Source organism: Lactuca virosa, chromosome 4 (genome assembly GCF_052849685.1).
Source record: "Lactuca virosa cultivar CGN04683 chromosome 4, Lactuca_virosa_CGN04683_v6, whole genome shotgun sequence".
NCBI classification, from domain to species: Eukaryota; Viridiplantae; Streptophyta; class Magnoliopsida; order Asterales; family Asteraceae; genus Lactuca; species Lactuca virosa.
The window spans coordinates 11840478-11911778 of record NC_136429.1 but is presented as its reverse complement, the minus strand read 5'-3'; the positions used below and the strand labels follow the sequence as shown (position 1 = coordinate 11911778).

Below are 71301 nucleotides of genomic sequence, written 5' to 3'. Positions count from 1 at the left end.
GAGAGCACCTGTATGGATGAAGGATTGAAGGGACTCGGCGAGTCGCATGGTCGACTCGGCAAGTCATATGAAGATGGTCCTGAACTCGACGGGTTGGATGAATAACTCGACAAGTCCGATGAAGATTGTCGTAGACTCGGCGAGTCAGTAGAGTGACTCGACCAGTGGGTGAGTTATGCAAGGAACTCGGCGAGTGTCTGGTTGCACTCGACGAGTTCAGGTCAACATGGACTGTTGACCTTGGCAATTGACTTTGACTTTGACCAATAGTTTACCAGTTGACTTCTGGAGGTATCTTGGAAATATATGAACATGGATGTGTGGCTAATATAGGTGGTGGAGTTTTTGGCGGTAATCCGAGAGTTTGAGCTTATCTTTCGAGTCGACATTTGCGAGGTGAGTTCTCCTCACTATATCAACAGGGTCTAAGGCACCAATGCCGGCCCTATTCGGATTTGCATCCGGATTTATTGCATGATATGTTTATTTGATTTACATCCTGGTAGTTAGGATGGTTGCTATGTTAGAGATCGGTTAGATCAGTATCCTGATTATAGGATGGTTGCTATGTTAGTGATCGGTTAGATCGGTATCCTGAGTATAGGATGATTGCCATGATTAGTGATCTGTTAGATCTGCATGTTTAATTGTTCATATGTATGTGCACATGTGTGTTGGTTTGGGGGAAAGGGTTGAGGCATGTCCTGCTATGTGCATTAGGCCAAGACACCCTGGGCGGACCGGGTAGACTGCAGGCCCGGGTCGGGCAAATCTAGTCAGGCAAAAGGCCCAACGAGCGGTACGGATAGGCTGAAGGCCCCGAGGAGGGCGGTCCAGACGTGCCGAGGGCTCGGAGAGCGGTCCAGATAGACTGAGGACCGGGATTCGGTCTAGTCAGACTGATGGCTCATTATGCATGTTGTTTTCTGCATTTGTATTGGATATATGATATGATTATGGTTATGTATGGTTGGTATTTTGGGGGTAACTCACTAAGCCTTCGAGCTTACATCTATCGATTATTGTTTCAGGTACTTCTAGTGATTGCGGGAAGGCCAAGGCATGATCGTACTACTCCTCCTGCTATTATGATTTTATAATTTGATACTGGGATACTCTGATGTTTATTATTTTGAAAGCAATATTGTAATGTTAAATGGTTTTAAAATGTTTTGAAAAAGTTGAAATTTGGCATGATTTTTATGGGTATTACAAGTTGGTATCAGAGCCTTGGTTTGAGTGAATTTGAGGAACATTCGTGTGAATCCAGTCTCAAATCAAAGAAAGAGTTTCAAAATGGTTTTTCAAAATAAGTAAAGGAGGATGCAGGGTGTACGATCAGCCGGAGCCAGTAAGTAGACCCCAAAATACCATACAGTTATTTGATTATGTGATATGTTAGAACAACATGCTAGTGCTAGGCTAGGGGTCTTCAGGGATTGCATGATAAAATTTCCTGATTTACATGATGACTGCTAGCCTAGGGTTTCCTTTACATGAGATTGACATCATTACTGTAGTTGCTTAGTGTATGCATCACGGTTATACATAATTAAGATCTTATAGCCTGAGAATGTTTGATTTGGCCTTATGTTCTGTTCTTGTTTGATTGGGAGCTTAGGGTAGGATTGGATATTCGAAAGTCTATAGGGTCCAGCATTATGTATGGGTAGTATACACTAGTGCTGCAGGGTTGGTGGAAGTTTCATGGATGGGTGGCTTGTGTGAGGTCGGGAGGCCAATTATGTGATATTTAGCATTCCTCTAGGAGTAAGGACTGAGCGCTCGCTATGATTATGCATATTTTTAGGGCTTTGTGATGATACTTGAGACAAATATGGGTAGGTGTGGAAGGTAGTATGGGCCCGTACTACTGAAAGCACAGGACCCATACGCGTAGCAAGGAAATCACAACCCCAAGGGTTGGGTTGGGAATTAATTCCCCGTTTTATGTGGTTATCTTATATCTTCCTGTTATCTTTTCAGTATGGTGGTTACGAGACGCTTTGTGACCGGATCCGGGTCAGGGTCAGGATCAGGAGACGGAGGCCAGGAGGGGCCAACAACACCTGAGACTGTGGTGCATATGGGTACAGACGAGCTGGATGCCAGGATTCGAGAGATCCTGCATGATGAGGTTGCTGCTATGTTCCGGGCACAGTTGTCGGAGATGTTTGGGTCGATTAAGACCGCCATGGTTGAGTACTTTGATGAGCGCTACGCAGCCCTTGCGGAGACGGCTGCCGCAGCAGCTGCATCAGCTGTATCCGGGGTATGGGGAGGAGCCAGTAGGGGCTTCCAGTACCGGGACTTCGATAACACGAAGCCCCCTACTTTTGATGGGATCCAAGACCCCATCAAGGCTATGAGGTGGTTGTCTGATGTGGAGGGGTGTTTCTTCACATGTTCATGTCCTGCTGACCAGAAGGTCAGATGTGCCCTGAACTTGTTGCGGACTGGGGCAAAGGACTGGTGGAGGCTGGTGACGGGGTCATATACGGACGACCAGAGAGCTGCTGTAACTTGGGAGCAGTTTAGGGATATGTTCTGTGCTCGCTACATTCCACGTGTCGAGCGTGAGCGGTTGGCATAGGAGTTCTTGGACCTGAGGCAGGAGGGCGAGTCGGTGACGGAGATCACACGTTTGTTCACTGAGAGGGTAATGTTTTGCCCGGAGTTTGCCTCTAGCAGGCTCAGATGACGCGATATCTGAGCATGCTCAAGACTGACATTCGTCAGTTTGTTGCTACTCAGCGGTGTGATACCCTGCTAGAGCTACAGGAGGCCGCCAGGCGGTGGGAGTTGGAGATTGAGCTGCAGTTGAGGGAGCAGCGGTGGGCCCCGGCGCAGTCTCAGCCGACGCCAAAGCGGTCTAAGACCGCTGATTCTAGAGTAGGGGGACAGCAGGGCCGCACTTGTGGCAAGTGCAGGAAGGGTCATTCAGGGGTTTGTAGGTCAGGTAGCGGATGCCGCAAATGCGGCCAGGAGGGGCACTTCGCGAGGGATTGCCGTCAGACGGCCCCGGTTCAGGATATGAGGATCTGCTACCACTGTAATCAGGTTGGTCACGTGAAGACCAACTATCCACAGCTCGCTACTAGGCCAGCGCATGCTCCAGTGCCAGCTACACTGAGGATTACCGATGGGAGGCAGGGCAGAGTAGAGCCCCTGAGGGCTCAGGGACACACCTTTCAGCTTACGGCCGAAGAGGCCAAGGGAGCACCGGATGTGGTTGCTGGTATGTTCTATTCTCTAACTCATTTAATTATTTGTGCTATGCTTATCTGTTGTACCTGTGATTAGGTACGTTTTTAGTGAACTCCTTGCCTGTATTGGTTTTATTTGACTCGGGGGCGAGTTGGTCATTTGTATCACAGACGTTTAGTAGGGAGTTCAGTGTGCCAGTAGGCGAGCTAGAGTGTCCGTTGCGAGTCTCTATCGCCAACGAACACGGGGTTTCTGCTTCCTCGGTCTACCGAGGATGTGAGTTGGAGATCTTCGGGGTGTCCTTCCCGATAGATTTGGTTCTGATTCCCATGAGGGATGTATGCGTGATTTTAGGGATGGACTGGCTCAGTCGATTCGGTGCCCTGATTGATTGCGAGGGTCAGCGGGCAGTAGTTGGAACCCCAAGTGGGGGGGGGGAACTGATTGTATATGGCGAGGGCACCAGAGTGGGATCAGGGTTTTGTTCAGTCGTCAGGGCTAGGAAGTATATTCAGCACAGGGGTGCGGGTTATCTAACATATGTGGTGGATACGCGGGTCAGATCAAACTTCAGTTTCAGAGGTTCCAGTGGTTAGGGAGTTTGATGACGTGTTCCCAGAGGAGTTTACGGGGATACCTCCGGAGAGCCAAGATGCAGGAGTTGTCGTCACAGCTGTAGGAACTGCTGGGCAAGCAGTTCATTCGACCTAGCAGTTCTCCATGGGGAGGACAGATCCTTTTCGTCAGGAAGAAGGACGGTTCGCACCGGATGTGCATTGATTATAGGGAGCTGAACAAGTTGATGGTGAAGAACCGTTATCCACTCCCGAGGATAGATGATCTCTTTGATCAGTTACATGGTGCATCTTGGTTCTCCAAGATTGATTTGAGGTCGGGGTATCATCAGGTCCGGGTCAGAGAGGAGGACGTGGAGAAGACCGCGTTTCGGACTCGTTATGGTCATTACGAGTTCATGGTGATGTCGTTCGGGTCTGCATGCCGATGCTTGATTACTCGGTAATCGTGTTCATAGATGACATCTTGGTGTATTCCAAGACCCGTGAGCAGCATGAGGAGCACCTCAAGGAGTTGTTGGGAGTCCTAAGACGAGAACGGTTGTATGCCAAGTTCTCGAAGTGCGAGTTTTGGTTACGAGAGGTCCAGTTCCTCGGACATCTCGTCAAACAGGAGGGGATTTTGGTCGATCCGGCAAAAAGCGAGGCAGTCATGCAGTGGGAGGTGCCGAGGTCTCCTTCAGATATCAGAAGTTTTCTGGGATTGGCAGGGTATACCGGAGATTCATTCGAGATTTATCCAAGATTGCGGTACCCCTCACTCGTCTGACAAGGAAGGGGTGGATTTCTGGTGGGGCCCTGAGCAGCAAAGGGCATTTGAGACCCTCCGTTAGTGGTTGTGTGAGGCTCCAGTCTTGACACTCCCAGAGGGAGTTGAGGATTTTTGTGGTATTTTGTGATGCATCCATCACAGGTTTGGGGGCGGTCCTCATGCAGAGAGGACGAGTGATAGCCTATGCAACACGGCAGCTGAAACCACACGAGGCGAGATATCCTACTCATGATTTAGAGCTGGGAGCGGTGGTGTTCGCTCTCAAGATATGGAGACATTACCTATATGGGGTCCGTTGTACCATATACACGGATCACAAGAGCTTAAGACACATCATAGATCAGCCGAACCTGAACATGAGGCATCACAGGTGGCTGGATGTAGTCAAGGACTACGATTGCGAGATCCTTTACCACCCCGGTAAAGCGAATGTGGTGGCGGACACTCTGAGCCGCAAGTCAGCTGGGTCTTCCACCCCAGCGATATGTATGAGGATAGCGATGGATTCTCCGCTAGTGAGTTTGATCCGAGATACTCAGGCTGAGGGCATGCGACCAGAGAATTGGAAGATGGAGAGGATCATGGGTGAGAACACCCGGTTTGTGTGGGATGGTCGGGGATTATTGACCCGATGTGGTCGGGTATGGGTTCCGATGTCTGGTGGGGTCAGACAAATAGTTATGGAGGAGGCTCATAAGTCTCATTTTTCGATTCACCCGGGGGCCACCAAGATGTATCGAGACTTGGGTTTGAGCTGCTGGTGGCCATGCATGAAGCGAGAAATCGCTTGGTATGTTGAGAGATGCTTGACTTGTAGGATGGTCAAGGCCGAGCACCAGAGACCGCACGATATGTTGCAGCCCCTGGAGATTCCCATGTGAAAATGGGAACATATCACGATGGATTTTATTACCAAGCTTCCGAGGACGCCATATGGGTCATCGTGGATCGATTGACCAAGAGTGCTCATTTCTTGGCTATTCGGGAGAGTTCATCGGCCGAAAAGTTGGCCGACGTATATGTTCGCGAGATCGTCGCTCGCCATGGGGTTTCGGTCTCCATTGTTTCCGACTGGGATGTTAGATTCACCTCCCGTTTCTGGCAGAAGTTCCACGAGGAACTGGGCACACGATTGCACTTTAGCACATCTTTTCATCTACAGACCGATGGTCAGAGCAAGCGGACCATTCAGACCCCCGAGGATATGTTGAGGGCGTGTGTTATTGATTTCGGTGGGAGCTGGGATTCCCACCTACCCCTTGCGGAGTTCGCCTACAACAACAACTATCATTCCAGCATCGGCGCCCCGCCTTTTGAGCTGTTGTATGGGCGGAGATGTCGCACCCCGGTTTGTTGGGGTGAGGTCGGACACAGGGTGATGGGTCGGACGGAGGTAGTTCTGCAAACTACCGAGAAGATTCAGCAGATTAGGCAGCGATTGCAGACCGCTCAGAGTCCGCAGAAGAGTTATGCCGACAAACGCCGATCTGAGTTAGAGTTCCAGGTGGGTGATATGGTACTCCTGAAGGTCTCACCATGGAAGGGTGTGATTCGCTTAAGGAAGAGGGGGAAGTTGGACCCCGGTTACATTGGACCGTTCAGGATCATTGCCAAGGTTGGCAAGGTGGCATACAGGTTGGAGCTACCGGATGAGCTCAGTCGGATCCACAACACCTTCCACGTTTCGCAATTTCGAAAGTGCATTATGGATCAGAAAGCAGTGATATCATTAGATGACATTCAGGTCAATGAGCGCCTGAACTATGTTGTGAGGCTCGTGACCATTCTAGAGAGAAAGGTGAAGGTTCTGTTGGATTAGTGTCTAAGTCCATAACTATTTTGGTATGTACTTGACCCGATTGTGAGCATTGTCCTTTTGGGTTGCCTTCACCAAAGCAACTTGATAGTACGATTTCTGGAGAAAGAGATTAATTATGATTTATTAATATATTATATGAATAATATATTAAAAGATAAATCATATTGTTTAATTAATATTAGTCAATAATTAATAAGAATTAATTTTGTGGCTAAAATACATTAATTAAATAAAGGGGGCTAGAACTGTCAATTGTGTGATAGTTGGATATTGGGCTAATGGACTCCATAGAGGTTGGAGTGGATGAAATCTATGGGGAAACTCATGAGAATTCGTCCAAGGCCTCTAAGGAGGGAGTCCATAGGCTGCTTAGGGCCTAAGCAGTCAGATTGGGGTTTCCTAGTTCAAAACCCTAATAGCCTCACTATATAAAGACCCCTAGGGCACCCAAAAACGTGGCTAAGCATTCCTTGGAGTTTCTTGGATGTTTTTGGTGCCTCCTTCTCCTCTCCTAATTCATCCTCTTGCTCTTGGTGTTTGTGAGCCATTAGAGGTGTGACACTTGTGACACTAAGCTTTCAGAAGCCAATTACAAGAAGGAATAGATTGTTATTGCTACATAACAATCAAAGGTGAGATCTAAACCCTATATTATGATAATATTGATTATTGTATGCTAGATCTAGGGTTTATGGCTTTGGATGATTATTGCATGTTCATTAGACAAACTAGATCCAAAGCTTTAGGGTTTGCATGTGAAACATCCCAAAAATACAACCCAAAAATTTTTCGTTTGAAAACTTAACTAAACCATAATATTAAATATTAAAAGATAAATCCATGGATCATACGTCTCAAAATGTCATAATAAGTTAATCAAATCAACTGATGTCAAAACATATCAAAATGTCTGAATAAAACTCCCAGCATAAACTGAAGCTGTGGTGTGTGCCATGCCATCATCCCGAGCTCTTCCCCTTACTAGCGGAAGTACCTGAAACCAAAAACTAAAACTATAAGCACAAAGCTTAGTGAGCTCCCCCAAACTACCACATACCATACAATAGCATATAAAGCAACTACTGGGCCTTGCCCACTGCATCGGACCGAAGTCCGGAAACTGCATCGGACCGAAGTCCGGAACTAACCAGGGCCTTGCCCTCTGCATCGGACCGAAGTCCGGAAACTACATCGGACCGAAGTCTGGAACTAACCAGGGCCTTGCCCTCTGCATCGGACCGAAGTCTGGAACTAACCAGGGCCTTGCCCTCTGCATCGTACCGAAGTCCGGAACTAACCAGGGCCTTGCCCTCTGCATCGGACCGAAGTCCGGAAACTGACTGAACATAGCATAGCATAATCATAACTACTAGCATAAGCACATATACTGCATACTGCATCGGACCGAAGTCCGGAACACATAACACAAGACATGCTTGAATCACAAAGACATCAAGCACACTGAACTACTGCATCGGACCGAAGTCCGGAACTACTGCTAACTAAACGTGTCGGCATTGTGGTCGTAGACCCGTTCCTACTGGAAGGAAACTCGCCTCGTAACGCTGGCTTCTGAGGTGCTAAATCTGAAACTGTCTGACTGCTGCTCCGGAACTCCCCGACTACAAATCCCATAAACACCAAATCAGATACTGATAACTAATCTCAGGGTAAAATGACTATTTTACCCCTGGTCAAAGTCAACTTTCAGTTGACCGGACTCGCCGAGTTGGGCCGCCAACTCGCCGAGTCCCTTTCATCCTTTCTGATCCTCTACGCGCTTCTTCTCGTCGAGTTTGGCAAAGGCTCGACGAGTTCCTCTTCGATACTAGCATCTAGTTCATCTTCATCTGACTCGCCGAGTTGTATGAACAACTCGTCGAGTCCTCCTTCATCCTATGAATAAGATCTGTCCTTGACTCGCCGAGTTATAAGAACAACTCGCCGAGTTCCTCCACTACTAAATCTGAGCCTTAACTCACTGAGTCTATGTCCTACTCACTGATTCCACCTTAAACTCTCAAATGGAGAAAATCGGGGACTCGCGACTCGACTCGTCGAGTCTGAAGAACGACTCGCCAAGTCCCATGCATGCCATTACTAAACAGTCGATTCTGCTCGAATCCAGTGCATGCATGCTAATATGATGCTTAAAAGCCCAAAACAAGCTAAAGGAAGGGATCTAAGCTTAGAATGGAAACTTGGCTCAATAAAGGTGGCAACCTTGAGCTTAAGAGGCTCTGGAAAGTTTAGATCTGAAGTCCATTCATCATATTAACACTTAATTCGACCTTAAAGTCTAGAAAGGGCTCAAAATCCACAAAAGTAAACTTTTCAAGAGATCTAATTGATAATAAGCAAAGATTCGAGCTTGATACCTCAAAGAGGACTGAAATGCAACCAGAAATCCGGATCTACTTGCTTCCCTTGAATACTTCCCTTTTCTCTTCTTCCCCTAAATCTCCAAAATGCACCAAAACCTTCACAAGTGAGAAAATGCTCCAAAAATGCTTAAGGACGGTTAGGGTTTCGTATGGGACTCTTTGTGGGTGAGGGAGGCTGGTCTTGGGGCGCATAAGGTGTTTAAATAGGGTGAAAACCCTTGAAATTAGGGTTTCATCCAGACTGGCAGACTCGCCGAGTCCGGAATATGGACTCGTCGAGTCGCCAACTTAAATCGCGTGCAACTCCCGACGCTACTCGACGAGTCGGGCTACTGACTCGTCGAGTACCTCTTAAGGAAATCAAAACTACTTGCTTAAATCACATACCAGAAAATGGGGCGTTACAATTCTCCCCCACTTATCTTAGACTTCGTCCTCGAAGTCTGCTGCTGCATCTATAAATATCTCTGGGTAATGCTCCCTCATTTCTTCCTCGGCCTCCCACGTCCATTCCGAACCCTTCCGGTGCTGCCACTGTACTTTCACTAGCTGGACTACCTTGTTCCTCAAGGTCTTCGTTTTCCGATCCAAGATCGCAACTGGCCTCTCAATATAATTCAAGCTGCTATCAACCTGAATATCCTGCAAGGGGACTACTGCTGACTCGTCCGCCAAACACTTCCTCAACTGAGAAACATGGAAAGTGTTGTGGATCTGGCTAAGCTCCGCTGGAAGATCCAACCGATAAGCAACCCGACCCACCCGGACCAAAACCCTAAAAGGACCAATGAACCTGGGGCCCAGCTTGCCCCTCTTCCGTAACCTGATAACACCCTTCCAGGGTGATACCTTCAGGAGGACCATATCGCCCACCTGAAACTCCAAATTCGAACGCCTCCTGTCGGCGTAACTCTTCTGCCGACTCTGTGGTCTTGAGTACCACCTCTGTACTCCCCATGACTCACTGACCGACCTCACCCCAACAGATTGGGTTCCTGCACTTCCTCCCGTAGAGCATCTCGAAGGGAGGTCGGTCTATACTGGAGTGATAGCTGTTGTTATACGAAAATTCCGCCAACGGAAGATACGTATCCCAACTGCTACCAAAATCTAATACACATGCCCGAAGCATGTCCTCTAGAGTCTGAATCGTCCTCTCGCTCTGTCCATCCGTCTGAGGGTGGAAAGCGGTGCTGAAATGGAGACGAGTACCCATCTTGTCATGGAACCGCTTCCAGAATCTGGAAGTAAACCGGACATCCTGATCCGATACTACTAATACAGGCACCCCGTGCCGTGCCACTACCTCGCGCACATAAATATCGGCTAGCTTCTCGGCCGATATGCTCTCCTGAATCGGTATGAAGTGCGCGCTCTTGGTCAGCCGATCCACTATGACCCAAATCGAATCGACTCCACGTGCGGTCCTGGGAAGCTTAGTGATGAAATCCATAGTGATATCTTCCCATTTCCACACGGGAATGTCTAACGGCTGCATCTTGCCGTGGGGTCTCTGATGCTCCGCCTTGACCTTCCTGCAGGTCAGGCATCTCTCCACGTACCAAGCTACGTCCCGCTTCATGCAGGGCCACCAATAATCGGGTCGAAGATCTCTGTACATCTTCGTCGCCCCTGGGTGAATGGAGAATCGAGACTTGTGGGCCTCATCCATCAGTACCTGTCGTACTCCTCCCCAGTATGGTACCCAAACTCTCCCATGAAGGGTCAACAATCCTCAACTGTCATAGTCAAAGGAAGCTACTCGACCCACAATCCTCTCACACTTATGCCTCTCCTCCTTCAGGCCCTCAACCTGTGCCTCTATGATCTGCTCCAACAATGGAGTAATCACTGTCATCCTCAGACATACATCTCTGATCGGGGCTGCTACCGCCTTGCGGCTCAAGGTGTCGGCCACTACATTGGCCTTGCCCGGATGATAAAGGATCTCACAGTTATAATCCTTTACCACGTCCAACCATAGGCGATGCCTCATGTTCAGATTCGGCTGATCCATGAGGTACCTCAAACTCTTGTGATCCGTGTAAATGATACAACGGACCCCATAGAGGTAATGTCTCCAAATCTTGAGGGCGAACACCACCGCCCCCAGCTCTAAATCGTGTGTCGGATAGTTAGCCTCGTGAGGCTTCAACTGTTTAGAGGCGTAAGCTATCACATGGCCTCGCTGCATCAAAACCGCTCCCAAACCTGTGATCGAAGCGTCACAGTAGACTACAAAATCCTCTACTCCCTCTGGCAGGGTGAGAATCGGCGCCTCGCACAATCTCTGTCTGAGGGTCTCAAACGCTGCCTGCTGCTCAGGCCCCAACGAAACACCACCGACTTCTTGGTCAGTCGGGTGAGCGGAACTGCTATCTTGGAGAAATTCTGGATGAATCTCCTGTAGTATCCTGCCAGTCCTAGGAAGCTCCGAATCTCAGTTGGAGACCTCGGGACCTCCCACTGCATCACAACCTCTATTTTGGCCGGATCTACTAGTATACCCTTCTGGTTGACGAGGTGACCAAGGAACTGCACCTCGCGCAACCAGAACTCGCACTTGGAGAACTTCGCGTAAAGTTTCTCCCTCCTCAGCGTCTCTAGCACCTCTCTGAGGTGCTCCTCATGCTGCTCCTGAGTCTTGGAATAAACCAAGATGTCATCAATGAACACTATCACTGACCGATCCAGCATCGGTCTGTATACGCGATTCATGAGATCCATGAATGCGGCTGGAGCGTTGGTGAGCCCGAACGGCATCACCACAAACTCATAATGACCATAGCGGGTCCTAAAAGCGGTCTTCTGCACATCCTCATCCCTGACCCGCATCTGGTGATATCCTGACCGTAGATCAATCTTGGAGAACCAAGATGCTCCCTGAAGCTGGTCAAACAAGTCATCTATCCTCGGGTGCGGGTAACGGTTCTTCACCGTCACCTTGTTCAGCTCCCGATAATCTATGCACATACGGTGCGACCCATCCTTCTTCCTCACGAACAGGAGCGGGGCTCCTCATGGTGAACTACTCGGCCTGATGAAACCTTTGTCTAGCAGCTCCTGCAGCTGCGTAGACAACTCCTGCATCTCTGGAGGAGCCAACCGATATGGTGCCTTGGCTATCGGAGCCGCACCCGGAACCAGGTCAATCCGAAACTCAACCTGTTTTTCCGGAGGTATCCCCGGCAAGTCCTCCGGGAATACGTCCGGATACTCTCGCACTACTGGTACATCGTCCACTGTCGCCTTACCCTTCTCCCGGGCATCTATAACATAGGCGATGTACCATGCGCAACCCTGCTGAAAGTAGCGTCTCGCTCTCGCTGCTGAACAAAGAATCGGTCCGCGCTGTGGCCTCTCGCCCTGAATCACTAACTCTCCCCCACTAGGAGTGCGAACCTTCACTAACTGTAACTCACAATCAATCACTTCCCCATTGGGGCTCAGCCAATCCATACCCACTATAACCTTATTCCCTCGCAGGGGAATGGGAACCAAATCCACTGAAAACTGCTCATCAAATAACTGCAGCGAAAACGCCCTATGTACTCTCGCGACCCTGACGGTCCTGTCATCAGCTATCTCAACCTTAAGTGGGCAATCCAGCTCCCCCGGAGCTCTACTAAACCTCTTGCTAAGCGCAAGGGAAACAAATGATCGGGTAGCCCCCGAGTCAAACAATACTGTAGCTGAAATGCCGTTCACTAAGAACGACCCTATACAAAAACATATAACCATGAGAAACAATCAATATCAATAAGGAGATAAGAGAAAAAAACACATACTCGTCACCACATCAGGAGTCGCTCCGCCTCCTCTGCTGTCATCTGAAAAGCTCTACTCTTCACCACTGGCGTCTCACCCCGGCCCTGACGGCCGTCTATAATCCTCAAAGTAGCAGGGGCAGGTGCTGCCACCTTCTCTGCTGCTGCTACTCTCGGGCACTGGGACTTTTTATGTCCCCTCTGATTGCAATGGAAGCAAATCATATCAGCTGCTGTGGTGATGGTGGTAGTAGCTGTACAATCTCTACTCATATGCCCGGTCCGACCGCACTTATAACAACCGGCACTACCTGCCTTGCACGCCCCATCGTGCAATCTCCCACACTTGCCACACCGACTGTGGCTCTGCTATCCTCTGGATCTATGATCTGATACCTTGGGCTTTTTGCTCGAACTCCCTGTACCAGAAGCCACCTCTGGCTTCCTCTTCCTCTCCATCTCCAAGTCTATCTCCCTCTCTCGAGCCCTTGCAATCATATCATCCAGCGTTTTATAGCTGGACCGGCTCACAAACTGGCGGATATCACTCCGCAACATCTCATGATAATGGACATTCTTCATCTCCTCATCAGCTGCATACTGAGGAACAAGAAGAGCCCTCTCCCTGAACTTGGCGGTAATCTCCGCCACTGTCTCTGTAGTCTGGGTGAGATCCTGAAACTCCCTGGCTAACTGCTGCACCTCAATAACCGGTGCAAACTCGGCTCTGAACCTGGTAGTAAAATCAACCCAAGTCATCGCATCAAGCGCTGCGTCATCCCCGATGACATGTCCGATCTCCTACCACCAATATCGTGCCCTGTCCTTCAGGAGACAGGATGCTAGTCTGACATTGTCCCCATCGGGACATCTGCTAGTGCGGAAAGTGTTGGCAAGATCAGCCAACCATCTGGTACTCGCTATGGGGTCCCGCGCCCCATGATAGTCTAGAGCTCCACAAGCTCTGAACTCCCTGAACGTCAATGTGCGCGATCCCATCATGGCCGCTACCTCAGTACGGAATGCGCCTAGCTTCTCATCCAGAAGCTCTAGGATACCCTCCTTGACCGAACAGAAGATCACATGAGTCTGCTTAAGTATGATGCGAGTAACCTCTGAAGAGAGGAACTCCCTAGTCTGCTCATCTAGATGATCGGCCCCCGAGCCTGATCCTGATCCCTCGCCGGCTTCTGAACTGCCGACTGCTGGCTTAGGGCGTAAAACCACCATTCTGAAAACACACCATGACAAACGTCAGAAACACTGATATATCTCGAGGGATCGCTACTACTACAAGTTTCCTAGTCTCATCTCGGCCTTACTCGATTCAAGTACGGATCCTCTGCTTTTAGTAGTACGGGCCCATACTACCTTCCACATCTATCCGTACTTTCCTCAAGTACTGCCTCGACTCAACTAAGTCACTTCTACTACTACTGATCTCTGCTACTCTCATCCTAGGCTTGCCCTAGGGAAATCTCTGACTCCACCCAATCCAGTCCTCAGCTGCTGAAGGCCTCCTTGTAATGCCAATTAGCCATCACCTGAATACCATCACATGTGACGAGGCTCAGATAATCCTTCGAGTAAAAGACTCGTCCCTACAACGGTTAGACTCAAACAAGAGCTGCGCAATAGGGCCAAATCCAGCACTCTGAGATTATTCAACCCTGATCACATGTGACGTGACATATTCACCTAATGGTTAACTCCCATCACTCAGAGTCCTACAAAGCACAAAGCAAGCAACATTCGGACACAGGAAACTACTCAAGAAAATCTATTCTCATAACGAGAAACTGTACTAGCATACAATGTTAAGCTCATACTATCAGACATAACCTAAACAGGCTATCCTACTACTGTCTACTCAACACTAGCATGCAATTCTCATGAAGCTGAAACACATATAGAATGCACATAAGGCATCCTCCTAGATCCTTAGTCCTATTCTAGCATGCTGTTCTACTGAAACTGAAACTGACAATCATAAACTTGTATGGGTAATTTGGGAGTACTTACTTGAGCTCGGCTGATTGCATGCACCACACCCTTTTTCTCTTTTCAAAGTTCTTTTCCTTTTTAAAAATCCTCTTTGCTTTTCTAAAACTCTTTTCTTTTTAAGTTTCTTTTTCCAACAATTCTTTCGAAAACATTTTCTTTTGAAAACCTTTTACCATTTCCTTAGTTTGAGTCCAGTCATAACCGAAAGTGTGCCTGGATCCCTCAAACCAAGGCTCTGATACCAACTTGAAACATCCCAAAAATACAACCCAAAATTTTTTCGTTTGAAAACTTAACTAAACCTTAATATTAAATAGTAAAAGATAAATCCATGGATCATACGTCTCAAAATGTCATAATAAGTTAATCAAATCAACTGATGTCAAAACATATCAAAATGTCTGAATAAAACTCCCAGGATAAACTGAAGCTGTGGTGTGTGCCATGCCATCATCCCGAGCTCTTCCCCTTACTAGCGGAAGTACCTGAAACCAAAAACTGAAACTGTAAGCACAAAGCTTAGTGAGCTCCCCAAACTACCACATATCATACAATATCATATAAAGCAACTATTGGGCCTTACCCACTGCATCGGACAGAAGTCCGGAAACTGCATCGGACTGAAGTCCGGAACTAACCAGGGTCTTGCCCTCTGCATCAGACCGAAGTCCGAAAACTGCATCGGACCGAAGTCCGGAACTAACCAGGGCCTTGCCCTCTGCATCGGACCGAAGTCCAGAAACTGCATCGGACCGAAGTCCAGAACTAACCAGGGCCTTGCCCTCTGCATCGGACCGAAGTCCGGAAACTGACTGAACATAGCATAGCATAATCATAACTACTAGCATAAACACATATACTGCATACTGCATCGGACCGAAGTCCGGAACACATAACACAAGACATGCTTGAATCACAAAGACATCAAGCACACTGAACTACTGCATTGGACCGAAGTCCGGAACTACTGCTAACTAAACGGGCCAGCATTGTGGCCGTAGACCCGTTCCTACTGGAAGGAAACTCACCTCGTAACGCTGGCTGCTGAGGTGCTAAATCTGAAACTGTCTGACTGCTGCTCCGGAACTCCCCGGCTACAAATCCCATAAACACCAAATCAGATACTGATAACTAATCTCAGGGTAAAATGACTATTTTATCCCTGGTCAAAGTCAACTTTCAGTTGACCGGACTCGCCGAGTTGGGCCGCCAACTCGCCAAGTCCTTTTCATCCTTTCTGATCCTCTACGCGCTTCTGCTCGTCGAGTTTGGCAAAGGCTCGACGAGTTCCTCTTCGATACTAGCATCTAGTTCATCTTCATCTGACTCGCCGAGTTGTATGAACAACTCGTCGAGTCCTCCTTCATCCTATGAATAAGATCGGTCCTTGACTCGCCGAGTTATAAGAACAATTCGCCGAGTTCCTCCACTACTAAATCTGAGCCTTAACTCACTGAGTCTATGTCCTACTCACTGATTCCACCTTAAACTCTCAAATGGAGAAAATCGGGGACTCGCGACTCGACTCGTCGAGTCTGAAGAACGACTCGCCGAGTCCCATGCATGCTATTACTAAACAGTCGATTCTGCTCGAATCCAGTGCATTCCATTCATAGATCTGGGCTCCTAGGGCTGGTTTTTCACGTAAAGTTTCTAACTTTACGTGCATGCATGCTAATATGAAGCTCAAAAGCCCAAAACAAGCTAAAGGAAGGGATCTAAGCTTAGAATGGAAACTTGGCTCAATAAAGGTGGCAACCTTGAGCTTAAGAGGCTCTGGAAAGCTTAGATCTGAAGTCCATTCATCATATTAACACTTAATTCGACCTTAAAGTCTAGAAAGGGCTCAAAATCCACAAAAGTAAACTTTTCAAGAGATCTAATTGATAATAAGCAAAGATTCGAGCTTGATACCTCAAAGAGGACTGAAATGCAACCAGAAATCCGGATCTACTTGCTTCCCTTGAATACTTCCCTTTTCTCTTCTTCCCCTAAATCTCCAAAATGCACCAAAACCTTCACAAGTGAGAAAATGCTCCAAAAATGATTAAGGACGGTTAGGGTTTCATATGGGACTCTTTGTGGGTGAGGGAGGCTGGTCTTGGGGCGCATAAGGTGTTTAAATAGGGTGCAAACCCTTGAAATTAGGGTTTCATCCAGACTGGCAGACTCGCCGAGTCCGGAATATGGACTCGTCGAGTCGCCAACTTAAATCGTGTACAAATCCTGACTCTACTCGATGAGTCGGGCTACTGACTCGTCGAGTACCTCTTAAGGAAATCAAAACTACTTGCTTAAATCACATACCAGAAAATGGGGTGTTACAACATGTACACAATAGGAATGATGTAGTGCTAAAAAATCATCAGGTTCTATGAAACAAGGAAATACCTTTGGTAAAGGTACAGTGGGAGCACCGTAGAGGGTCCGAGTGGACGTGAGAGTCGGAGGAAGAGATGCGGGAGCACTATCCGGCGTTGCTTACCTCACCAGACTTCGAGGGCGAAGTCTAGTCCAAGTGAGGGAGAATTCTAACGCCCCGATTCCCAAGTATTGATTTCTTTGGATATAAGAACTTTTAATTCAAGGTCTACTCGACGAGTTGGCTACCGGACTCGTCGAGTAGCAGCGGGTTGGTCCACGTATTTAAGTGACCTACTCGCCGAGTCCAAGAAGGGACTCAACGAGTAGGAGCTGGAAGGTGAAACCCTAATTTTTGGGGTTTTACACCCTATTTAAGGATCACTTATTCCCCTTAGTCTCTCTTACAGCCTCCCTTGAGTTCAGAAAACCTAATTCGTGTTTGCTCTCTATATTTGTGTGCTTCTTAGCTTGGAAGAGGGATTTTTGGAGTAAAAAGCTTGGAGTTCAAGAAGTTGGAGCAAGGGGCTGTTGTAGATCCGAATTCTTCTCTGTCTTGGCATCATTTTGGAGGTAACAAGTTGTTACCTTGGCTCTCTTTTAGTTAGATCTCTTCATTTATGGGTTTGGGGCCCTTTTTAGGGTTTTATGTGGTGTTTCTCTGTTTTGGGTCAAGATCTGAGGATGCAACCTCAGATCTGGACTCCTTTAGCCCCTCCTTGTCATAAAGTTTCAATCCTTGTCAAGCTATGACCTTTCCCTTACCTTAAGCCACTCCTTTAGCTTGTTTTGGGTCATTATCATCTTGCATTCACGTAAAGTTTGCAACTTTACATGATAAACATGCCCTAGGAGCGTAGATCTGCAATATGGAGCCTTTACATGGCTTAGAGAGCACCTGTATGGATGAAGGATTGAAGGGACTCGGCGAGTCGCATGGTCGACTCGGCGAGTCATATGAAGATGGTCCTGAACTCGACGGGTTGGATGAATAACTCGGCGAGTCCAATGAAGATTGTCGTAGACTCGACGAGTCAGTAGAGTGACTCGGCGAGTGGGTGAGTTATGCAAGGAACTCGGCGAGTGTCTGGTTGCACTCGACGAGTTCAGGTCAACATGGACTGTTGACCTTGGCAATTGACTTTAACTTTGACCAAGGGTTGACCAGTTGACTTCTGGGGGTATCTTGGAAATATATGAACATGGATGTGTGGCTAATATAGGTGGTGGAGTTTTTGGCTGTAATCCGAGAGTTTGAGCTTATCTTTCAAGTCGACATTTGCGAGGTGAGTTCTCCTCACTATATCAACAGGGTCTAAGGCACCAATGCCGGCCCTATTCGGATTTGCATCCGGGTTTATTGCATGATATGTTTATTTGATTTACATCCTGGTAGTTAGGATGGTTGCTATGTTAGAGATCGGTTAGATCAGTATCCTGATTATAGGATGGTTGCTATGTTAGTGATCGGTTAGATCGGTATTCTGAGTATAGGATGATTGCCATGATTAGTGATCTGTTAGATCTGCATGTTTAATTGTTCATATGTATGTGCACATGTGTGTTGGTTTGGGGGAAAGGGTTGAGACAGGTCCTGCTGTGTGTAGTAGGCCAAGACACCCTGGGCGGACCGGGTAGACTGCAGGCCCGGGCCGGGCAAATCTAGTGTGGATTGACATCTATTGTGGATTGAGAGAGAGATAGCTAGGTTCAAATGTGGATTGACATCTATTGTGCGGACGTGTGGACAATGCTATTCTGTGAGAATGACAAAGAAAATATGTTGTTTGATAATGTGAACACGTTCAATCTTACATAACTATTGACATTATCACGCATTCTCACCAATTAAATCGTCTATAAGGTTATTATAGACTTTTTATTATTATTTTCGTTCTGTCAGAATGTTCTCAAGATGTTTATTGAGTCATATTCTGTAAGAATGAAATTGAGTGAAAAACAATGCGTGAGTACAAAAATGAATAAAAATTAGTGAGAATGCATGGAAATAACAATAAATGTGTGTGGTTGAACATATTCACATTAGTAAACAACTTATTCTTTCAGTAATTTTCATAGAATAGTATTGTTCACACAATAGTTGTCCGTCCACATTATAACGTAGCCATATATATATATATATTATATATATATATATATATATATATATATATATATATATATATATATATATATATATATAGGAAACGGCGAATAATAATATATTAAAACCAGCCGACCATTAGCAAGTAACTAAAGAGGAAGCGAGAAACATGAAAGATAACAAAGCAAACAGAGGCTTTTTAGAAACATTTCCGTTAACATAGCAAAAGAGAGGCTTGCAATATTTCCAAAGTCATTCAAAGCCTCGGCCAATTCAACATCGACTTAAGTTACATATATACAAATAAGTTTGTTTCTATTTATTTTCTATAACTCTACTTCAATCTTTGTTAGTGTTATAATCAGTTCATCACATCTACCGTTTAATTTATCAATATCTTCTTAATATTTCAAAACAAATACGGGTTCTACTTAAAATTTATAAAACTTATTTCTTTCTTTCTTTGTTTTTTTTTTTCGAAATTCTAAAACTTTCTACAAGGCTTTTTTGCTAAGTCTATTAGGGGTTCAGTTATATTTTTAGCTATGATAAAACTTGTATTTTTAGTCTTTGATAATCATAAAACTTCAATTCATTTTCTATGATTAAATATCGTAAAATTTCAATCATTTTTCAAATTTTTTATGTTCCTAAGTCATTTTTTTTCCTAAAAACCTCACTTGAGTTTTCATTTTTCAATAAAATCTCTCATAAAATCAAAGATTTTTTCTTTTGATTCAAAGTTGATTTAAGGTCGAGTTGAATTAATTTGAGTGTTTTTAAAATAAAAAATAAAAAATAAAAAATATATAGTAAAGTAATCTTACTTTTTAAATGGAAAAACCGGATCCGGGTAGTTCACCCGTACCCGGAAACAGTGCCCATACAGTGGCGTTGGAGCTCGATTTGAACGAAACCCCACTCACTCCCTTCTCCCCGAGAAGAAGCTGAGGGTGGTAATGGCGACGGGTTTACGGCGGATCACCGGTGTGGCTTATGTTGTGAGGAGAAAGGGTAGGTGGTGGTATGCTGTGAGTGTGCAAAACATTTTCAAGTAGAGTGTTTTAGGCGGAGACTAGGGGGAAGGGAGTGGACGTGCTCCGAGTGTTTGATGGAATGCAACAGAGAGAAGAGGTTGCGACGAACTGTATCCGCTACTAGTGGTGGCGATTTAGGGCTTGTGGACATGAATGTCTCTCCACCGCGTGAGGTTGAAGGTGATGACGCAGGGTTTTGGGTAAATTCGGAGTTAGCCTTCACAAACAGTGCCCCCAAGTATGATCATCCATTCATCTTTTAAACTTTTCAATTGGAGGATGCATATGCGTAGTTTTTTAGTGATACGACTCAAATTTATTTTTAACAATGTCTGCTTGCTTTTACCGAGGTTTTCATGGTTTTCTTTGTGTTCTAGAATGATCTACAATGTGTGCTTGCTTTTCCGACAATGACAAAAATATGTTCTAGTGAAATTGTGATTCAGGAAATGGAATCGGTCTAGTTACTATGATTCAAGTTTGTCTTTTTTAACAATGTCTGGGTTTCTATGTGTGTCTGAATGATCTATAATCTGTTAATGGTGGTAAGAAAAACATGTTTATGATGAAATAGTGATCCAAAAATTGAAGGATACGTAAAGTTAAAAACTTTGTGCCATTTCCCTAAATCTGGATTTAAGTTTTAGCAATTGCCTATCTAAACATATATATTTGGTCATAAATGTTTATTGTTATGTGATTTACCTTTAAATATCTTAGGAAACAAACAACTTTTGAATCCCCCCACAGATATAGGAAGTGAAAACTAATGGATTTTCTTATTCTAGAAATGACACATATTAGGGTGTACTAACACACGTCCAATAGGGTTATACGTTCTTTGCATGTATTAAAAGCTTCAAGTTGAGAAGTACATAACTTTGGGTATTGTGAGGAAGCTGGTAAACTATGTGGGGTTAACTATGATTGGTAGATTTTCCATTTCCGATCTAAGTAATGAGGCTCCAACTTGCTAGTGGATTTGTACCTCTCACACTTTTAAGGGAGCATCAAGATTCATATAAATTACATTATCAAAGGGTTATGTTAAATGTTAATCCCATTGTTGTCTTTAGATTTATAAGTAAATTTGAGGAAAAGTGGTGATGCCTTGTGTTGTGCGGATGATCCACTTATAGAATCATAGGTAATATCATGTGCACTCATTAGGATTGTTCATGGTTTGATGAAATGTAAATTTTTTGAATCCATGAAGCTAACCTTAATTTTTGGTTAACCATAGGTTTAGTTAACCTCTATAGGCAAAACCAAAAGAATCTACTTATGTCTTGATTCGATAACAATAATAATATTCACTAATCAACCCCCTCATCCATAAGAATCACTATTATGTTTCCATGGACCAAAATTCTTTTTGTTAGAGCTTTGGGTTCAAATCTCAAGCTACAAAGCACGTTATGTGTGTGTGTGTATATATTAAAGAAGTGTGATTTGTTATGTGTGTGTGTATTAAAGAAGTGTGATTCGTTATGTGTGTGTGTATATATATTAAAGAAGTGTGACTTTTCTTGTTCAAAAATTGCCACCAATATGGTTACATGATACAACCAGTATGGAATACCTTGTTTGCAGTGTGGCAATAGTGGTGATCTATTGGAAACAACTTAGTAAATGTCGATTGGGGTTTTGTGTGTTATAAGGTTTTCTTTTATGGAACTTGGTCGTTTTCTAAGTTGTAAACTCAATATATTGGTTACATGTACATGTATATTATATGCATGTAATGATAAGATACCCTATTCTCCTACAAACATTTAATGCACAACATATCTACTCTTTCCCTATTTTATTCTTCAAAGTTCTATCTTATTCCTATTACAATCCTAATAACGATCACATCATTGTCTTGTACCTTGAACATTTAATACTATATATATAAATTGTTGTTGAATGCACATTCAATCACAGTCGACTATTTTGGGACTTCTTATAAAGTTGAGGCATCAAGTTAAAGATGCATATCATGACCCATAAAGGTAAAAAGTCATGGCAGGGTAAACAAATGTTTGGATAAGACATAAATGCCATATGTGAAATTTTGTAGTCGGATGCTAATTGTTCTTACATTCGTCAAGCATAGTACTAATAGAAAGAATCCAGTGAAGTTGAAAGCGTTTATGTTAACTTTGTGAAAATCAAAATTGAACATTTATTAATTAGTATTCTTCAAGGTAAGAAACTTGGATGATAATATTATTATACATTTAGTAAAATTAACTTTCGATATCTTTTTTTGTTTCCAGAATGCAGGATACGTATTGCAATCCCTTCACTAACTTTACTTTAACTTCTTGCAACAACACTCATAGTCTTAGAGATGTTGCAAATGGATTTCCATGTGCAACCACTTCCTACAGTACAAGTACAATACAAACTGCACGCATGAATCTTGATATTGCAACACAGAATGACAATTTAGCTTATTTGAAAGCACTTAAAGACTACATATCTGAACACAGAGGTGTATTGGAAGATGGTTGGTGTGTTAAATTTGAATACTCAGAGACTACTTGCAAAACCTCTCCTTTTTACTGTTCCCCAGATGGAATTAGATACGATTCCATGCCACAAGTTGCTCATCATCTTGGTTTGCTTTCAACTTCCAATTCCATTGACACAAAAATTGATAACAGAGTGGAGGGTGGATCAAGGTCACTCAGTAATGGTGGAAATGCAGTTGAAGTTGTCCCAATGGAGAATGGTGGTTACAATGGATCAGATCATTCAGTATCATTTCCAGTTCAATTTGAAGACTTGTTTGTTATATCAGTTGGAAAAGTCAACCCAAGGCGTCCATTCCACAACACTCATCAAATCTGGCCAATTGGTTACAAATCCATCTGGCATGATAAGCTTACAGGCTCCATTTTTGTATGTAATGTTCTAGAAGGTGATGATTTTGGCCCAATCTTTAGAGTAAATCGTCATCCATGCTCAAAGCAATCACTCCCCAATGCTTCAACAGTAATCTACAAAAAGCCTAAATCAGATGAGAATGAGATAGCAAGCTCAGAAGCTCTGCATGATACACCTTCTGATAATAGCTTCATCAATGGTGATGTTATTGGTGAATTTATGGTTGAAGGAAGATCCACATCATCTGCATGGAAGATGGTGTTGGAAACCCTAATTTGTGCAAGCCATCATGCCTTTCAAGATCTGAGTGTTGTAAGCTTTCACTGTAACCATAATGATAACAGGCAACAGTTTTATGGTTCATATGGTGTTGATTCGTTGGACAAATTTGGTTGTTTGACTTTGACTAGTGGTTCTGTTGACCGCATCCCGGACTTGATTTTGACCACAGAGCAACTTGAAGCTTCTTGTATGGTGATACGGAGATGGTTGGAAATGGATAGATTTGGTTTGGATGCAGAGTTTGTACAAGAACTCATACAACAGCTTCCTGGAGTTGGTGCTTGTTCAGAATATAAATATTTGGATGCCAGATGTCAAAATTCGATTGCACGAACTGTTGGAAGTGGATTTTTTTCGGTTTTACATACACAGAGAATGATATCAGATAGTCTCACAGAAACCTGTAAAAGACTCAGCCCACCTGGCAATACAATTACTTCTAACCTTCCTCCATATTTAATTGGGGATGTTCTACAGGTAACTGAATATTTGCTTTTGGTGTATTATTTTCAATTTCTTGAAAGTTTCATCCTTTATTTTTTCTTTTCAGGTCTATGAGTTCTGCTTGCAGTTTCATAAAGTTCTTGGACAAGATGCACCTCTCTCTAGACAAAATCTTGAAAAGGAGCTACTGGATCCATGGGTTGATGGGTTTAACCAACCAAATAGTCTCACCTCATGTTCCAGAATTGCCCCTGATACAGGCATGATGCTCTCAAACTTTCATATGACAATGCTGAAGGTGCTAGTGGAAGATATACTATCAAAAGTTACAATATATGATCCATTTGGTGCCATGGAATCCAAGTCAAGAAAAGGGAGGAAGAAAAACATGGACATAACAGTTTCTAGCAAAAAGGGCAATCCTGGTATATTTCCTATTAATGAAATTACTTGGCCAGAGGTAGCCAGGAGATACATTTTGGTTCTGTTATCCATGGATGATAATTATGAAGCTCCGGATCTCACAAACCGTGAGTTTGATCAAGTTTTCCATTGCTTGAATGGTGATGGGGGCCCACTTTGTGGTTCTCTTACAGGAATGGCTGTTATCGAGGCTGATGCAATGGTAGAGTGACATTACTTATATACCCCTTGTTTGTTTGTTTGTGTTTATAACTCTTACAGATTGAGATCGAGTTTATGTTGTTTTCAGATTCTAGCAGAGGCCTCGAAGAAAATATTTTCTTCTGTGAAGAGTAAAATTGGTGACTTCATCATTGACAACGATCTTGATGTCAATGACTCTGTCAAGGAGACAAAAAGAATTGACAACAAATGTCCAGAGTGGATAAAGGTTCTAGAACCTATAAGAAGACAACCTACAAACGTGGGAGCAAGAATAAGAAACCGTGTTTTCAAATCATTAGAAAAAGATCCACCAGAATGGGCGAAAGAGATGCTGTTAAGATCCATAAGTAAAGATGTCTACAAGGGTAATGCATCGGGACCCACAAAGGTTTGTGCTTTTTAAACTGACAAATTTCATCCCTTTTGTTTATTTTCTGTAAACTGAGTTTTCTTCAATGGAGTTGAAATGAAACAGAAAATTGTTGTATCGGTTCTTGATAAAGTGAGAGATGAAACTCCATTGACCAAGAAGAAAGTCAAAGAAAGCCGAGTTGTGAGGACAGTATCTGATGTGATCATAAAAAGGTGTCGTATGGTGCTACGTGCTGTTGCTGCTGAAGATGAAAACAAAGCTTTTTTTGGTTTCATGAAACCAAATGAATTTGATGATGTTGTCACAGTTGCACGTCGTTTGGATTTTAGAACAATTGACCTCAGATTGGATGCAGGCTTCTATGATCATTCCCATCAATCTTTCATCGAGGATGTTCGTGAGGTATTCCCAAACTACCCTTACTTTGTTATTTTGATCGTAAAGTTTTTGCATATGGAGAAAAATGTGGGCTAAATCTGACATTTTGTCATCTTTTGACAGGTTTGGGAAAACTTACGAATAACATACAGGAACAAACCCAAGTACATTGACTCCATAGAAACAATTTCAAGAAAGCTTGAAGAACTATACAAACAAGAGGTTAGTTTAGTTGAATTTTTTAGGGTTAAATGCAGAAAAATAGGATAATATTTTATCCTTTTCATGATCCAGGTACTTACATTGGTGAGCAAAACCATGGATTATGGCAACAATCCGTTTGAAGAAACAAAAAAAGAGCTAAACATGATGATCATAGACACAATTTCAAGCACACTTTTCATTGCACCATGGGAAGATGGGATTTGCAGAGTATGTGGAAAAGACGAAAATGACCATATTTTGCTTTTATGTGATCGATGTGATGCAGAGTATCATACTTACTGCTTAGATCCCCCTCTTCAAAGGGTTCCAAAAGCAAGTTGGTATTGCCCTCCTTGTATTTCTTTCATTACAAGTCAAACCATGTCACGTGAAGATGATCATCATCATTTAAATCATGGGCCCACAAAGAAGAAAAGTCAAAGAGAGTTTACTCGAATTGGTTTAGAGGAACTTGCGGATTTAGCAGATGCCATGGAGTCGATGGAGTATTGGGAACTTGGTGTTAAAGAGGTTTGTCTATTTTAGACATTCTACTTTCAAATTTTTCTTATAAATAAATAAAAGTTTGTTGCTATTTTTTTTTTGCAGAGGGTTTTCCTTGTACAGTTTTTGTGTGATGAGTCTTTGAGTTCAACTGTGATTCAAAATCACATGAGTGCAGATGGTTGTTGCAATTTTCAAAAAAACTTTTTGGGCCGGGATTCAGATGGAAGACTTTATTGGGCTCTGGGTAGGCCCGAAAGGGTATTTATGTCCGGCCCACACAGTGTAGGTGAACTGTGTGAAACTTCTTCTTCTTGTGCATGGGTTTGCTATGAATCAGATGGTGAAATTGAGGCTCTGCTTGAATGGCTGGAAGATGATGATGCAAAAGAGAAACAACTGAAAGAAAACATTAAGAAATGGCAAAGAAACAAATCAAATGATTTAAATGATGATGATCACAGTGTTGGTCAAGTTGCAGTTCAGTTGAGGTCATCGGTTCATGCGAGGGCAGAATTGGAAAAGAAATTTGGGGAAATATTCCGGTGTGATTGCTTGGAATTAGTGGGACCTACTCGACACCATTGTTTTTCATGCCACTCTACATTTTCAACTAACGAGCCGGCTCATCAGTGTGAGGCCAAGGGTATAATTGGAAAAAACCTGTCTGAAGTTGATGGGGGTATAATGGGAAATAACCGCTTGTCTTTAGCAACAGTAGCTGGGAAAGCTTATGAAATTCTTCAATTTCTTAAAATAATTTTACTGGATATTGAAGCTGCTCTTCCGGATGAAGCTTTTAGACCTTCAAGAAAAGACCCCATCAGGCTACGAATTTGGCGGGCGTTTCTGAAATCAGCTAAATCAATTTATGAGGTGAGTTTGTTAAAATTACCGTTTTGCCCTTATTTTTGATAAATTGTCATTAACAGTTACTTTGAAACCTGATTGGGTTTTTTTCAGATGGTTGAAGCAACTATTATCTTAGAGGACATGATTAAAACAGAGTACTTAAGAAAGGAATGGAGGTATTGGTCATCACCTTCAGCTGCTGCTAAAATCTCAACCATTTCAGCTCTTGCCCTACAAATTTACGCCCTTGATGCCGCCATATTTTATGAGAAGCCGCCACCTCTGCCGCCAGTGGACCTGCCGGAATCCCTAACGCCGGGGAATTTGGAGTCAAAGGAGGAAATTCCTACAAAGTCAAACTTGAAGAGCATCCGAAAATCAGGCAGCTTAACAATAGAATTAGTAATGCCGGGGAATTCCGAGTCAAAGGAAGAAACCCCCAAAAAGTCAAAGTTGAAAAGAAGCCCAACAATGGAATTAGTAATGCCAGGGAATTCTGAGGAGGCAAAGGAAGAAACTCCCAAAAAGTCAAAGATGAAGGACAAGTGGAAGTCAAACAGCCCAACAATGGAATTAGTAATGCCAGGGAATTCTGAGTCAAAGGAAGAAACTCCCAAAAAGTCAAAGATGAAGGACAAGTGGAAGTCAAGCAGCCCAACAATGGAATTAGTAATGCCAGGGAATTCTGAGGAGGCAAAGGAAGAAACTCCCAAAAAGTCAAAGATGAAGAGCAACTGGAAGTCAAGCAGCTCAAAAATGGTGACAATATTAGATGAGTCAGAACCCATCAAGAATTTTATACCCAAAAGCAGATCAAGGAAGGAGGAACTTGATGTTTTTAACTTTAGTGATTAAGAATTTAATGGTTTTATTTAGTGTTGTACATTTTTCAAGCCCCTGTTCTAGATACAACCTAGAAGCACAAAAGACCCTTTAATCCTTGATTGTTGTTGTGTGTTAATCTACTTTTGTATTGCTTCTTTCTGAGGGGTGTTAATTAATAGTTATGATGAGTTTAATTAGGAGAAACCAAAACAAGTTTCAACTTTCAATGTTGTGGCGTTAGTTTTGCATAATCTTTATATTTACTTTAAGACAAAATTGCAAAAATGGTCCCTGTGGTATGCATTTTTTTAGGTTTTAGTCCAAACCACGACTTTTTTGGATTTGTGGTCCTTTTGAGGTAGTTTCGTTGTGTTTTTGGTCATCGGTAAAGTGAAATGACTGTAATACCCTTGGGGTATTTATTTTTTATTTTTCTTTCAATTTTTTAAATCTAATAATTATTTTAATAATTAAAAAAAGAGAGGCCCACCTCTCTCTCTCTCTCTCTCTCTCTCTCTCTCTCTCTCGCAGAAAACGGAGGCTGTTACCCTCTGTTCCGGCATGTTTCATTATTCTTTCTCGATGACAAGCAAGCCAAACAACCACCGATACTTGTTGTTGCTACCTCCCTCCTCCTCTTTTTTCACTTCTCTGGACTTGGAGGACTCGTCTTCACCACCAAGGGGGTGTTTGTTTTATCTTTTAAACCAACTTTTAGCATTTATTTTTTCCTAAAAGTTAAAAAGGAACCAAAAGATGTTTGGCAAAGGGAAAAGATCTTTTAAAAGCAACTTTTCAGAAAGAAGGAAAATGAGCATTTTGAAAAGTGACGGGAACGTGACTTTTTGTAACTTTTGAAGCCCTTAAAACTAAAATTACTTTTATACCCCCAACTACCCTAATCCCAATTACCTTTTTTAATCATTTTACATGTAAAAGTTAAACCAAACATTTTTTAAAAACAACTTTTGACTTTTACTTCTCAAAAGCTAATTCAAACACATTTTTAAAAACATCTTTTGTAAAAAGTCCTTTTACAAAAAGGACTTTTGAAGGTAAAAAGATATCCCAAACACCCCCAATCATCCATATCTCGGCATACAAACCCACCAGATTTCTATAGGTAAAAATCACCAGTTCTTACCAACATCCTCGTCTCCTTCCCCTCTCTCTCATCTAATCTATTTATGGAGGTAAAATCGCATAGAACAATGGCATACAAATAACCGGGAATGGGAGAATGGAGGTTTGATTTTGGGTAACTGCATCGAGAAATTAATCACTTTGGTAACCAGGGTAAAGAACATGGAAGAAGATGGATACTCCCTTCATCATCATCGACCATCGATCACATGCTTCTGCTCTAAGGTATCTTCTCCACTTTTAGGATTTTCAGAACCCTAATCTTTGTCATCGTTTCCCATCTAATCATCCTCAATCCAAGGGTTTTTGGAAGAAGCTGGATAACCCCCTCTTTTTTCTCAAAATAATCTCCTAGCGACTTTGTTGATTAGGGATTCACTTGTCTCTTTTTCAAAAGGTACCAATTTGTTCCCAATTGAATGGAATTGGAAGATTTGATGTTGGCGATAGTTTCTAATAACCTGGATGGGTATTTGAATTTGCAACATTCTAATTTGAATCCAAATGTTCTCCTTAAAGATAGAGTAACGGTTGGTAATGGAAATAAAGATTATTCTTCTGATTCAGTAGTTGCAGTGAGCTGGTCTCCAAACGGCGGCCTAAGAACCCGATAATGTGTTGTTTACTTCATTTTCCCTTTCATCATTTTTGTTTCCTTTTGCATTTTATATTCTTATGAGATCATCTGTTATCAGAAAAGATGTATGTTTCTTGATCGTGGGGTGGCTTGAACACAATGATGATGATGATGATATTGTGAAGGCAACAAGAAGATGGTAATGTGTTAGAAGGTTTCGTCGTGTCGAGATCGAGAGAGAGAGAGAGAGAGAGAGAGAGAGAGGCCAAATTAATTATTTATTTTCTTTTTTATTTAAATTAAATAGAAAAAACATAAAAAAATATATCATAAGGGCGTTACAGTCATTTCAATTTTACGAGGGACCAAATCTACATACAAACATGACCAAAAGAACCACGAATCCAAAAAAGTCGAGGTTTGGACTAAAACCCCAAAAAAATGCATACGACAGGGACCATTTTTGCAATTTTGTCTTACTTTAAATTGTTATATGGTTTTTTAGAGGTACAAGTATGGAATGTGATTTTTAATCCATACCATACAACAAGTTTTCATATTTGGGAACTATTTGAATGTAATCCAACTTTGGGAACTATTCAAGTTTCAGGTATCCAAATGGGCTTAAAAACAAGTTTGTAATTGAAGTTATAGAGTGACATTGTGATATGTGATGCTTTTTTACAAGTTTTAGGTATCCAAATAGGCTTAAATCGCACATATGATTTTTTTTTTCATACAAATCTAAATCACTTGCACATTACCTTTAATCGGTTAATTCGTTGAATGAAAACTGGGATAATCATGTTAGTGTTTTAAAGAATAGTGAAAAATCAAAAGCATGAATCTCCAAAGTCTGTTTAGAAACTTAATAAATCATGACCAGGCCAATGCTCAAAAAGGGGAAAAAAATATTATTAAATTTGTTTGTTGTAGGTGAACTATCATTTAAATTTGAATTTATTAAAAGGGAGCTTTTATTGGACATACTAGTGCATTGAATGTAAGGTTAATTTGCAATCACGTCATAAAGTTAGTAAGGATGTTGCAAATTACTACACCGAGGAAAAAAAAAAAAGTGATTTGATTATTAAAGTAGGGGAAAACTGCAATAAAGTCCCTACATATTGGCATCATAATCGATTTAGTCCCTATATATTTTTTTTATTCAATTAAGTCCCAAATATCGGTAATCGTATTCAATTTAACCATTTGACCGGTCAACATGTCATCCAACTTTCAAAAATTATATTTTTGGCCCAGATTTCAAAATTTATTACAAATTTGGTCCAAAAATTACACTTTTGGCCCAGATTTTAAATTTTGTTACAAATTTGGTCCAAATTTTACCCTTTTAACCAAATTTTAGAATTTTATTAAGAATTCATCATAACTTTAGTTTTTTTACAACTTTTTTTTTCAAAGAACTGTTTCTAATATGTTTTTTGCTTTATAAAATCATATTTATACAAAAAAAACGTTATTTCACATAAAAATATTATATTTTCTATATAAAACTTTTTTTAAAAACTTTTTTTTATATGAAATATCTAGTAATAAAAATATGTATTTATTAAGTATATAAACAAACACGATTTTATAAAAAAAATATAGATACACACCTATATATATATATATATATATATATATATATATATATATATATATATAGGTGTTTGTATACATTTTTTTTTTGTAAAATACGTTTTTGTATACATTTTTTTTATAAAAACGGATTTGTATATATTTATATACTTAATAAATACACATTTTTATAACTAGATATTTCATATACAAAAAACTTTTTAAAAAAAGTTTTTATATAGAAAATATAAGATTTTTTATGTGAAAATACTTTTTTTTTGTATAAATATGATTTTATAAAGAAAAGACAAAACTGCACAAATGGTCCTTGTGGTTAGCTGAAAATTGTCACTTTAGTCCAAAAAGGTTTGGACTAGCACCACAGGTCCAAACTTTTTATTTTGTTGCGAATTTGGTCCAATTTGCTTAACTTTTTTATAATGACGCTTTTGCCCTTACTTTTTGTTTTTTTTTCAGTTTTATTTATTTATTTAACTACATTTATTATTAAAGAAATAAAAAAAAAGAAAATTTAACCCCTACCTCTCTCTCCCTCTCTCAATGCAACAGACCACCACCACTGGTTAACGTCATCGTTGCCACCAACACCGGCCACCACAACCGCCGCCCCCGCCGACACTGATTCTTCCTTTGTAAACCTAATCGTCGGAAACTTTAGTCGTCGGAAACTTTATCTAGCTCCGATGAACACCACACACATACACAAATCTTTGTCTCTCCAGATGAACACAACAGAAATCATGAAATCTAACATACAAGAACACATTAAAACCCCAGAAATCTTATGTACAAGAACACAAACATATGAACATGACTCATTGTACACGCATACTCTGATGTATCTAGAATTGATTAAACACAGATGAGACCAAACACATACATATGTTCAAGATCTGATATACAAAACCAAAAATCTGATATACAAGACCCAACACACAAACCTGATTGAACACACAACACTTGCCGGAGCAACATTATCTTTAATCTATCTGTTGTTTAAAGAAAAAGCAAGAGCTTCCAGATCTTCATGTCATCTACACGTTGCCTGAACTAAGGTTTTTTAGGCTGACAACTATGGTGGTCGTCCGATTTTTCAGATCGGTCTTAGACCCACCCTTGGAAAACTAAAACCCTAGATCGGAGATATTGTGAAGACAATAACGTTTACAGATCTGGACGGAGGCAGCGAGATCAAAGATTGGAGCAAGGGTTAACTATTAAACGTCGGTGCTGTGAATGTGGTCCCAAATGATGAAGACGATGGTGGTAGCCTCCGTCTGGGTCTCAAGTTTCTAGTAGCATCGGAGTCCAAATCAACCTAATGAACGAAGATAACGATCTCGCTGAACTCTAAAGTTTGTCGCTTGAGTTTCCAGCTTCGCCGCCGCCGCCTTAAGCTTTTAGGGTTAGGTTTTCACTGCCTAATGATTAGGTTTTTGGTGTCGGATTTTGTAGATCCAGATGCATCCCATCGAGTATGTTTTCCAGCGGTGTTGCGAACCAATTACATCCCATTGAGCATTTTTTCCGGCAAGATAAAGTAAATAGAAGGAGAAGGGTGCAATTTTTCTGGATTGGTCTTGAAGAAGATGAGGTGAGGATGAGACGAGGTGGGAGTTTGATGCATCCTAGTTGGAGAAGGGGAGTAAACAACAATGGTTTACGGTGGTGATTTGTTGTATGGTAGAGTTGATTGGAGCAACCATGTGAAGGGGATGGAGAATTTATGTTTTCCGGTGAGAAATGAACACAGACCCAAAAAAAAGTCTGTCGAGAGAGAGAGAGAGAGAGAGAGAGAGAGGTATTTTATTTTTAATTATTTTTTAGTTTCTATAATAAAAGAAAAATGTAAAATAGAATAATAAAGGGAAAATCCGTCATTATAAAATATTTCAAAATTTTTGGACTGAAATCACAACAAATTGAAAAGTTTGGACCTCTGGTGCTAGTCCAAACATTTTTGGACCAAAGTGGCAATTTTCAGCTAACCACAGGGACCATTTGTGCAATTTTGTCTAAAGAAAAAAACATATTAGAAACAATTTTTTGAGAAAAAAATTTGTAAAAAAAACTAAAGTTATGATGAATTCATAATAAAATTCTAAAATTTGGGCAAAAAGGGTAAAGTTTTGACCAAATTTATGACAAAATTTAAAATCTGGGCCAAAAGTGTAAATTTTGGACCAAATTTGTAATAAATTTTGAAATCTGGCAAAAAATGTAATTTTTGAAAGTTGGATGACCTGTTGACCGGGTCAAAGGGTTAAATTGAATACGATTACCGGTATTTGTGACTTAATTGAATAAAAAAAATATATAAGGACTAAATCGATTATGATGCTAATATGTAGGGATTTTATTGCAGTTTTCCCATTAAAGTAGTCCAAGGTTCATTTAACTACAAACACTAGGGACTTCCTCGTGTCAAATGATCAACTTAATGGTAGTTACAACACAATTTATAGATGATGATTGTGTTATGTACAAAAGAATTATTAATTTTAGACTTATTGATAGTCATAGGTGGATGCAAGGCGTGAGTTATTAGACTGCATAGACAGGTGGGGGGTAATAATGTTATGAATATGACGATTAAATGATGACACAATTGAGTTTTTGATTAACAAGTTGCCAAATATGTACGACGGTGGCAAATATTTTCAAATAAGGTGCATGACTTATATTTTAAATCTTATCGCTAAATATTGATTTAAAAAAAAAAACAGTAACCATGAAGAATATGTGCAAAATGGAGTATGATATGTAAGACAATTCATACAAAAAATCATTAAATTAAAAAGTGCATAAAAAATATGAAGTAGAGTTTGAAAAAAAAAATTGTTTGTTTGAATGTCCTACAAGGTGGAACTCGGCTTACCGGTTGTTGAAAATTGCCATGGACGTAAGATAAGGTTTTATCACGTATGAAGTATTATTGAAATACAACACCAAAGCATGCATGACTATGTTGTGCATGTATCTATCTTTTAATATAATGTTAAGTTTACTTTAATTACTTTCCTAGAAAAGTCTTTTGACTTAGTCATTTTAGGTAGTGGGTTGTCCTTCCTAATTTTAGGCATGTTAGTGGAGCAGTTTCTTTTTGGTTTTCCTGTCATTTCCTTTTTCGTGTAAGCCTTCTTAGCCATCTAGTTTTTGTCCCTTTTCATTAATCAAGTAATACACAACCTTTGTGTAAGTTGTTCTGTGTGTTTTATTTTGTAACATCCTGTCCCAAATTGTTTCCTATTTCGGCATGGTGACCAAAGATCGGGTATTATCAGGCTTAGGACCTTTGAGGAAATGAGATCTGGACCCATTTGAATGTGGGTGACGTAATTTAGATGATCTGGGTGTTCACTTTAGATGGTAAAGTGTCAGCTCGGGCTTTTATGGAAATTGGATTTTTGTTCAGGAAACTTTTAAGGCAAGGATGAGTTGATAAAAGTGTAGAGCTTCTCGTTACCTTTTCATGGATATAAGGATCGTCGAAATCGGATTTATAATGAAGAATTTATGGCCTTCAGAGGATTATAAGTTTTAAGGATAACCCTAGTACGTGGGGCGTACATAGGGAGTATGCAGAGCGTACTAGTGCAAAGTTCAGTACGCGGGGCATACACTGGTGTACGCTTAGCGTACTAACAGGGATTGATCACGGGACCGAGGCCTCGTACGCTGGGCGTGCGAGGGTTTAATGAAACCCTAGTTTTGAGATGTTGCACCCTATCTAAGCTCATTAAGTCCCTAGGGTCAGCCTCTTTACCAACCTCCATACCTCCTAAACCCTAAATTTAGACCCTTAGCCTCCATTGTTGTGTCTTTGAGCTCTTGAGGAGAAGTTAGTGCTTATTTTGCTCATTTTGAAGAGATTGAAGGTGCATTGCTTAGTGTGACGCTTAGAGATCTAGAATCATCACTCATTTTGCAAGTCTTTTGAGGTATCAAGTTCATACATTGTCTTCTCCTTCCTTAGATCTCTTCATAGTATGGTTTTATGCTTCTTTGTCCCCTTTTGGTTGGTCTTGATGGGTTGAGGCCGTTTTAGAAGCTAAGTCTTGTAGATTTGGATGTTTGGAGGGTTCATTATGCTTCAAGGTGCAAACTTTATGGGGTTTATGGTCTCATGTATGCATTAAGTCATCTATTAAGTCCTTTTGAGCTTTACGAGCTTCATTAAGCCATGCATGCATGTAAAGTTGGCAACTTTACGTGGTAAACCAGCTCAAGAATGTCAGATCTAAGTTTTGGAGTGAAGTCTTAATGGATTAAGAGTTGGAAATGAAAGTTGGTTGAATGAGGGAGTACGCTGGGCGTACAAGCAGGTACACTTAGCGTACAAGCCCTAAGGCGAGTACGCCGCACGTATGAGCTGAGTACTCCCTGCATACTCAACAGGATGGGCCTTGGAATCTTGTTTGGGCCATATTTTGGGCTTAGATGATTAGGGCCTTGTTGGGCCATCAAGATTCTCTTGTTGGGCTATTGGAATTTTATTGGACTCCTTGGTTGTAGGCCAATGAAAGGGATTTGAGCCCAATTTGGAAAATTGGGCCATATTGGGCTTTGACTGGTTATTATGGAATTTGGGCATTTGGTCATTTAGATTGGGCCGAGTTATGGAAAGGGTAAAAAGGTCTTTTACCCTAGTTTGGACTCTCAGTGTAGGTCAGGATCCGATTATTGATTGGATGGTTATTTTGTGTCTGATAGCATGGGGATTTTAGCGGGCCAGCAACCAGATATTTTTCTATGAGATTCGGCAGTGCAAGGTGAGTTTTCTCACTATATCCATGGGTCGAAGGCACCAATACTGGTCCATTACTTGTTATGTGGAATATTAGTTGTCTTTGTGATACTTGCCTCGAAGACCTCGGAGGTAGCCCGTGGCATTTGTATGAAAGACCATGGGGGTAGCCCATGGCGCTTGGATGTCAGACCATAAGGGCAACCCATGACATTTCAAGGAAAGACCATGGGGCAGCCCATGACACTTGGATGTCAGACCATGGGGGCAGCCCATGGCATTTCATGGAAAAGACTATAGGGGTAGCTTATGGCAAATATATGTATGGGATGTGGTATTTTGGGGAACTCACTAAGCTTTGTGCTTACGGTTTTCAGTTTATGTTTCAGGTACTTCTGCTTTCAAAGGGAAGAGTTCGGGATGATTGCAGAGCACACACCACTCGATTCCGCATTTTGTGATTCACTTTGATTATTATGATGTATTGATAAAATTTGATTAGCTTGGTCGTATGGCAATGATATGGTCTACTGTTTTATAAACTTAAAAATGAAAAATTTTCAGGTCTTATTTTGAGACGTTGCATATTTTCTGAAAATACTCACTAAAGTTAACAAAACTGGTATAATAGCCTAACCCATGGGAGATCTTCAAGTTGTAGGCAGCGTCAAAAAGCTTAACAATCAAAACTTCAAATCATGGTCTACCTGCATCAGTTCGTACTTGCAAGGACAAGATTTGTTGGAAGTTGTTAAAGGTGCAGAGGTTAGACAACCGGAAAAAGAGGATAACAATGGGGTACTAAGAAAGTAGAAAATTAAAGCCGGGAACATATCAGTTGAAGAGGACCTGGTGGAACATATCAGTGATGCGACAACTCCAAAAGAAGCCTGCGACACCCTAAATGTTTTGTTCTCGAACAAGAATGATACAAGATTGCAATTACTTGAAAATGAATTGTTTTCAACATCATAGAGTGAGATGTCCATTCCCCAGTTTTTCCACAAAGTGAAGTCCATTTGTAGAGAAGTCTCGGAACTTGATCCACGGTCTCAAATCGGGGAGACTCGTATGAAATGAATCATTATACACGGTATGAAGTCTGAATTCTGAAGCTTCATATCCGCAATCCTAGGTTGGCTAGTACGACCATCCATTGTTGAATTCGAAAATCTCTTAGCAGGTAGGAGGCCCTCGTAAAGCAGATGGGGGCAGTTTTTGTGAAAACTGAAGAAGAAGCACTCTATGTTGAAAGAGGTAAGGGTAAACAAAGGCACGACTCTAAGCGCAACTACAAGAAAGCTGCTGAGAAAAAACAAAGGCCAAAAGGAAGAATAGAATTTCCATAAATATGAGAAGGGAGAACAATCTGAAGAGGAAAAGAGTCACCGGTTAAACAAGCGTTTTCCTTTCAAATGCTACAACTGTGGTTATAGAGGGCATATGGAAAAGGATTGCAAATCCGAGCCTAAAGAAGAAGGAAATGCAGCGACATCACAGGAAGAAGAAGCTTGGGATGTAGAGGTAAACTTTGCTCAGGACACTAATGTCTTAGCACTCACTGCTATTACAACAAAACAAAAGAACAAATTGGAGGAATGGATCGTTGACTCAGGCTGCTCGAATCACATGACAAGAGAAAAAGAAATCATACAAGAACTAGTCAAGTATGAAGGTAGCAGGGTTGTTGTAATTGCAGATAATTCCAAACTCCCAATGGCACACGTTGGGAGTGTCCTTTTCTGTCCAGAAGATAATAGAAAAGAGTTGATGCTGAAAAATGTTTATCACGTGCCTAGAATGAAAAAGAATTTGTTCTCTGAATCACAATTAACATCAACCGATCATTATGTGTTATTTGGGCCTGATGTTGTTAAAGTATTTACACAGTTTGAAACTCATTCCAAACCGGTAGCACAAGGTCGTAGATCATAGTCAATATATGTCATATCAGCTGAAACTGCATATACCGACAAAACAAAGAACCAAAATGTTGATCTTTGGCATATGCGGTTAATCCATGTTAGTTATGATAAGATAGACATGATAATGAAAAACAAGCTTGTAAATGGTCTTCCACATCTCGAGGCGAACAAGGGAATAGTGTCTGCAGGTTGTCAATTTGGTAAGGCTCACCAACTACCTTGTGAAAAATCAAACTATCAAAGCTAAAGTCCCTTTGGAGTTAGTAGATTTAGACGTTTTTGGACCAGTAAAGCAATCTTCTATGAAGGGAATGAAGTATATGATTACGTTTATAGATGACTTTTCTAGGTTCCTTTAGGTATACTTCATGAAGGAGAAGTTGGAAGCCTTTGATAAGTTTGAGGAATTCAAACTCGAGACAGAAAGGGAAACCAAGTACAATATACGCAAGCTCGGATCAGACAATGGGGGTGAATATCTTGTAAAATAATTCACAAAGTACTTGAAGGAGCATAAAATAGCAAGACAACTAACATGTCCTAATACCCCACACAGAATGGTGTCTCGAAACGGAAGAACATGCATCTACCGGAAATTTGTGGAATTATGATTCATGACGAGAATATTCCTGGTAAGTGCTGGGTAGAAGGAATGAAGACAGCAACCTATGTTATCAACCGTATTCCTCAGCAAGGTCTCCAATATGTATCACCTTATGAGAAACTCTTGATCCTAAAACCAAATGACAGTCACCTTCGAGTATCTGTGCGTGTTTGTTATGTTTCATACCTAGTCGCATGCATCATAAGATGGAGAAGAAGGCGATTTGATGCATATTTGTGGGGTATGATCAAGAAAGGAAAGTTTGGCGGTGTTGTGATCCAATCAATGGAAAATGTTACGTTTTCAGGAATGTGGTTTTTGATGAAACATATTCGTGGTGGTCTACCAACCGAGAAACCCCACCTGACTCAGATGCACTCAAGGAAGGTTTGGAGTCATCAAGAGTCAACCTTAATGTTGATGAGGATGTAATAATTATTGAAGAAGAATTCGCGTGTGTATAAAGCCAACAACCATGGAAAACGGAGTATTTAATGTCGCCAACTCAGATGAAAGTGGTGGAGAACAAGAAGATCTAAGGCGATCATCAAGACTTAGAGAACCGAACCCTAGATACGCTAATGATGCCATTGTTGAGAGCTCCATGTGTGAACCAAAATCTTTCAACTAAGCGTGTGTCAAAGATGAATGGATGACAACAATGAAGGAAGAGATGTCAACCCTAATAAGGAACCAAACCTGGGAGTTAGTGCCTAAGACAGATGACGTGAAGCCCAGCTCATGTAAGTGGGTATACAAGATAAAGAGGAACCTTGATGGATCTGTGGAAACGTATAAGGCCCGACTGGTAGCCCGTGGGTTCTCACAACAATTTGGACTGGACTATGAAGACACGTTTAGTCTAGTGGTCAATCTAACCACAGTACGGGTTCTTTTAGCCCTAGTAGCAGGTAAAGGGTGGAATATATGCAAGATGGATGTATACAATGCCTTCCTCTATGGCGATATAGATCATGTTATACATATGGAACAACCCTTGGGATTCAGAAGTGAAACTCACCCCAGCTATGTATGTAAGCTCAAGAAAGCTCTTTATGGGCTTAAACAATCGCCCAGAGCATAGTATGGGAAGATTGCATAATTCCTCGAACACAACGGCTTCACAATGACGGCTGCTAACGCAGGTCTTTTCGTAAGAGCAACGGGAAAAGAAGTTGCAATTGTCTTGGTGTATGTGGATGACCTGATCATCAGATGCGGCTCCATTGAAGTAGTTGCTCAAGTGAAAGAAAATCTATGTACACGTTTTCACATGAAAGATCTTGGTAAGCTCAAACACTTTTTAGGTTTGGAAGTGAAGTATGAGAATGGAGATATCATTCTACACCAACACAAATACTCTATTGATCTGTTGAACATATTTGGAATGCTCAACTGTAAGCAATCAATGACGCCAGTTTACACGAATGTGAAGTTATTGATTAATGGTAGTAGAGAACTAGAAGACCCAACTATGTACAAGAAAATAGTTGGCAGCCTCATTTATCTAACATTAACCCGACCTGATTTGGCGTTTGTTATGGGTGTGTTGAGCCGGTTCATGCGAAGTCCAAGAAGATCTCATTCGGCTGCTATCCGTAAAGTACTAAGGTATGTGAAGACTACTCTTAACTATGGACTTGAATTTAAGAGGGATTCAAAGTGCAAATTGCTTGGGTATTGTGATGTTGATTACGCATGGGATATAAACACTCGTCGATCAACGCATGGATATGTGTTTATGTTGGGTTCAAGTGCAATATTGTGGTGTAGTAAAAGACAGCTAACCGTCTCTCTATCCACAACTGATGCAGAATATCGAGTAGCTGCCATGGCAACTCAAGAATGTGTATGGCTAGTTCAACTCTTGAAAAGTCTCAATCAAAACGTAGATTACAACATCCCACTCTTATGTGGTAATCTTTCGTATATCCAGTTGGCAAGAAACCCCACTTTTCATGACAGGACCAAACATGTGGAAGTTCATTACCATTTTATTCGTGAAAAGGTCTTGGAAGGAGAGATTGGCCTTTAATATGTACAATGTACAGACCTCATAACAAGTTGCAAACTCTTTTACTAAAGGACTGCCAAGCAAGAAAATTGTAGAGTTATGCACTCAAATGAAGATGATTGAAGCAAGTGTTGAGAGAGAGTATTAAAATCCAACACCAAAGTGTGCTTGACTATGTTCTGCATGTGTCTATCTTTTAATATATGTTAAGTTTACTTTATTTACTTTCCCAGAAAAGTCTTTCGACTTAGTCATTTTAGGTAGTGGGTTGTCCACTTGTCCTCCCTAACTTTAGGCATGTTAGTGGAGCAGTTTCTTTTTGGTTTTCCTGTCATTTTCTTTTTCGTGTAAGCCTTCTTAGGCATCTAGTTTTTGTCTTTTTTTCATTAATCAAGTAATACATAACCTTTGTGTAAGGTGCTCTGTGTGTTTTATTTTTTGTAAATACTCACTAAAGTTAACATGAAGTTGAAGGTAAGTTTTCGAGTTTTATGTTTTTAAATTTTGAGATATATGTATTTATTGTTGCTTTGAAACTTGCACCTTGCAAAGTCGATACTAAAGTGGGATTGATAGTGAATACCCGAACCCGATACCGTGTAGTTGTGAACCCTATAGTAGTTCGATAGGTGATTTTCATTCTTGGCCATATTCGGTTGCAGTATTTTGCGGATGGATACCAATTAGGTCCGGTTTCGGTATCAAACTCACCCCTAGTAACATTATGTTTAGATTAGTTCTAGAATAGTATTTTAATGTAACGCTAGTTGTAATGTTTTAAATAGATTTATTTACGTGAGTTTTCTTTTCTTTGATGGTTATAGTGTGCTTGAAAAACTAAGGTGTCTGTCTTAATACATTCTCTTTGTTCTGAAACTGTTACTAATAAAATTGTTTGGTTTCACTTTCACGGTATTTTGTGATGATTAATTGTTTGATTCATAATTTGGGACCAAGATTAAGAAACCATAAAGTTTCCAACAAGACTTGACCAAGTCCAATGGCCACAATTAGGGATGAGAATTTGACCCGAAAACCCGAACCGAACCGAAAACCGAACCGAATTAGACCCGAATAAGCAATTCGATTCGGTTTTCGGGTATCTATATAAGGCTTATTCGGTTTTCGGGTTACCCGAATAAGGGCTTATTCTGTCCAAAAGGACCGAACCGAATATGAAAAGTCACATTTTTTTCCTAACACGATTGCTTATTCGGTCTTCTTTTCTATCGATTGTTACCCAACAAAACCCACGTAATAGACCAAAAAAAATAACGAAATCGAATTCGATAATCTGTATTACACCAAATCGACAGTAGCGAATTACACCAAAGCTTTAGAAGAGACGATAAAGAACGGAGATGGAAAGGGAAAACAACCAATTAATATTCCCGAATTGTTAATTCGTGTTTGAAAAATGTTATTTTGGGTATAGATAAAAACTTAAGATTCATATTTTAATTTGGATGTGGAATGTTTAATGTTTAACTTATATACTTATAGATAGATTTTTGGGTGTTTTGGATGTTTAATTTTTAGTGTTTAATTTGTTTCTTTAAAAGATTTGTTATGAAATCATAAGCTAGAAAATTGATACAAAATACAATATTTATAATCACATTGTAAATGTTATTTGGGTTATTCGGCTCCTTAATCATCTTGTACATGTTATTTGGGTTATTCGGGCCGGAGCCGAACCGGATAATACCCGAACCGAACCGAACCGAACCCGTATTGCTTATTTGGTTCGGTTTTCGGTTCATACAATTACCCTTATTCGGTTTTCGGTTTATTCGGGTTCGGGTCGGTTCCGACCCGAATAACATCCCTAGCCACAATGTTTCCAACACGATTAGATTTGACCAAAAGTCGACAGACATTACCACTTGACCCAAAGCCATGAGCCTAAATCATAATGACCTTTGATTTGAAAGATAACCAATCAGCTTCTCTCTACTCTTACTAGGATCAAATTACGCTTGAATCAAACCATAATACTATAACTTTTATCATTTATTGCAACAGAACTTGCCATTTTATTTTTATATATATAGGAAGTTACATAAAATGCCAAAATAAAATAACAAATGTAATTTTTACATTAAATAAAAAAGTGGTGGGGTGGTTTATTACATATTTACACTAGAAGATTGTTAACAAATAATACATACTACCTAATCTATTTATTTTTTACATTTAACCAAATAATTAATACAAAAACTTACAAAACACCTTTGAACTCTAAAGTTGTATTGTGCATTAAAATAAGGAATACGAATACACTTTGGGCTACTTTCCTGTTTCGTTTCCTTTTTAACTGAAATTATTTATTTATGATATGACATTATTTCACATAACATAACAAGACTGAATCCATGGGACAAAAAATAAAATTTCAAAATTTTGTCTTGTGTATGAAATGTTTGGCATCCTTTATATGTTAAGATAAACAAGTAATTTATCGTAGAGCATGAAGACATAGTAGGAAGAATTTAGAATAGAATTATTCAAAAGACACATACATGGTGTATGATTAAAGAAAAGAAAAAAGAAATGTTATAGAAAGAAATGTACTAAGGCTATAACAAGAGTGAATGGAAGGAAGTACCACATTGAGATTGAGAAGTGAAGAAGATGGAAGATTCAAGAGGAAGCCTTGGATCTTCCAGGAAGAGAGAGAGAAATGCCAGTGTCGAGTTTCTTGATCTCAAAAATGAGCATCCTCCACATCTTTAGAACAAACATTTCAGCTTCATCATCCAAGATTGACTGAAGCCGATCCAACATTTCATTAGCTGTCACATGTTCTTGAGTGCTTGACACAATGTAATCCACCAGTGTCGTTTCCTCTTCCCCCAGAAACTCTGTTATCTTCTTTGAAATCCATGGCCTCATCCTTTCATGCACTCCATTCTGCAATCAATCAATTGTTTAGCAATAATCAATCAATAGTAATTAAAGAGTATACTGACCGACCTTATCATAAGTTCCCCAATTAATCGGATATGAGAACAATTCATCCTTGGTTTTTGGAATTGTATCAATCAACTGTTTAGCATCCAGAAGCTTCTTATTATCCGGTGTCTTTGCTTTCTCCTCATGATTCCGATCCCTATGATGATGGGATCGTCTGCTCCGTTCCCTTTCGGAATCAGGTCTCTCATCTTTGGAATTGGTGTTTCCAATCCGTTTTGCAAATTCAGCTGCTGCAGCTAAATTAGGAGAAGGTGCAAGAGGCGTAGTGTCTCTCACAGCCTGCAGTTCCTCTGTTGAGTAATCAATAGGAACCAAAGGCCGCATCTTTTTGTCCTTTTCTGCATCCTCATCTTCCTCTTCATGGAAGAGTGATGGGACAGCTGTCCTTTTTCCTGACCCCACAAGACCAAACCCTAGTTTTTTCGTCTGGACACTGTTGCTGTTGCTGTTGCTTTGCCTTGTTTCTGAATCCTCACCATCCCCATTCTGTGTAATCCTGTTACCTGTTACATGCTCAAAATAAAATTCTCTGAATATGCGAGTAAATGACCATTTTACCCTTCTACTCACAAAACAATAGTGATACTATCTTAAACAAACAGGAAAAGGAAACGTCTTTAATGCATAGAGTGACACATACACTATGACATGCTAAAGAAAGTGAATGAACTGTCTGAATGTGAGTAAAAGACCAATTTACCCTTCTATTCACAAAATCATAGTGCACTACTGTTTTAACAGGAAAATGCAATGCCTGATATCATAAAGTGACACTCTCCTCACTTACCCAATACATCATACTAAAGAAAGTGAATGACCATTTTACCCTTGTATCTGCAAAACTACTAAATCTAATAGAAACATGGGTAGAACGGGAAAATGCAACATCTTAATGCATAGAGTGAGTGACACCCATTACGACATGCTAAAGAAAGTAAATGAACTGTCTGAATGTGAGTAAATGACCATTTTACCCTTGCATTCACAAATCAATAGTGCTACTATTAGCTACATGATGCTAAATGTATTCAAGTAAAAAAGAAACGAGCCTTCAGTCAACTTACCAATCTCGTTTCCATGTGGCATGTCAGCAGCATTAGCCTGGTCAACAACAGTAGTCTTACTTCTGATTCCCAACAAGCTTCCATCAATCAACATAGCATTTTCAGTCCCATTATTGGTGTTATGAGATAAAAGCTCTAAAGCATGTTTTTGTTGTTCTTTCTGCAGTTCCCTTTCCTCTTCGGCTTTCCTTTTAGCCTCAGCAATCTCTTCCTCCTCTTTAATTCTATCATCCATGTCTTCTTCCTTCTCCCTTAACCTCCTTTTTCTTTCTTCTCTATCCTCTCCACTACTTCTATATTTCCTCTTTTTGTTATACCCATCATCGTTTTCTTGATCCAAAATCTCATATTTCCTATCTTGTTCCCTATCTTTTTCCCTTTCTCTCTCCTGTTTGCGTGTCCTTTCTTTCTCCTTTTCCCTGTTTTCCCACTCTTTCAAACGTGCTCTGTATCTGCGTTCATCTTCACGTATTTTGTATTCCCTTTCCCTCTCTCTTTTAGCCCTATCTTGCTCTCTTTCCCTTTCATATCTTTCCAATTCCCTTTCCTTTTCACGTTTCAGGTCTCTCTCACGTTCTCTGCTTCTTCTACTGCTTCTGTCAGGTGAACTTGTTTCAGGTCTCTCATTGCTTTTGCTCCTCATTTCTTCATCGTTTCTATCTTCTGCTGCATATGCAAGTCAAATAGTCAACCAATTAAGTCATTCTGTCCAGATTAAGTAAAAAAGAAACATCCCCTTAGCTATTTACCGTTTCTTGTTGTATCCACATCTGAATGTTCAGGGGTTGAATTTGGAACAACATCAGGAGCAGCTTGTGGGGGTGGAGGTGGTGGTGGTAAAGGTTTATTCTTTATCCTCTCTTCTATCATTCCTGTAAGCTTTTCACTAGCTTCTCTGTCTGCTTCCTTATCTTCATTACTCACAAGGCCAAAAGTCGCATACTCCTCAGTTTCTTTCTTTCCTTCATTCTTATCATCTTCCTTTTTAGATTCATCCTTTGGAGGGTCCTTTTTCTCAAATCCTGATGCATTTCCTTCCTCTTTACCACCACCTTCAGTATTCTTCAAGTTCTCTTTTTTCTTCTCAACATAACTCTTGAGATACTCTTTAGTTGCATTATCAAAATTCAACTGTAAATTCAAAATCAAGAAACATGTATAGAGATCAGATAGAGCATGATTTACATGAATATACACGAAGAAGAAAGATAGAGAATGCTGAAACCATACCATGAGCTCCTGACCATCAATACTTAATTTACTCAGAAGCCTTAAAGCACGAAGAACTCCTTCAACATTTCCAAATTCACAAAAACCAAAGCCCTTCAAAGCCCCAGTAGTGGGATCTGGTACACGTTTCCAACTTTTAACAGGCCCACAGAGCTTCAAAAGACATATAAATGTGTAATAAGTCCATGAACATTGGGCAATAAGATCTGTTTCCAGTAAAGATGTGAGAATAAACTTACCTGCAAAAGGGAGAGCATGAACTCATTGTCCACCGATGATGCTATCTTGCCAACATAAACTGTGGTCATTGGCTTTTCAGCTGGAGTTATTGTATTGATGGGTGGCCTAATGATTGTAGGGACCACTGGACCCCGCAAAGCCATCATTGGTGGGCGTGCTAATGATGGAATGACTCCCACTGCTCCAAGTGGCCTTTGAGGATATGCCGGTCGCAGCATTTGTGGATATGGAGATGCATAACGGAGAATCCCTGCAAAAATAAGACAAAAATACTATGCAAACTTGTTAGAGAAGGTTCACCGAATGAATATTGAAATCTTCTGTTCAACATTTTAAACAAAATTAAGTCAGGTTCTTAACAAGATCAAATCAACATTGTTTACCCAAATACTAAAAGCAATTAGAGATGGCAGCATAGGCACACCAGCTGAACAGATAACCTGAATGAAAATAAGGACAAGAATATGGAATTCATAGATCATGGGATGTACGAAGCAGCTTACCTCATGCATCCTGAAAAGTAGTGGCCTTGTCAAAATATTCCATGCACCAATCATGAAGAATTGAATTTAGTAACAAGAGACTTCCAAAGTCTCACAGATAACAACATGACACTCTAATTTGTGTTCCAACATTTTTTATATCTTGAACTATTATAGTAACAGCAAAGAATAGAAACCAAATAGTGTAGTTGAAAGGATTGTGATACCTTGGCATGTAAAGGGCAAGAAGCACTCAGTTGCTAGCATGTTCTGCTGCCGACAAATCACGATTCAAGAACCCATTAAAGGGAAAGTAGACTAAGATAAAAGCCTACTAAAAATGAACATGGCACAAATTGTTTAGCATGACATGACGTTCAATTTCTAGAACTCAAAGGGTCATTTTGGATCATAAAAAGTATATTCTTTCCACTAATGTTTGTCTATGTAAAGGAGAATGAAGGAAGCTAGGCAAAATGTTTTCATACCAAAAAAGTTGTGGGAGTAATGGTCTCTAAGGAACTGCGATATGGATGAGAGCCGTCCAACCTTTCTCACCATGACATCAATCAATAGACACACTGTACGAGAAAACATTTTGTCATCGGTACTCCCTAAACCAACACTACTAACTCCTCCCAATTGCTCTCCACCAATTTTTTTCACTGTTATTCACACTTGTAAACTCTTTAATGGCTAAATCCACACATATATAAACAGATTCCTATAATGATTCGTATACATACAAGCAGAACAGATGTATCAAACAACCATGACCAAAATTCACAAGCTTTTCCACTTTGCAGCCAGATATCAACAGCAAGTCGATTATATATTCCAAAATAAAACAGGCACAAGCAATACAAATAAAAGATAAATGACCCACCTGGAGGATTCATTGTGCCTTGAGGAACAGCCATTTGATAACCATTAGGCATCGGCGCATACATCCTCATTGGTTGCTGGCCAGGCTGTCCATACTGTGGCGGCATCATTTGCGGAATCGAAGACATCGCGCCGCTTGCCTGCGAGGGCACCTGCATCATCACACCTGGCGGCTGAACCTGGACTTGGACCTGGCCTTGACCTTGAACCCCGTAGTTCTGGAAATTAGGGTTCGGTATTGGAGAAAACTGAGGGGTAGTTGGAAGAGGCAACGGCAGCGCTGCTGGCCTGTAAGACGGATGGAGAGTAGAGACGTGCGAAGGAGGCACAAAGGATTGGATCTGCGGCGGCGGCGCTATGTCTGTCGGATGCGATGGTGTTGGTTGTGAACTATTAAGGGTATGGTTAAGGTTTACTGTTACTACTGGGGCGTTGGTGGTTGTGGCGGGAGTTGCAGAAGGTGGTGCAGCCGACGAATTTGATAGATCCGAATTTGGTGGATTCGGATTATCAGGAGCGTGTTGTTGGGTGGGATTTGGTTGCTCTGTGGTTGTTTTCTCCGGAGAGTTTGTTGAAATCGCCATTGATTCTTACAAGAACAGATCGAAAGAGATCAAAGATGACGATGACAGAATTCGTGTCCTATTAAGATGCTCAATTTTTGGTGCCCTAGTTTTGATTTCAGTAAATTTCAATAAAACCACCAAGGTTGCCTATTTGGTCTATTTTAAATGCGACCAAATTGCAAAATAAAATTTGTTACATAAGGGTAAAGCAAGACGATATACATCTATAGTAACATAATGGTGACATGTTACTTATATTAACCGTGGTTGTACAATGAATATTATACTATGCAAACCGGTATGCAGTAATGCGGTTATTCTTTGGTATGTAGTGATGCGGTGACTTTTGTTGTGACTGTTATTTTCTCGCACTTTTTCTCTTCAACGGCTATAAACGGTATGCAGTGATGCGATGATTCTTCGATATGCAGTGATGCGGTGACTTTTGTTGTGACTGCTATTTTCCCGCACTTTATTTCTTTTTTTTTTTTTCCTCTTCAACGGCTATAAACGGTTAGTTTGGATTATTATTATTTTTTTCCTTTTAAATTTAACACTATAAATACTACACCTTTTACTCCTTATTCATGACTTTCTATCATTTTCTACTATTATTTCTAACCTCCTTTTACCAAAATGGATATAAAAATCCGCCCATCAATCTCACCATAAGATCATGTTGAAACAAATTGTATAGAAGTGCTTCAAAGACACCAGTGACATACACAAGATGATAAATAACTTCGAGTTATATAATTTGAATTTCAAAGCTCGTTTGCAATTCTAAAAAGAGAAATTGACAAAGAAAGAAAAGGCATGAGAGAAGAAGCAAAAAGCGCGAGAAGATAAGCAAAGACTGCATGAACAAAAAGAAAAAAAAATCGTGATATGAAATTTCTATCGCAAAGCGTCGATTATCTTTCGGGAGACGAACTCGTGATGGTTTTGAGGACAAAAAATGACATTATGAAAATATATTTCTATTTGAGTTTTCTATATTTTTTTAATCGATTGTTGTTTTTACTATGTAATGGTTTTTATTATTAAATTAATGAAATATTCTTCTTTTATTCTTTTAAATATTTACAAAAATATTAAATTATAATTTTATATATTTAATTAAAGAAGAAAAAAAGTAGTAGTGAGAAGTGGTCATTTCATATTAGGTTGTAGGGAGTAAGAAGAATGAGAACTCGACAAGGATGAGGTGGAGGCTAACATAGAGCTCGATAATGAGGGGAACACCGCCCCTTCACATTGACATGCCTCTTACTGAGTCTCTATCCTCTTGGCAAGATTTGGCTGATGTGGCTGTTGGTTTAGAAGGAGTTGGCGCTCGACAATGTCGACACAACTCCTCACAGCTTTAATGAGAAGTAGGGGAGCATCCAACGAAGTTGTGTAACTCGTTTCAAAATTTTTGGTTCTTATTCTTTTCCAAAAACATCTTTCCTCACAGCTTTAATGAGAACCACCTTCTTATTCTTTTCCAAAAACATATTTCCTCTAGCAATTTAATAAGAACTTTCAAATTTTGAAAAACTATTATTGTCGATCTTAAATATTTCCACCGTCATCTCGAAAACGTTTGTATCACTTTACCCGCTTTTCCATGGACCATTCAGGTTGTCGCACGTCCATTGAATTTTGTAACAGTTTTGTTCATTTCACGAAATTTGGCCGTCAACTGGTGTTTTGTTATGAAACCGCTCAGTACTTGCCATGACCCATTTCATTATGAAACTGCTCGGTAATCGTAGCAAAAAATTATCATTTGCTTGCATATTTACATGTTTTGGAATCTCGGAAATGTTGACCCATGATGCCGCTAACACTTTTTCTTCTTTTGGGGTCCGACAGTTTGAGAGCAGGTTGGGCTATGGCTTTCGGGTGACTCTGGTTGCATTTCCTGAACAAACTTGATTTACGACTTGGTTGGGGGGTTGGCTTCCTGGAACGTATACAGGAAGCGGGGAAAATTTTGAAATAAGGTTGGGCTAACAGGTTGCATAAAGTAATATTGTAGTACATTTTGACTGTAAAATTGTTGGGGTTGAGATTGGGTAAGGGTGAACAAATAGGAGCATCTAATTATGGTAGGTAAATGGACAAATTGAAAGCAAAAACATTTCGAATCGGTGTCGTTGAACCACTTCCATACGATTTGTTTCGACTGGATCTTGAGGTGAGATTGGTGGAAGGGTTATTTGGATTTATTTTGATAAATGAAGGCTTGAATAATAGTAGAAAATGGCACAAGGCTGTATGAAATAAGGAGTAAAAGGTGTTATATTTATAGTGGTAATTAAAAAAATAACTAGTTTTTAATAGACGTTGGGAGAGGAGAAACAAGAAAAAGACTCGGGAGTTTCATTTGCTACGAGGTCCTTCACCGCATCACTCAATGTAGTGTTCACACTACAAAAAATCGACCATTACCGGCGACAAAATCGTTGTTAAAATACTTTTTTTATTAATAAATCATATCTAAATTGGATACTTTTTTAAGAAAATTGACTAATCTAACCGCATATTAGTATATTTGTAAAAATAATAACCATATTTTTTAACTAACCACTCTCTCAAGAATGGGTATTTCGGAGCACACAAAACGAGTCAGCCCACTATTGTAGCCCAATGTTATATATATATATATATATATATATATATATATATATATATATATATATATATATATATATGGGGCCTCCCAAAAACCGGAATAAGCATTCTGGAAACATAATTCCTGAACCTGTTGCTACCGACATTTTGGACACATACTGTTAAGCTTATCTATCATGGATTCAACAAACAATGTGGGTTTTACTTTTTAATTTATTTGTATTTTAGTTTACAAACGGTTTTCTATATTTTGGGATGCGTAGAACAATTATGGAATACGAGAAACAAATCCGGAATATCTTAATTTTGTAGTTTTTTAGTTTTAGTCATATAATAACCATATAAGTACCTTAAATTGTGTTAGTACCATTCCTTAGAGAGGAAATAAGTCTATATTACCCATTACAAGTTATTCTGGAATGGTACTAACAATATAAAATGCGGAGAAGCAATTCAAAAGCGACTTTGTCGTACCCTGGAATTGACTTTGCCAGTTCTAAATGTACGGTGTCAGATTCCAGAGTCAAAACTCTAACTACAACCAAATACTCCGGAATGAATACTGCTTCTCCGGAATGCCCTATGGAGAAACTTGCCATTTTTTTAAAAGTTAAAGAGTTGGTTATTATTAATAAATTATTCGTTTATAAGAGTTAGATTACTTAATTTCCCATTTTATATTTATACTAAAAAGTTTATACTTTTACAAAATAATAATGATAATATTCTTATAGTTTTTATTTATAATAACAATAACAATGTATTTATATTTTTTTAAGCATATATAAAGTGGAACTTATAAATATTTTGAGGTTATCTATTTTTGCTATATTAATAAAGAGATATTACTGAGTTGCTATTATGTATATCAAATTCAAGTAATGTTATATTTATAGACGAAAAACAAAAATACATTATTCATATTGGTAGCAAAGTAAGTATTATTATTATTATTTTTTTGTTAGAATGTGACTTGAAATTTGATAACCCGACTCGGAATGAAGTTGAAAACTCGATTGAAGATTTCAAAGGAATAATTGTTTAGAGTAGGCTAAGGGTCGTTGACTTGAAGTTGTATGGACACGTTTAGTTCTTTTCGGATTTACATGTATATGATTTCAGTCCTATAATTGCTAGGGCTCACGGTTATAAGTATTCGTAACTAGAGATTTCAATGTATCACTTTGAAAACAGCTGGGTGATAGAAAAGTTCTTTGGTTTCTGTCCGTGTGTTACACCGACATAACCACGTCAATTCTCAGTGTCATTTTTATTGCTTTTCGCTTGGGTAACATCTTCACTTTGCCCTTCAATACTTTAATAAGAGATATATAGTTTTCATTTTAATTATGGTTAAACGTTAAAGAAAAATGAATTGCGTCAAATAACAATGTATGTACTTATTTTAACCGAGATAGGCAATGTAGTTATTTTTAACTCGCAATAACAATCGGCTTGCACTCTTTTTACCAATACAAACGATCTTTAAATTGAAATTATAAATATATATTATATGACACAGGTTGTTCTCATAACCTAGATAATATTATTCTCAGACTTATTCTACAGAAGCATCTCAAAACAATATGAACACATTAATTGTATTGGTCCAATACAAGATTTATACACATTTAACCCGACCTATTTATAGTAAATGAGTCGAAAGTATCCACCCTAGAATAGCAACAGCATAGTTGCATACTTGCATGGGTAAAGTGGTTGAATGGATGACGATATATGTCATACATAAAATGATGTTTTTTTCTAGTCTGAATAAACCGTCTGGTGTCTTAATTCATTCATTAAGCCAGGTTTTTTGGCTCAACTCATTATGTCCATTTTAAGTTAAAACAAATATGAAAAAACTAGAAACAACTTCAAATAACAGATTCACGATTAAAACGAATGTACCACAGTTAATGCATCATGTACAAGTTATACGGATGGCTCTAATGAGGGTTGAAACTTGGGAGGCACTTTAAGTAAAGGAGCTTGGAGATCAGCCGGGTTCCCTAACTGACCACATGCAGCCATCTGATCATCTCCTCTACTCGGCCTCATGAACACAGTCAAGCCACCCTCAGCCAAAATGTTTCTAAACTCAACCATCTTTTCATCTGCTGTGGGTTGGAAGTGGGACCCACTGTGCGGGTTGAATGTAATCAGATTAATCTTGCATGGAATCCCCTTCACAAGATCAATTATCCGCTTTGCATCATCAATGCTGCAAAATTAAATACAACAAACACCCAAACGTTCATTATTAAGTTTTGACTTAAACATATATTAAATATAATTTAACCTGTCATTGACTCCAGCAAGCATCACGTATTCAAATAAGACTTTGTATTTATGTTTGAACTGGAGCTCTTCACGAAGGGTGTCAAGAAGTAAGCTCAAATTGTACTTGCGATTAATGGGCATGATCCAGTTCCTCACCTAATCACATAATTAATTAATTAATATGGAAATAAAAACCGAGAGGTTTTTAATTAAAATATACTGTAGTAATTACTTCATCAGTTGTAGCATTCAGACTAACAGCTAATGCACATTTAGAGTGACGAAGAAAACGTTTGATTTGAGGCACAAGTCCACTTGTTGAAATGGTAACCTTGTTTGGGCTAAAATGAAGCCCTTGTTCATCAACCATTATATCTGCAGCTTTCATCACATTTTCAATGTTTTGAAGTGGTTCTCCCATTCCCTACAAAAGGAGATGTAAATTAATTCAAACTTTCAAATCAACATCTTACCCATTGCTATAATGGGTAAATTTTGTAAATCACAATAAATAATTTGAAATTACATTTGCTATTTCTTGCATTTTTCTCTTTCCTTTATTAGGACATTGAATATCAAACATTTTACCCAATCCTAGCGGTAAAAATTTATTTGTATTTGAATGACGATGTTACAAATAGAAAGAAATGAATGTAGGATGCGATAAATTATAATAAACAAACCAATAAAGCATACATACCATGAAAACAACATTTGAGATGGGACCCACTGTGCTAGTAAACAGTCTACGTGCAAATACAGCTTGTTCTACTATTTCCTCTGCAGTTAGATTTCTCCTTAAACCCATCCTGAAAAGCAGAAGAGATGCATCACGTTTCTTAATATATATGTATACAATAACAATGATTATAATAATAATAATAATAATAATAATAATAATAATAATAATAATAATAATAATAATAATATGAAGAAGAAGAAGAAATTACCTTCCAGTGAAACAGAATTGGCAATTCATTGCACATCCCACTTGACTTGAAACACACACTGTATTCCTTCCCTTATCACCATTAGGTATTATCACTGTCTCTATTATCAGTCCATCATCCAATGTAAACAAAATCTGAAACCTCCTGAGATTTTATAATCAATGAGAATACCCTAATATATGATTAGAGACAGAGTCAAGTAAGATTATGTGTACCTTTCTAGTGCCATCGGAGGCTGTGATGATATCTTTCACTTGTAATGCTTTCAATTTAGCATGTTTACTTATCATCTTCGTTAAGTCTTTGTTTAAACCTAGAAAAAAGTTGATAATAAAGTGATTCATGTTACTAAAGGAAGAACACCTTTAGTGATGAAGTTGAGATTTGAAGATGAACCTTCTAATTCCTCAAATGAATGTGCCCAAATACTCTTTGAATTGTTCCCGTAAAGCAGCTTCCATAGCATCAATGCCTGAGCAGGTCTATATCCTTGAGAAGTCACCCAATTCTGTTTAAATTTTCATGTATATAGAAATCATCACTTTCAAGAAGCACGCGGGATATGAACTCAAAAGCCCTAGATTACCAGCTTTTTGAAGAAAAAATAGTTAAGGAAAAGATAGATGTATACATACTTCGAATTCTTTGTATCTCATTCCTTTCAGAATAATCTTTTGGGAATCCTTAGAATTAATGCCACCATCTTCAGCTTATATAACAACCAAAATCAATACAAAAGAAGTGAAATATGTGTAAATAGATACAGACAATGTTATACAAAATTACCAGAAGAAGAGGAACATTGATGATGAACGGTTTGGGAAAACGGAGACGAAGAAGATTGAAGAGGAAGAGTTGCAGTTATTGAAATTGAACGGCGTGGGTAAAATATATGAGAAAAAAGTGATAACGTTGATTTGTAAGAACGTAGCGGAGCGAATAACGGTGAAATAGAAGACGAGGTTGTGGGGCGGAAAACGATGGAAGTGGTGGTTGTTGCCATCTTTACTCGCCTGATCCAGATACAGCAGCTCGACTCCATAAGAACTGTTAGGAAAATTCCAAACCTCATCGTATTCGTAGGTTTTGAAAGATTTCTGCCTCGCTAGGAAATATAGATAAATAATCTTTTGTAATCACAATTGCGTTTGTAGTCCAACGGTTAGGATAATTGCCTTCCAAGCAATAGACCCGGGTTCGACTCCCGGCAAACGCATATGTTTTTGCTCTCTTTTTTGTTGATATATTTTTCTAGCATTATTTGTTAACTTTGCCAAGTTTTTGCTCTCTTTTTTGTTGATATATTTTTCTATCATTATTTGTTAACTTTGCCAAGTTATGTAGTTCAATGACTCTATAAGTTAGATTTTCTCAAATTATACAGTAAAATGTTAGTTTGTACACATATTAATCTAACACTAGATAATTTTAATATATTTGTCAAACCATCTAGCTTGATTTAACAATTCTATCATGTATATTGTTTGAATAGACCTAATCATTGGTTACTTGGTTACTAGGTCAAGTCGTTTGGACATACAAACAATTTTTTTTATGCTGAGTACAAGAATTCATTATTATAATAACAATATTTTTATAAAGGAATTTAGGAAGTTGTAAACCCATTTTTTTTTTGTATTTAAACTCGTCACTTTATGCAAACGACACCCATGTTTCTTATTGTATCAAACAACATTTGATACAAAAATCAATTTACATCAATATTCAAGGGCTCTTCACCTTGATCCTCAACTTCCTTGCAATTTCAATTGCTTTAGGATTCACTAGGCTCTTGCTAGAATCACATTGTTCAATTTCCACCCATTTCACAACCTTCATTACAAGTGATTTATGAACTTTTATAAACTTTGATTCCCCCATACCCTTTTCCAAAGCTTTCTCCAAAAACTCCATGAACCAATTTCCAGCCTCTCTCTCAATCTGCTTTCCTAGTTTAATCATATCACTCAGACATGAATGCTTGTTTCCATTTTTTTTACATGTTCCCATTTTACCCTTTTGGTTAACATTTGATGATCTCGTGTGCTTTCCCAAGATTGTTGACTTCTGATTGGAGTTGTTCATGATATTGTTGACTTCTGTTGCTGATTTAATTGACACCATGTCGGCTATGGCTTGAACTATTTGGTTATGGAATTCAAGAAATTGATCAAAACAATCTGTTGGATCCTCGGGGTTAGCCAACTTGCTCAAAGTAGATAAGCTCCTATAAGAAATATACAAAATCATAAATTGATAAATAATTTTTTAGTATAAAATCATAAAAGTCGTACTTGAGAGACCAAACAATAGTTTCAGTGGCTGAGGCATTTCTAAGCGCTTGAAGGGCAATTTTCTGTGCTTTTTCTCGTTGTTGGATTGCTTCCTGATGCATCATTTTTCACAAAATAAGAAAAAAATAAATAAATAAAAAGAAAAAGTTAAATGAAAGAAATTGCTTTAACCTTTCCCAGTAAGCTAAGCTTTCGTGGCAGATTAAATAAAGAGGTCTCAGAAGATGAATGAGCATATGGAGACTTCACTTGTGAGTTTATATTTGTATTCAAGGATTCCTTAGTTTTTACACCAGAAATGGGAGAAGACACCACTTGTTTACTCTGTAAACTTCGGGGTGATGTGGCACTTTTCTTTTCCTATATTAAAGAAAAGAGCATATAAAGAACGGAACTTTTGAATAACAGCACATAAATCTTCTGATTTGGTTTCCAATGAATGTTCATATACAAAACAAGATTGTATAACTAACAAAGCTCTTGTTGTATTCATTTTGATTGCTTTAATAAACCTGCAACTGAAAAAAGTCAAAAACTTTAGAAAAGAGGGAAGATGTACCTACAGCTGAGTTGTAGGGACTTTTGTCACATATGCTACTCTTGCTGCTCCTTGGAACCTTCACCATAGATGAAGTAACACAGTTTTTCTTTACACTAGTCACAGGACTTTCAGTCAATTTAGACATTGATACCCTTCCATTTGAGCTTCTCTTCTCAGCTGATCTAGAGCTAATCACTGAAGACTTCACTTTTACAGGTGTACATTGATCAAACTTCAAAGGACATGGCTTTAACGCTATAGGTGATGCACAAACTCCATGTTCTCCCTTTGCCCAAGAACCCCTTCTAGAAGCAGACGATTTTGAATTCAGATGAAGATTTCCTTTTGGCTGATTCGTTTCCTGTTTTCCTTTCAAACCGATCAATGGTTCAGGCATTCCAACAAACGGGTGGCGTCCAGGAAGTGGTTTCACTCCTTTAGCTATAGGAACAGGGGAACCAGACTCCAATTTTTCAACATGAATGAACTGGCCAAGCTGCATTTTATTACTAAGAACAAGATCGTCTTTTTCTAAAGGTAATCTCGCGTAGATTGAATGAGATGAATCCGAAAGTTTTATGTAAAATCCATGTTTTGGCCAGAGATCTTTCTCATCAAGATCAGCTGGCATAATATCTAGAACTTGTAAAAGTGAACTCCTATGTTCACTTGTCGGCTTCACCCCTGAATTCATCCCATCCAGTAACTTCAATAAAACCCCCGGTATCAACGTTGCCATTAAAACAGGAAACAGGGGTTCTTCAAAAGAATCAAAGATTGAAATCAGGAAGCACAAACTAGTTCATGTCATCGATAATGGTTCAATTCCATCATATATTATCTGGGTACCAAAGATTTTAACAAGAAAAAACAGAAATCACAAGCTTTCAAAATTTAGAAATTGAATACTAAAAATTGGAAAAGATCGTGATCAAATTGAATTGGGTTTAAAAATGGGAGCGGATAAAGACGGGTAGGCAAACGGTCGTACCTTCGCTGTTGTGTCACGGTATTATTGATGGGTTCATAATTCATTATAGGCGGGCAGAGTATTCTCAACGACCAAGTTTGAACTTTGAAATGAAGTTTTTGTTATTGAATAATGAATATTGATACGCTCCGGAGAAGATGACGAAAGCCCCTGAAACTGCTCAACGAATTTGTTTGTTATTGGGGCCGAATAATACTTTATTTGTGCTTTTATATCGGGCCAAAATATGAAACATCTCAACAAATTTTATTATTTTTATTAATCTAATTTTTTATTATCTTTTAGTTGTGATATATTTATTGCACCGTTTAGAAAGTCAAATTTTGTTAACATGAAATCTGGATTTATTTCAGTGTACGCCACCACGTACCAGATGTTCTATCAAAGTTTATTTTATTTTTATATAAATTTATTATTATGTTTTGAGTTTTGACATTGTTATAATATTCTAATAACAAATTTTATAAATACAACACATAAAACGTTTTTCTAGATATTAGTGTTAAAAAGGTTTTTTAATGGCAGATTCGTTATTTATTGAAATAAACTTGCAACACTCATACAAAAATTAGTGTAAACTAGGTTTGCATCCCGCGCGATGCAGCGGTAGTTAGGGATGAGTATTTGGACCAGGAAACCGGCCGGAACCAGAACCAGATCCCGATGGAACCGGTCGGGCCGGGACTGAGAAAATATTCTTGTGAATTTTTGGAACCGGAACCGATAGAACCGGACCCGGTAGAATCTGCAAAAACCGAAAATGTATGTTGCTATTTCTTGATGACCGATTTTAACATTGAAGACACGACAATAACCGGTAGGAACTGAGAACCGGTAGAACCGGCGGTCCGGTTTGGTTCTTAATTTTGGCCGACTTCGGTTCCCGGGCCGGGTCAGTTCCTTTGCTCATCCATAGCGGTAGTGCATACGTTAACAAGTTAGTATTTTTGTATACATTCAAAGACGGTTATGTTTCTATAATATCAGTAGCAAGTAGCAACATGTAGTAAAGCTATAACATTTAAACATAAGAGATACATTGACAAAGCTAAAAAAAAAAAATAAGAAGTCGTTATGACCGGATGGAATATGCTACAAATCAAAATTAGAATGTAAAATAAAAAAGAAAAGAAATTGACTTATCAGGGTAATTAATTTTTTGATTTTTTCACATCTGGGTAACTGTTTTTTTACACATTTAGGTAACGAAATTTTTGAAAGTGTTCACATATGACCATTATGATCGGATATAACCTGCTACGGCCGGTCATAATGGTTATATGTGCACACTTCCAAAAAGTTTGTTACCTAAATGTATAAAAAAAATAATAATTATCCAAATATGAACAAACCGAAATGTTATTTAGTTTTCCCAAATTTCGGCTTATTATTACTTCAAAAACCGTATCTCCCAAAACCCAAAAATGGTAGTGGAATAAGGGTAACATCTCGAAAGCTATAAGCCCAACCAAGATTATTGGTCCACCGGTCTGGCCTTTTTGTTCTTTTCATATCTATCTAGTTGCTCGAATGGCCCAGGGTTGTCATGCATCAATTTACCCAAAACAAAACCATACTTATCCTCAAATTAAATAATTTTAATCTACCAATCTGCATAATGCATGAACCATTAATATATACCAGTGACAAATTCTATTTGTTTTCTTGCTATGGATGGGTTGTTGATATAAAAAAAGTTATTTAAGACAAGATACAAGATTAATACAATCAAATTGATACATAGCTAGGAAAAGAATGGGTCCCCTTCAGATCTATGATCTCTTCCTAGACATAGACGCATTAATATTACCATCGAACAAAGTCTCAATCAATGCCTCGATGTCTTCTGGTTGATATTTGATGTACTTGTCTACGCTTTTCGCTGACTCAAAGTGGTGTCTATACCTCCCTACAAATGAGCGATAGGCAGGAATGACAACCGCCGATATGGATGCCCGGAGCTCAGACAGCAGTTGCGGCTCCCTGACCACCCATGTGCTCTGTGTCTTGTGTATCTCATCAAACATGGCGTTGAAGTTCTTGAACCTCTCGTTCAACGCCTGTTTATTCACTTTTCCGTTCACTTGTATCCCTTCTTGTGTAATGCATTGTAACAACCTTGTCCATGTTTCTCTCTGGTAACTCTTATGGTAATGCCGGACCTCCGATGACTTCCGGCGACACCAATTGTCGCCCATCAGTTTTTTAATCTCGTTTGACTCTCTTACTTTTGTTAATATGTATCTACCATTGTTCATTAGGAAAAAGAAGCGTAACGAAGGGTCTTTGTATAGTGTTGATTTCAATGCCAGGTTACCGTCTAGAACGGCGATCACCGACGCTACTTGTGCCGCCAGCGGCGACTTCTCCATGTCTTCCGACGTCGCCGACGGTTGAATGAGTTTTGCGTTTTGGAAGATCTGTTCTAAACAATTTCCATACGCACACGCCAATTTCAAGTAGTTTAAGACGTAGCTTGACAGAGGGTGTATTGCACCTCCCGGCACCGGAGTTTTCGCGGGGTCGTTTCGAATGGAGTTTTCTAATTCACCAAGCATGTTCACCGCTGCGTCGCCGATTCGGTCGTTGGAAGATGATATTTCCGTATTCAGATCATTACGTGATTGTGAATCTGACAAGAATCCGTCGTCGTTGTCGTTGATTATTATCGCTTCACGAAGACCGGAAAGCGCCTCATACATATCAAGGAATCTGAACAGCTTCTCCACCGACGCCTTCGTTTTGGCAACTGCTCTCGCGTAATCAAGTAACGACGTGATGAGGCTATGAACCAGATTGATGAATAGACCTCTGAAAACGGAAACGTTGTCGGCAAAAACCGTCTCGCCTAACTTCCGTTCAGCGGGAATTAGGATGTCGGAACATTGCTTTATGATGTTGATCCATCGTGCCACGTCTGGTTCAAGCAATTCCCAGCTGTTTAATCTCGAAACATCTTCTGCGTTAAGCTTTTCGAAGTCGTTCTTTTTGAGTTGCTCATACAATGCATTTCCACGCGCCATGCTATAAACATGTGAACATTCGTTTTTGTAACCACTGGAAATCATGGTTGTTACGATTTTGGTAATCCTAATTATCTTCTCCTCTGAGAAACCTGGAAAATCATCATCCTCGTCCTTACTGGCTGTGGTGGTGGAATTGGAATTGGAATTGGAATTGGAATTGGAACGCTCTGGTTTGAAGGAAAAGTGCCTTGAAGAAGAAGTCATCATCTTCAAGCTCGGTTCCGGAGGAAGCTTTGCCTTTGAATGCTGTAGAAACGAACGAAGCTCTTCTTCCATGAACATGATAATTCGATGCAGAAGCTTGTTGATTCTATCAAGCATAACCATTGATGTGTTTGGAAATTCGCCTAACGCAGTTTTCAATTTACATAACAGCCTAACAGATTCATACAAAAACGGGTCTTCATCGGTCACCTCACCGTTCCTACCCGGGCGTCTGGTTGATTTTCTGGTTTTGGACTTGATGATTAAGGAGAAGGTGTCTATGATGTCCGGCTCCAGCGGGGTGGTCTTGTCCTCGGCCGTGCATAATTCATCGGTGAAACGTTCAATTTCGAGCAAGATTTGATCATGATCGACGTCAGGTATAGCTTCATCCAGGTCGTCGTTAGAATCGGAAAGTTGTGCATTAATATTATCAGGCACAGGGACAGGGGAGGATTTGCGAGGTAAAAATGGAGAAGAAAAGGACGATCGGGGACTATCCGTGGTGGTGGTAGTTTTCCAACGCCTTCCGATGAAGCTGCCTGATTTGCCATGTCTGTCCATGGATGAATTGGTTCTTGTGCAGAATGAATATTGAAATGGAGAAAGGAGGAGGGAAAGGGAAGGGGATTATGGTTGGTTTAGATTGTTTGACTTTGACCCGATTAATAAGCTTTTACTTACATGACTCCATGGACACCTTTTGCTTTGCTTTGCAATTTTATTAACAAATTATGTTATATATTTCATATGGACACCCGATATATTTTCAGATGTAACAGATGGATCAGTTCAAACAACACAAAAACTGTAATAACCTTTACAGATTCCATATTGTTATCTTGACAAAAAAAAAAATTGTTAAAAAAGGAAACCAAATTTATAGACGGTGATTTGGTAGTTATTGAAAAAAAAAAAACATTTTCTATAAATAATAATCATAACGGATATGAGTTATCATTTATCAAAGGGATTGTACTCTTTAAAGTTGTGAGAAATAAGATCAGAAGTTAAAAAACTGGGAAAAGAAATAAAAACAATAATCAAATCTTTGGAGTTTCCCAATAGATCGAAGCCGCTGCCGCCTCCTCCTTCTACCCATCTCCTGCCGTCGTATGCTCGTATCCCTCTTTCTATTTGTTTTGAGCTCGTAATACATTAAAAATATTTATATATTACTTGATAATTTTAATAATAACAAAGAACTAGATATTGATTTAAATATACGTAATCAAAATCAAAATGATGTCAATTTGACAACGTGGTCGATCAATTGGTAAAATGGCTTATAAGGCTGGACGGAGTGGGAGCGAGAAAGGGGTGAGGGAAGCTTCCCTCACTCTTGAACACCACTCCTTGGGTGAGGGAAACATCACGCGGGAAAGAGGTGGGGGGAGGGAGTGCCGCACTCTCTCTCTTCATGCTATTGGACAATTTTTTTTTCTTTTTTCTTTTTATCCTTTTTAATATTTATAAAATTATATACCTATAAAAAAATATATTAAAATTCATGGTTTTTAATTCCCTACAAAATGAGTATACTATATGTATGAAATATATTTTTTTTAAAATATAAAAAAATACTGAGGGAAGCTTCCCACCCATTCCTTGGGTTTTAGGCGAGGAAAAGAAAAGTGATGGAAAGAGTGGTGTGGCCCACAAAAAGTGAGAGAAACATCCCTCCCACACCCTCCGGTCTAAGAGGTAACAATGTTTTTTTTTTTAGTGAACAAATGTTTTAGAGAACTTACACTTTGATAATATAGTTCGAGGACAATACGTTTTTTTTTTTTAACTTTCCAAATATTTTTAATACTCATTTATCACATTAACTCTAATAATAATTCTATTTGACCTATATGAATGAAATTGATTTTGCATATAGATATGTTACTTAAAATGAATTTTTTATTTTCAAAAATATAAAATAGTAAGCATAACAAAAAGACAAAATTGCAAGAATGGTCCCTGTGTTTATGTCGAAATTGCCACTTTGGGTCAAACAGGTTTGGACTAGCACTTATGGTCCAAAAGTTTTCATTTTCTTGCCACTTTGGTCCACTTTACTTTAAACTTTATTGTAATGACGATTTTGCCCTTGGATTTTGTTTTTTCAGTTTTTTATTTATTTAAATACTTTTATAATTAAAATAAAAATAAAAAATACACATCTCTCTCTCTCTCTCTCTCTCTCTCTCTTTCTCTCTCTCTCTCGTAGACATCATTCTCCTGCACCATCACCCACTCATGAACACTAAATTGTGAAGATTAACTCCAAATTCTTCCCCACTGACTATCGGTTTATGGATAAGCTGAAAGGGTTAATGGAGAGCAAACTAAACCAAAATCAATTACAAAACTCAAACCAGTTTCCAAAAAATCAAAGTGGTGGCTCCGATGAAATCTAAGGAAGGAAGAAGTGGGAACAAGATCAGGAACCAGATTGGAGTTTGCATTTGTTGGTGGTTAACGATTCGATATTGGAGAAGTGGGAAATTAAACATGTTTTCATCTTCACCACCACCCGAATCAATTTTTATGTGTGACACTCGAACCCAAAAATCATTTTTTTGGATCTGATGAACTGACCTTCACCACAATCTAAATTGATTTTTATGTGTGAAACTCGAACCAAAACAAACAACAAGATCCGGATTCCAAACAGAAGGGAGGGAGGGATCTTGAGAGGAGATGAAATCGACTTTGATGATCTTTTTCCCCAATCCAGAACTAAGTGTGTATGTCAATTTCCAGATCTTCCTCTGTCATCATCAATTTACAGAAGATCTGAATCCGATTGCTCCGATCACCTCCATTAATGTCGTCTGTGTCTCCTTCTTTCCTTCTTCAAACTCAATTGCAGGTCACACTTAAGAGGACGAATAAAGTGACCCTTTATTTTTTTTCCTTTTTTTGTTCGATCGCAGGCGACAATTCTCTGTTCAATCACAACCCCTAATTCTTCAACCTTCTTCTTTCTTAATATTTTTTGAGTTGCATTTTGATCAGAAGAGAAATGGAAGAACAAGGAAGATGGGGATGATGGGTTCTCGATGGTGATGATTTTTCGTGGCGGTTGAAGATGAATATGATGGTGATTGTGAGAAGGCTTGATTTTTCTGGGCACAATTGGTATTTTTGGTGGTTTGGCGGTGGTGACCGAAGGATCTACTTTGATAGAGATGGGAGGGGAGTATCGGGCGTTCTTCATGTTCTTAAAGGTGGATATGTGTGCTTGTGTGTGAAATGAGAGAGAGAGAGAGAGAGAGAGAAAGAGATGTGTATTTTTAGATTTTTATTTTAATTATAAAATTATTTAAATAAATAAATAACTGAAAAAACAAAATCCAAGGGCAAAATCGTCATTACAAAAAAGTTTAAAGTAAAGTGGACCAAAGTGGCAAGAAAATGAAAACCTTTGGACCATAAGTGCTAGTCCAAACCTGTTTGGCCCAAAGTGGCAATTTCGACCTAACTACAGGACCATTCTTGCAATTTTGTCTAACAAAAACTTGTCAAAAGCCAAATAAGATCATAATAATATGTGGGCCCAATGATTATCACCTCTGTAAAATACTCTCAATTGAGTGTTATGTTCTTAAACTTGTTAGACCAAAGGAAGTGGTTATGGTTTCCCCTTTTGGTTTGCCATGGTAGCACTGGATAACACCGTTCATATCATGCGGTCTTCACTGCGGTTTGGTCGTATGCATCTAAATTTGGCTGCATCTCTCTCCTCTCTCCTCACTCTCTTCTCCTACCATCTCTTCTCTGTCTTGCTCTTCTTCCTTTCTTCTCCACCATTCCCACCCATGGTTTTACCACACCCAATCCTATCCTATGTGGAATTAAGGTGGAGTATCATCCGACCTTAAACTTCATTAAGTACACAACATTTTCATATATTAACTAACCATTTTCGAATTTCACAAAATCTTGGAGTGAACCCTTCTTTAAAATAAAGATTAATACATATAGTTTCTCTAGTTATTTTTAGTAATTAACTATGATTTACTCGTCGCGCGGCGGCAGTAATGAATTTAAGAAGAGAAATACTTTCGGTTACAATAGAAAATTAAGAGGGCTTAAGTTGTCAAACCACAAAAGTTAGAGATCATTGCATAGAAACTTGGGAGGAATTAAGTTGTCAAACCTTAAAAATAAGGACCAAAGTCATGCAAAGCAAAATGCACCAATTTTTGTTATTTATTCATGTTTAATATAAAACATAAGCACAAAAATGTAAAAAACTAATTACATCGAAACATAGACAAACTTGAATTACGTAGATAAAAAAACTCAAGTAATGTTTTTTTTAAATTAACAAACGAAATTTCTAAATTTAAGTTGAAATATTGATCACCTAGAATTTATACCGATACATATATAAAAATAAACACGTAATATTTTTTTTTTTAAGTTAACGAATTTGATAAAGTTCAAAGTCAAATGAGTCAAAGTGATATTTTACAAAATTAAGGGGTGATAAGTATAGGAAAATCAGATTATATACTACGGGGGTAAATACGAAAGTTTAGAAAACGGAGAAGGTAAAAGTGATGTTTTTAGAAAGTTCAAAGTTGAGGGGTAAAAAAGACATTTTAAAAAGTAAAGAGGTGGGAAAGTTTTATTTTACAAAGTAAAGGGGTAGAAAGTGTTGCTGGATAGAAAAATCGAATTGTATAAACTATTTAGGGGGGAGGGGGCGGTTGAAAACAAAAGTTTACAAAATGAAAGGGATGAAAGTGACCTATGTAGAAAGTTCAAGGTTGAAGTAAAACTGATATTTTACAAAGTATAGAGGTAGAAGTATCATTTTACAAAGTAGAATGGCTAAAAATGTCTATGGTAAAACTCCAATGACTTTAGTTTTAGTATATAGATAATATTGTAACTTCCTAAGAATTTGTTTTTTTTTACAAAACTGCAAAATTGGTCTATATTGTTTACAAAAAACTATAGATAGAGTCTAAAAAGTTTTCAATTTGCAATGAAGGTCAACAATCAATTTTTTTCTTGGTTTTAGTCCATGAAATAGTTGAAAGGACAATTTTACTTTTTTAATTTCTTTAACATATAATTTATTCTTTAATAATTAACAAATAAAAAATCGACCCCACACCCACCTACAATACCCCTTTCCCCCTCTCATTTACACACACATATAAAGAAAGCAAAAGTAAATGCCATCTTTATCATTAGGGTCTTCCTAATTTAGAACACACAAACACACATTCTGATGAACCTATGGATATTCAAGATGAACACACATTGAATTTGAATCCACAAATACACACACATGTTAGAGAAACTTGTAAACACATATGATGAACAAGGTCTGATTTTAGTGTTTTCAAGGTCTGATTTCAGGTTTTTAAGGGCTGATTTTAGAGAAACTTGTAAACCCAGATGATGAACACACATATCTTTGAACGTCTATTTCAAGGGGTTTCAAGGTCCGATTTTAGGGTTTTCAAGTCCGATTTTGAGGAAGAACACGATGCTTGATAGTTGGAGGGTCGTTTTAAATTCTCGAACCCAAAATCTCGATCGGTTGAAACCATTTCAATTTGACTTAAAGCTGGGGGTGTCAGGTGATTCATTTTGACTCCATGTTTACTTCACATGCAGATTCAATGTATTGCCCGGGGTAGCCCGGGATGCCCCTCAAAAAAATTTCAGTAGTGTAATTTTTTTTTTAGAAAAATTTCGTTTATGTTGCGGTGATACCCTGAAAAATAATTTGGGCTACCCTAAAATTTTGTTTAGGTTATTTCTAAATTGTAAATGCAAATACAAACTAGTCCAATAAGTTGTCCAAACTTGTTAACCCAATTGGCCTAGTGCCCAACACAAAATTATTTTAATGAAATACAAAATTTATCCTAATTGGCAATTGTGAAAAATCGAAAAGCATTTACAAACCAATCGACGATCTGATGATTGACTCCCTGCGACTCAGGTTGTCACGCACGCACACACGCTGCCTTCCTTTTTTGGGCCTTCAATTTGCCTGCTGTCGTGAGTTTTTTCCGGCGAAATCCTCCGGTGGTGAGTGATTAGTGATGACAAAATTGCAAAAATGGTCCGTGTGGTTGACAAAATTCTGTAGTTTTGGTCCAAAACGAAATGTTGGTGCACCACTGGTCCAATTTTAGATACCTTGTGTGGTTTTGGTCCCTATGGTTGTATATTCTTGTGTTTTTGGTCCACATCCCACCTAAAATGACTAATATGCCCCTTAAATAATTATATTTCAATTTCTTTTATTTATTTTCTTATTCTCATAATAAAATGAAAACAAAAACAAAATAAACCCACTACTCTCACACACACACACACACACATACACACACACACACTCTCTCTCTCTCTCTCTCTCTAAATAAAAGGAAACGTGTTCTTCTTTCTCAAATAAAGCTGTCAAATGAAACACCCAAACACCCTAAAAATTTTGAGGTTGTTCTTCATTCATCTTTGATCACCTATAAAGAACACACACCATTAGAGTGGCTGATTACCTATGAAATCAAGAAAATGGCACCCTTTTCCCCATTTCCATTGTTGTTAATTAAAACAAAGCTGGAAAAAAATTTCTTACCTTTTTTCCTTGATTTTCGGTCTTTTTCTTCGTCCTGTGTCATGAACCACCGGCCGTAGTGGTGCTTCGGTGAGCCATCGAGACAGCAGCCTCACCTCTCGCACATCTCTTCTTCTCCTGTTAAAGCAAACGCCACCGAACCACCCGTGACGTCGTGCTTCTCGTCTGAACTCTTTTCTGGCCTCCTTCCCTTCGAAACCCCTAGCCACACCGAGAGGCGGCGATTTCTCTTCCCGATGAACGATAAGAGGCGACGGCCTCTTGTGTTGCTCGCCCCTACTTGCGAATTCGGCCACCGGATTTTGTATATACTTTGAAGTTAAATTCTCTGTTTGTATTTGTTTTCTTGTAATTTATCATGTTAACATTGTATTTGTTCTCATATCAAAGCAGAAGAGTATGTGACTCAATTGCTCATCATTTGACAACGCCAAGTCGAAATACATTTATGCTTTTGGAGGATGTTAGGAGGATTTTGCATTAGTTTGACATATTTTCCATAACAAACTTGTTGAATCATCTATCTTGGAGTAATGTTGTTCATAGAATTAGGCCTGGTAATTGGGTCGGGTTCGGGTTGACGGGTCAGAATATATTGATCCAATCCAACCCATATATTGGTAATTGGGTCGGGTTCGGGTTGACGGGTCAAAATATATTGACCCAATCCAACCCATATAATATATGGGTTGGCGGGTTGGAAACATCAACTCAACCCAACCCACATTATCTGTTTAAGTATATGAGTTTGCATTAGTGGGTCGATTTTGGGTCAAAGAATCGACGGGTCATTTTCGGGTAACTTTTTACATGTTAAATTTATACGAATTATACACATCTATAAATTAATTAATAATTAGCAATTTACATTGAAAAAAAAGAGGTTTCCAACTTCGTAGTATATTAACTATATTCTATTAATTCATAAATACAACTTTAATTTTATATATATATATATATATATATATATATATATATATATATATATATATATAGTCGGGTTGGTGCGTTAATCCGCAAACCGAAACAGGTAACTCAGCTCAACCCATGAAATAAACGAGTTGGTTGGTCAAAAAGCTCAACCCAAACTCATTCGTTTTCGTACGGGTTGAGTCGAAAATTATCACCCGAACATGGAACCTTCTTATATCTCTTTATATTTGTATGTGTAATACATTAGCCTAAATCATCACCTTCACAAGCACTAACACCACCGCTACTGCATCAACAAATCACCACCACAACTACTTTCACTTCTAATCAATGGTGTGTAGGTGTTTTACGTTTTTGGATTTTTTATGTCAAAGAACCCCAATCTGCCATTGTATGGTAGAACTTGAAAATTAGAAGAATAAATCTAGAATGTGTATGTGTATGCTTCTGATTTATTTTCGATTTTATCCCTGTTTGTGGATATGTGTGTTTTAATTTTTCAGTGTGTGTTTTTAATTTTCTCTACATGTACTCTTACATTCATATTACTGAAAACAAAAAAGTGGAGAAATGATGGACATTCAAGGTCAATGTGTGTTTGTTTTGAATTGCAGGTATGGATCATTTGTGTGTTTTTAAAAAAAAAAAATTAGGGTACAAATTTGAGATGTGATGAAGAAGACGAGCTGATTGGGGGGGGGGGGGGTTACGGTGGGAGTGGGAGTGTAGGGGGGGGGGGGGTTTGGTTATTAGATTATTAAGAAAATGGTAAAGTACTATAAAAAAGAAATTAAAATGGAAAAATAGTATTTTTCAAGTTTTTTTGAAGACTTGTGGCCTTTCAATATGGAAAGGATTTGTTAATATGTGTCGGTAGAATAATAGAATAATTATTAAGTGTATTATTTGATGTAACATAAAGTATGTAAGTCCCTCAATAGTCTAGGGGGCTATAATGTAAATAGGTTTGTCATATTGCAATCAACCGATTGCAATTCTATTATTGTACTCGGCTCCTTTGAGCCTATAAATAGGGCATTTGCCCATATGGAATAAACAAGCTAAGTTTGAGTGTTTAAGATTTGAGTTGATCTCAATCTTCTTCTGTTGAAATAGCTCGTCTATTTCTGAATAGCAGAACCCTATCCAAACATATCCATATATTCATATAAACATATCAAACCCAGACAATCAATCCATTCCGACGCATCATTCAGGTACAATTCTATCCTAATCATATTAATTCCGCCATGTTTATCAATTTGGTATCAGAGCTAAGTAACGTTCTTATTGTTCTTATTATCAGTTTGCATATTCAATCTATCGTTAATAAGAATATATGCATATGCAGCATCATAAACATGATAAGCATCATAAACATGATAAGCATCATAAACATCATAAACATGAAAATAAATAATCATTATTTTTAAGTACCCATATTCAAAAAATCATCGTTATTAAAACAATTAAAAATTATCGAAAGAAGATTTAATATCATAAATATGTCTCAAGATATTCTATTCAATTGTTATATTATTTCTCCATGATAATCTCATTCCGAGTTATTTTAACCATTAATTCTACAAAATTTGAAATTTTTATTAAAATAATACTCGTTCTTAATAATCAAATTAATCAAATTCATGCTTGAAATATATATTTATGTCTAACAAAATTCTGATGAATTGTATTCCTAATAGAAATATTATTTTAAGAATACAACAAATCCAAGAATCTATAAATAATTCTAAAAAAAATCTCAAGGATTCTTACAAACCTAATAATCAAGGTACGATTTTAAACAATAACCATATTCATGATGTTAGATATTTCATAAGAACTAGTATTAAAATCCGTTACAAGCAAATACGACGTCTAAAAACAAAACTATTTGTATTCTAAAACATATGTCTTTTAAACACTATTATAATTAACACTACTATTAAATAAATTTCAATCGTAACTTTAAATCTAAAACGAAACTAAACTATTATTATTATAAAATTATAATCATGAGTTTTTCAAGTCTAGATACAAATAAACAAGAATTAAAATTTTTTCGTAAAACATTGAAACAATCTAAAAAATTTCTTTTAAACTTAAAAATAGATTCTGACATATCAATGATAAATTGTATATCTAATATTGAAGCAATACATATAATAAATAATAGTATAAATTGGAAACAAGAACAAATAAAAAACCTTGAAGATAAAATAACAAAATTAATTTGTTAAATATGATAGAAAAAACAACTACTTCACTAGAAAAAAGAAACTAAAAATTTTATTTTTAATACACACAATATATGGAAACTTTACAAGAAAAAGTAGAAACACTAACTAAATTATTTGCAGCACTAGAAATTCCATCTGAAACTCAAGAAAATAATATAGAAATAGAAAATAATTCAGATGATAATGACGTAGAAGTAATATATGATTTTTCTTCAGAAGATGAAAACCCTTATTCAAATCCATATAGAGATTCACAAAACAATTTTGGATTAAAACGAAAACAATCATATGTTGAAGATGATTATCAAAGTCAATATATTTATGGACCACCTTCATTAGAAGAAAATTTTTTATATAGACAAGGAATGGTTAAAAATAAACAAAACAAATGGGAAAAAATACCTCCTCAATACATACCTAAATTATTTACATTTCCAACAAATTCAGATATTCTTTTTATTGATTGTGACCAAAATCCTGAAGCAAAAATTCAAGAATGGAGTAATAAAATGGGAGTACAAATTCAGTTAACCGAAGAATTAAGAAATTTACACCCAAAACACTTTCTTAATTATATCATTCATAAAACACAAGGTAACGCATATCGTTTCCTTTCATCTCTTGATGAAACCGAAACAATGATGATAGCCACCACTGATGCTATGGAAACATTTAAAAATGTATTAAGCCGTCTTATTCAGGAATTCATAGGAAAACAAATTGAAGATAAAATATCAAAAGAAGCTTTTCAATTAGAATCACTATGGCATTTAACTAATTTACGAATTTGTAATATGTGTTATTTAGAACCATTTATATGTGAATATTCTGAACATTATTATAATTTAGATTCCATTAGAAAAAAGGCAGCATTAGATATGTTTTATCAAAAATTACCATCATTAGTAAGCCAAAGTGTAATAAAAGATTTCCAAGAAGCATTACAACAAAATAAAGTTGCAGACACCTTAGGAGCACGAATAAGCATATTAAAAGCATGGATGCAGAAAAAATGTTTAGAACAAAAAACAGCACAAGATGCAAAAATTGATTTATGTTGTGACATCCTTTCTAACAAAGTAAATCAATATGGTTGTAAAGAAAAACAACAAAGTAAAAAGAAAATTTGGAAAAAACAAACTTATAAACCCAAATATAAAGA

The 71301-nt window shown here is 38.7% G+C and overlaps 4 protein-coding genes, 1 non-coding gene and 1 pseudogene across 11 annotated transcripts; 2 read left to right on the top strand and 4 right to left on the bottom strand.

Moving 5' to 3' along the window:
- The first annotated feature begins 19897 nt into the window (after positions 1 to 19897).
- LOC145169345 (methyl-CpG-binding domain-containing protein 9-like) lies at positions 19898 to 27681 on the top strand. Its single transcript, XM_079087929.1, has 9 exons — positions 19898 to 20268; positions 22295 to 23666; positions 23740 to 24258; positions 24346 to 24648; positions 24736 to 25035; positions 25135 to 25233; positions 25306 to 25746; positions 25825 to 26595; positions 26683 to 27681. Exons 1-9 carry the CDS (start codon positions 20105 to 20107, stop codon positions 27424 to 27426), a joined length of 4713 nt encoding a protein of 1570 aa, XP_078944055.1. The 5' UTR covers positions 19898 to 20104; the 3' UTR covers positions 27427 to 27681.
- A 14809-nt stretch (positions 27682 to 42490) lies between these two features.
- LOC145169344 (splicing factor PWI domain-containing protein / RNA recognition motif (RRM)-containing protein) lies at positions 42491 to 47585 on the bottom strand. Of its 6 annotated transcripts, none has more exons than XM_079087923.1 (8): positions 46890 to 47585; positions 46492 to 46584; positions 45521 to 45771; positions 45282 to 45434; positions 44801 to 45182; positions 44052 to 44717; positions 42988 to 43490; positions 42491 to 42924 (listed from the first exon to the last, which is right to left on the bottom strand). In XM_079087923.1, exons 1-8 carry the CDS (start codon positions 47470 to 47472, stop codon positions 42655 to 42657), a joined length of 2901 nt encoding a protein of 966 aa, XP_078944049.1. In that variant the 5' UTR covers positions 47473 to 47585; the 3' UTR covers positions 42491 to 42654. The 6 variants fall into 6 exon arrangements, with proteins under 6 accessions (XP_078944049.1, XP_078944050.1, XP_078944052.1 ...); XM_079087924.1 differs by having other exon boundaries at positions 44052 to 44714; XM_079087926.1 differs by adding an exon at positions 46231 to 46334 and having other exon boundaries at positions 46492 to 47515.
- Positions 47586 to 51933: 4348 nt separating this feature from the next.
- Positions 51934 to 54373, bottom strand: LOC145169342 (Radical SAM superfamily protein). Of its 2 annotated transcripts, none has more exons than XM_079087920.1 (9): positions 54096 to 54373; positions 53945 to 54018; positions 53706 to 53817; positions 53525 to 53622; positions 53310 to 53443; positions 53060 to 53168; positions 52592 to 52783; positions 52379 to 52515; positions 51934 to 52300 (listed from the first exon to the last, which is right to left on the bottom strand). In XM_079087920.1, exons 1-9 carry the CDS (start codon positions 54349 to 54351, stop codon positions 52012 to 52014), a joined length of 1401 nt encoding a protein of 466 aa, XP_078944046.1. In that variant the 5' UTR covers positions 54352 to 54373; the 3' UTR covers positions 51934 to 52011. The 2 variants fall into 2 exon arrangements, with proteins under 2 accessions (XP_078944046.1, XP_078944047.1); XM_079087921.1 differs by having other exon boundaries at positions 53945 to 54012.
- Positions 54374 to 54453: 80 nt separating this feature from the next.
- TRNAG-UCC (transfer RNA glycine (anticodon UCC)) lies at positions 54454 to 54525 on the top strand. The gene has a single exon. It is a non-coding gene; the product is annotated as a tRNA-Gly (tRNA).
- Positions 54526 to 54923: 398 nt separating this feature from the next.
- Positions 54924 to 57295, bottom strand: LOC145169341 (protein CORTICAL MICROTUBULE DISORDERING 4-like). Its single transcript, XM_079087919.1, has 5 exons — positions 57136 to 57295; positions 56167 to 56985; positions 55775 to 55963; positions 55604 to 55695; positions 54924 to 55536 (listed from the first exon to the last, which is right to left on the bottom strand). Exons 2-5 carry the CDS (start codon positions 56881 to 56883, stop codon positions 55035 to 55037), a joined length of 1500 nt encoding a protein of 499 aa, XP_078944045.1. The 5' UTR covers positions 56884 to 56985; positions 57136 to 57295; the 3' UTR covers positions 54924 to 55034.
- Positions 57296 to 58821: 1526 nt separating this feature from the next.
- LOC145109679 (exocyst complex component EXO70C1 pseudogene) lies at positions 58822 to 61015 on the bottom strand (annotated as a pseudogene).
- Between the last annotated feature and the right edge of the window lie 10286 nt (positions 61016 to 71301).

What these genes read in the sequence shown, in the direction of transcription:
- LOC145169345 (XM_079087929.1), top strand. Translation starts at nt 20,105, where the DNA reads ATGGAATGCAACAGAGAGAAGAGGTTGCGACGAACTGTATCCGCTACT. An exon ending in ATGCATCGGGACCCACAAAG is followed by an intron (nt 24,649 to 24,735) that starts GTTTGTGCTTTT and finishes GAAATGAAACAG; the next exon opens with AAAATTGTTGTATCGGTTCT. An exon ending in AAGAACTATACAAACAAGAG is followed by an intron (nt 25,234 to 25,305) that starts GTTAGTTTAGTT and finishes TTCATGATCCAG; the next exon opens with GTACTTACATTGGTGAGCAA.
- LOC145169344 (XM_079087923.1), bottom strand. Translation starts at nt 47,472, where the DNA reads ATGGCGATTTCAACAAACTCTCCGGAGAAAACAACCACAGAGCAACCA. An exon ending in TTACTCCCACAACTTTTTTG is followed by an intron (nt 45,772 to 46,491) that starts GTATGAAAACAT and finishes TTATTTTTGCAG; the next exon opens with GGATTCTCCGTTATGCATCT. An exon ending in TCATGCTCTCCCTTTTGCAG is followed by an intron (nt 45,435 to 45,520) that starts GTAAGTTTATTC and finishes TGTCTTTTGAAG; the next exon opens with CTCTGTGGGCCTGTTAAAAG.
- LOC145169342 (XM_079087920.1), bottom strand. Translation starts at nt 54,351, where the DNA reads ATGGAGTCGAGCTGCTGTATCTGGATCAGGCGAGTAAAGATGGCAACA. An exon ending in TGAGATACAAAGAATTCGAA is followed by an intron (nt 53,818 to 53,944) that starts GTATGTATACAT and finishes AAATTTAAACAG; the next exon opens with AATTGGGTGACTTCTCAAGG. An exon ending in CTTGCTGGAGTCAATGACAG is followed by an intron (nt 52,301 to 52,378) that starts GTTAAATTATAT and finishes TTAATTTTGCAG; the next exon opens with CATTGATGATGCAAAGCGGA.
- LOC145169341 (XM_079087919.1), bottom strand. Translation starts at nt 56,883, where the DNA reads ATGGCAACGTTGATACCGGGGGTTTTATTGAAGTTACTGGATGGGATG. An exon ending in AGCTTAGCTTACTGGGAAAG is followed by an intron (nt 55,696 to 55,774) that starts GTTAAAGCAATT and finishes ATGATGCATCAG; the next exon opens with GAAGCAATCCAACAACGAGA. An exon ending in ACTATTGTTTGGTCTCTCAA is followed by an intron (nt 55,537 to 55,603) that starts GTACGACTTTTA and finishes TATTTCTTATAG; the next exon opens with GAGCTTATCTACTTTGAGCA.